Source organism: Schistosoma haematobium, chromosome ZW (genome assembly GCF_000699445.3).
Source record: "Schistosoma haematobium chromosome ZW, whole genome shotgun sequence".
NCBI lineage: Eukaryota > Metazoa > Platyhelminthes > Trematoda > Strigeidida > Schistosomatidae > Schistosoma > Schistosoma haematobium.
In genome coordinates, this window is record NC_067195.1 from 71,472,603 (window position 1) to 71,534,047 (window position 61,445).

General features: G+C 32.8%; 1 protein-coding gene across 3 annotated transcripts; it reads left to right on the forward strand.

Moving 5' to 3' along the window:
* The first annotated feature begins 7,166 nt into the window (after positions 1-7,166).
* LAMP1_1 (Lysosome-associated membrane glycoprotein 1) lies at positions 7,167-20,514 on the forward strand. Of its 3 annotated transcripts, XM_051218850.1 has the most exons (7): positions 7,167-7,227; positions 7,265-7,330; positions 13,406-13,830; positions 14,169-14,273; positions 15,466-15,742; positions 18,254-18,445; positions 19,890-20,514. In XM_051218850.1, exons 1-7 carry the CDS (start codon positions 7,200-7,202, stop codon positions 20,030-20,032), a joined length of 1,236 nt encoding a protein of 411 aa, XP_051072371.1. In that variant the 5' UTR covers positions 7,167-7,199; the 3' UTR covers positions 20,033-20,514. The 3 variants fall into 3 exon arrangements, with proteins under 3 accessions (XP_051072371.1, XP_051072372.1, XP_051072373.1); XM_051218849.1 differs by lacking the exon at positions 14,169-14,273; XM_051218851.1 differs by lacking the exons at positions 7,265-7,330; positions 14,169-14,273.
* The last annotated feature ends 40,931 nt before the right edge of the window (positions 20,515-61,445 follow it).

Genomic DNA, 61,445 nt, shown 5'->3' on the forward strand with positions numbered 1-61,445 from the left:
ATGGGCTGCCCGAAAGCTAGAATAAGGTATATGGGTTTAACATAATAACCAACACTACACCATAAGATGTTTGTGAATAGTAATAATAATAATAATAACTTGTTGCCAAGGCCACGCTACGCGTACACTGATGGCCCTATTAGTATCGCGGTAGATACATCCGACTCGGCAACCAATGGTCTCATACAAAAATTTGTTAACCACAACTGACAACCCTTGGAGTGCCTCCCAAGTTGGTTGCTAGACACCGAATCGAGGTATGGCTCATTAGGTAGGGAACTCCTAGCTATGTATGGTGCTGTACGGCACTTCCAATACTTGGTTAAGGGCCGAGGATTCACTCTTTTCACCGATCACAAAACTTACATTCTAACTAAGCTCGTCTTTAGACAAGTACTCAAGGGTCTCGGCAAATTGACTACATTTCACAGTATACTACAGATATACAACGCATTTCTGGGCCAAACAATGTAGTTACAGGTGCATTGTCTCGTACAACTTCTTTGAAATGTGTAGATCACAAACGTAGACGATCTGTGTTGAACAAATGGGGGCCTACTCGAGTTGAACGGAAGCGGTGTGATACACCTGCTAGGTTCGAAGTCACACCTCGCGGCCAGCATCTCACGTCAATTATCTCTTCGACTATGGCTACTTTGAAGGCCGTATAACGCAAAGGACGTCACTACGGAAATATATCAGTATGAATAAGCATAGGGAAGATAGCATGAACATCACCGCATGTGTCAGTCTATGGCATACGACTAACTGATTATTGTTGATTGTCTTTGACCTTGAATAGGATCGATGATCTGTTCGATATCCAGTGACCCAACTACCAGATGATTTGGCTAGGGCCTAAAGACATTTCACCGTCCCTGCAACAGTTTCTGAGGAATCCACCTTCTTAAATTCACCCAGCTTCAAAAACAATATACTGATCTTCAGCACGAGTTATCTTCAACAAACCTGAGACTACAAATCAAACGGGTGGGAACAGGTAAGAAAACTTTACTATGCGAAACATCTTCATGTAGGGATCGTCAAGTCATGTGGAGAAATTATCAACGCAACGTATTCAATACTTTGCACAAGCACAACGTAATCGGATCAATAAGCACTAGATAAGCACGTACGAATGTACTGTACATGAAATTCGAAGTCAAACATCCAACAAGTATAAAGGAATCATTATTTCACTTAAACACCACATTCCCCACAGCTTAAATCAGAGTCTCAGTGTCTGTAATCGATTGACTAGAGTAAACACTAGAAGTGACTTCGTGATAAGGATAAGCAGCAGTTGATATTAAATCATCCGAATTGTAATCAAACTCGAGATCATTTAGCACTCGTTCTTCGCAACGAACAAGTTTCCCACAAGAAATAAATGCATTATGAGGACAAATAATATTTGGTATGATATCAAGCTTTGACTTCTGAAATAGTTTCCTCGAATTTATTAAGAATGTTATTGCAGAGTAAAGAATCAATAGAAAAATCATCATCTATCAAAGCTACATCAGGTTTTCGATCATGACTAGGTTCATTGAACATATTTTCCTCAAATTTGCAAGAAATTTCGTCAGAAACAAGTGAATCATTAGGAGGAACCATATCTGGTACAATAAAATGATAAATCTGATAAGTCGGTTGATTAGAAACTGTTGTCTCGCAAAGATTATAAGTTTCACTTAACTCTGAACTGCTATATGACTCTACACTGTCTTTTGAAATCGTTGATAAGGGTAAATGATCATTAGGAACACTAGACTTAAAAGAATCAGAATTACAAGTCTTAATATTAGTTGCAGCAAGATGAATAGTAGTATTACAAACTGACTGAATATGTTCAATATCTCCACATTTAAAGCACTCAGAATTACGAAATTTACATAAATGAAAAGAGTGGAACCTGCCACAGGACGAAAATTGACCAAACTTGTGCCCATCTTCGTGAACTGCATCGCAACTCCTCAATGAATTATCTGCATAACTTTGAGTATGCACTGGGTCGGGATGACGTAATACAGCGGAAGTTTTTATATACTCATGAATCATTTTACGAAATCTTCATCCTCTACCATGTAGTGTGGCGTCAAGCCGCGGTTGATTATGGTCACCACTACAGGAAGACTAGGTGCCAGTTAACCGATCAGATCCCCCGTAAGCCAAATATCAGAAGGCGGTTGATGGCTCTAGTCGAGATGTATTTGTTGGCGATCTCGTGGTATCGAAGGAATACCGAGATCGTGCCAGGTTACAAGTGTGGTTAGTGAGCGTAACCGAACTCGCGCAGGGTCAAAATCAGTCTTCAGCAATAAGGATAGTAGGTTGGTGAATCTGTGTTAGTCCTGACAAATTGCCTTCTAGTGAAGGTCCAGTTTCTCCTTGAAAATATTCACTGATGGGGCTGACACCACTTGTTCGGGTAAAACGTTCCAGTCATTGATTACTCGATGAGAAAAGCGGGACCCCACTTTAAGTTTATTAGATCGCGGTTTATGAACCTTCTTGCTATGACCTCGGAGATTATTGGTGCTGGAGGGAACAAAAAGATAAGACATTAACACCCGACTCATAATTAAAGATACGAAATGCCAGTATAAGGTCACCTCACGTCCTACGATACGACAAGGGGAAAAGGTTTGGGTGTTTTAAACGCTCATTGTAAGGGAGTTTAGAAAAACCCTTCACTAATTTCGTTCCCACACGCTGGACATGCTCAAGTGAGTTAGTATCCTTTAATAGACATGGGCTAGCTGCTTGAATATCGTACTCTAAATGTGGTCTAACATATATGGGATATAAAATTCGAAACATTTCCACGTCAAAAGGTTTGAACGCTCGGGAAAGTGACCATAGCGCACGAAAACCTTTGACAACAGCTGCGTTGCAATGCGTAATTGTTTTTAAGTGATGACTTATTATTACTCCTAAATCTTTGTGTTCTTGAACGCATGGAAGAGGTTTATCATCAATAGTATAACGGTAACTATTACCGTGACCGATGTGCATTAGCACACACTTCCTAGTATTGATTTCTAAGCCCCACTCTCGAGCCCATCTAACTAAATCGTCCAAATCAGATTGGAGATCCAGATGATCAGCCTCACTTATATTGTTCTCCAGATTTTTACGTCATCCACAAACAGTACTGTTGACGACATAAGCAACAGCGGTAACTCATTAACGTAGAGAAGGAAGAGAAGAGGGCCTAAGATGGTGCCTTAGGGTACACTACTTTTGACCGGCTTCCAATCGGATAGCGTTCCATTGACCCTCACTCTCTGTCTGTGGTCACATAAGAAGTTTCCTATTCACTCCTATACAGTACCTATTATTCCGAAGCTCGTGAGATTCTGCATAAGACCTAAGTGTGAAACCTTGTCAGATCCTTTGCTAAAATTTATGAATATCACATCGAGACAGACATTTGTTTAAGGCTGCTGTCCAATCCTCTCTAGCAATAAGCAAGTTAGTCAAGCGTGAACGCTTGTTACGAAATCCATGTTGCACATGAGCTAACAGATTGTGTGAATCTATGTGGCTTAGCAACCTTACCAGACTTATCTTTTCAAGTAACTTGACGACAATGCTAGTTAGACTGACAGGCCGGTAGTTAGATACGATCTGTCTCTGACCATCCTTAAATAAATGACTGACCATAGCGTCTTTCCAATCTCTAGGGTGTTGAGCGAGCGAAAGGGACATGTTGAAGGGTGTCGCGAGTGGTTTTGAAATAACGTTCGCAAGAGATGGCATCAGCCGTGGGTGTAACCCGTCAGGGTTCTGTATCTTACAACATTTGAGGTTAGTTATCATCGGAAAGACAGTTTCCACAATCATCTGTACAGATTCAATGGCTAGTATCTCGGTGTGATTGGGACAAGTATTTGTTACAATAAACGTAGAGTAGACTTCTCTAAAATAGTTTGAAAAAGTCTCAGCCTTTGCCCGATCTGATTCAGCTAGTAAATCTGAATTTTCGTGTAACAGCAACGGGGGAATACCATCACTACGTTTCATTCGCCGTTTAACAGACGAAAACAATCGTTTCAGACAATTATGGCTATCATATACCAACCGTCGTTCGTAAGTAGTACGAAATTTAGTTATGGTTTTCTCACAAATATTCCGGGATTTTCGGTACTCACGCTTAAATGGTGCATGACCTGTCAACAAGAATAAGTCCCAGAAATGTTTCCTACGCTTTAACAGCTTCCGGGTTTCCTTAATAACCCATGGATGGCAATGTGGCAGCTTACGTGCTGACCATGGGATAAACGGCGACGTTACGGACTCGAATGTAGCCTTAAACGTATTCCATTCGTCTTCGATCTATCCATCCGCGTCGACTGACCAATTAGTCGAGATAGCACAGTTTCTGATTGCCGGAATATTGGCTCTCCAGATATTGGGACGGGATGGAGCAGATACAAATCTCATACCACGTGTTCTAAACTTAAAGTGATGTACAACGTGATTGCTGTTCACTAGCGAGGGAAGGTGATGAATATCAAAGACATCCTCACAGTGGTGGGTAAGGGCGAGGTCCAGCAGTGGTGGATCATGTTTCAAGTCAATACGTGTCGGTTATGCGGAAGAATGCATGTGTTTTGGTACAGTTAAACAGACAAGTACGGCAAAACAATCCCTGATACAATTGGTTATAATAATAATTGTTTCCATTACATCAATCGCGTTCTCTTGATAAGAGTAGGTCACGACAACCACATTAGAAATTTGTATACTTAACATAGTCTAGCAGTAGATCCTTGAGAGTTTTATAAGAAAGCGAAATGGGCTTTTCCGGTAAAGCCAGAGTTTTTACTAAGCTATATGCTTCTTTTCCGACTAATGTGAGGAAATATGCCACAATATTAACATCCTCATCATCTTCCTTGGTCATAGACCAGATTTCGAAACTTTCGAAATAATCCTCAAAAGTATAAAAATTTAAATGTATGTCCAACCGTTCCATCGCAGGCTCCATCGCGACGCCTATTTGATGATTAGGAGTATTTGAATCATAGTACAAATTAAGAATCCCAGAAATAACGTTATCGGGTCAAGAAGTACTAGATAAGCGCGAACGAATGTACTGTATTCGGAATTCGAAATCGTGCATCCAAAAGGTGTAAAGGAATCATTAGTTCATTCAAACACCACAGCAAGTTCGAATTTGAACTTTTCCGTTGTCTTGCCACACTACTGGGAATCACATGAATACGAACGACTGCCTACCGCCCATCTGCTCACGGGTTGGTAGAACGATTTTACCGACAGCCCCACTCTCAGTTGCGAACGTTTCACAGTTGACCGGCGCTTTCGTAATGCAGTCAATGTTGACATTGGATACACCGCAGTACAACTCATCTGCGAAACGACCGTCCAACTTCAAGGACAATTTGTGAATCGTTCATCTTTGTTAACGATCATTGATCTAAACTCCCACACAAGCATACTTACAAATGCCATGCGTTTACTTAAAACTGTTTCCAATCAACCACAGTCAACTGATGTTTTCGTTCAACCTGACTCACGACATAGTACATATGTTTTCTTACGTCACGACTCATTACGACCACCCCTTGAAAAGGCATACGAACAACCCTTCAACTCCTTTATCGCCAATCTAAATAATATTTTATTAATAAAAACGGAGCGAATTCAGTGTTGATCGTGTCAAACTCGCGTATTTTAAAGGAGACCATAATAATGTGGACTTTCTTCACTTAACACTCATAACCTAAATATGCCAACCCAGTCAAATCAGAAGTGAAGAATGAAGGAGTTTGAAGATATATTTGGAAGGCTATCTGTATGTCGAAGGAACGTTCGGTCTAAGCTGGCTGGTAGTTGAGAGGGGTGCGTAGCACAGCGTATCCAACCTTGATCTGATACGGATGCGTAACCGAGCGCCTTCAGCTAGGTGAGTCCAGTAAAACTAATGAGGTCAGCATCAAGTGTCAAAGACTTGTGGATCTATTGACTTTGGGGTGAAGTAAGACTCGCCCTTGGGTTTTCACTCTGTGACATGTTATAATTTGTACACTTATCTTCATTATTCTAACTATATTATGCATCAGTTGTTTTACTATAACGCCATCATGATTCGCTGTAACTTCTAATGCAGGCAAATCATTCTGATCTTTCCATATATTAAAATCTTTGACTTGGGCACTTGCATATGGTAATACATACGTTTCCATGTGCTTTCTAGTGCCTTTTTGAGGGTGACCAAACTTAACTCACTATTTCGTCAGTTGGTGTTGTACCAAACTATAGTGCTTCATATATTAGGTTCAACTGTTATCTTTTATCCGCTTTCACTTTTAGCATATATGAAAAATATATATCCCAACCACAATTTGTATTCAACTTCCATTTGTTACTTCAAATCAACTCTATATATCGACAGAAAGTATACAAAGTGTAAGATATTCATTTTATTAGCGCCATTTTTCAGTCCTCCGCGAGTCAGTAATACAGGCACACAATTGGCACATGAGAATCTCATCAACCAAGATACGCGGTATACAGAGAACAGGCCACTCACGATCTTCAGATAATTCGATAGTGTTTCTGAAAAGGCAAGAGCTGAAGAAGACGATAAGGACCCGGACGACTAATGTACCTGAACTTAAAAATGGTTCAAATGAGACAACTGAAATACAAAATAGTGATCCATCAACCCAGAGAAAAAAACAGTTCCTTGCTTGGCTTGTGAGAAAATATGATGACGGTGATTACCAAGCAATTAGTACATAGTGACGCCTGCTGAACCTATCAAGACCATCCAAAGTGTCAAAAATTACTCTACTGAGAAATTATTCATCGTTTAAAGAATTGTTTCGTTCTATCGTGCTCACGAACAGTCAAAACAAGCCTCTACATTTGTCTGAATAAAAAACCTTAATCTTGGCTTAGACATGTACAAACTAGTATCATGTTCAGTGTTTCTGGTTAAGAATATATTGCAGACTGATCACTGTTATGGGAAAATATATGCTCTTATGGCTGTCCAGTAGTCTAGAATTTCACGTTTCAGTGATAGAACAATCATTTCATACAAAACAATATTTTTGAGATACAAGAATTATGCATAACCATGTTGTTGAAACATTTAGTATTTGTTTTTGTCGACCGATTTCTACGTTGTCACTATTACAAATAATTTTTTAGTTCCTGTTAGGATGTTGTCGGGTAGCTCGATTTATATTGGTTAGTCTCAGAAATAAAATTATGTGGTTATTTCCAGAGCTTTTGTTTCTCGTGCTTTTATCACATTCTAGTAGCGATGTACACGGGATTACAGAAACAACTGGTAAGTCACATGACTTTCATAAGTATTCTTATGAAACTAATGTCTCTTTCCTACGATTGATACAAAACTGTAGCACCGATTGGCCTTAATTAATGAGTTAAGTTTATTAATGCTAAATCCACTGAAGTTCGTTTCCGATACACTGACATACACGTTATGTACTTACAGGTATTTATAAGTACACCAGAATTTTCGAATATTTTTTGAAAATCTCCAACATTTCCTCGAAATTCGAAAATTGGGATGTTTTATACTAATTTACCGAATACTATGTATATGCTAAAGTTTTATTCGTATTGTGGTGAAACTATATTGGTATTGATGGTTATAATCTTGGAGATTATTATAACTAGGGCAACTTACAGTACAGAACCTTTTTTCAAAATACATCAACAACATGAGGGTGGAATCTTTAAATACTGACAAACATACGGATTTCAGTTTCGTATGTCGCATATTGCTGCTCGTATATTTGTTTCTGTATCTCAATCTCGTCTGTTGTGGATGGTATTTCGGGTAATGTAGAAAAACAGAGTAGAGTATTTGAGTTATTTAGAAATGTTTTGAAAGAAGCTGCCTCTAAACAGGGTCTATAATCCTCTAAACGTTCAGGATTCGATACCCATTGACATGTATACGACAAATTAGATGTGCTCTGGCTTAAAAAAGACGTCCCTACTTTAAATATTAGCTGTCTTTCCAAAAAGTGATTATTATTTGAGCAAGTGCCATAGAAGCGTATTTTTGCTAACTCCTAGTTTTGTCTTAGCATTAAATACAAACAAGTCATACAAATATAATCTTAGCTGTCTTCTAGCAAATAAAAATAATAGGAACAGTGGCATCTTGAAACATTTTGATTCTTCGGAATTAAAGGATTTACTGATTATTTAAGTGACTTCTCCCACAAACTTTATTCTCAAATGTTCTACGCCCGTCGTTTAAATATAAAAAAACTGATCAACCTAAGATTTGGGATGATAAAAGTCCAAAACTTGATTCGTGGTTAAGATGCAGAGATGATACAACTCATTCATGCAAAATCGAACAGATTATTATATGTTGCATAAATTATGTACATGTACATGTCTATTCATGCAACTTAATCAAAAATATTAAACTCATCTGCAAAAATGGAATCAAAGGTGAGAATCAACAAACAGATCTCCCTGCTATATATAAAAGACATGTCGGAAACTACAACAAAATTATTGAGGCCATTTGGAATATGTCCAGCATATAAACCATAAAAACCACTCAAATCAATTCAGTACAAACCAAAGGATGAAGGGACAAAAGAAGGAGAATCAAATATCATTTACAAAATAAACTTTCAAATGCAAGAAAAACGTCGTACTGAGTAGTCGCTTTCTTTATTTTCATCTGCGTCAATACCAAATAGCTATCAAGCTTCATGATGTACGTTTGCTCATATCAATGCGTGCAGACAGTTGTAAACAAGATAGATTAAGAAAATCTTGAAACGTTAGATGAAGAGAATACTAAAGATACTAGAGAATTCCTAGCCATCAATAAATACACCCAAATACATACAATTTACAAACCAGTTTGAAAAGTTGTGAATGGATGTAAGATCCTTATTCAGATCCAAGTGGGTTGTAACCGGAATAAATATGCAAACAACGACGGGGTAAATGTCAACAGTGAACATTAAAAAACAAGGCCAACAAGGAAACTTGTCGGTTATATGTGAAGAAATTCAAATATATTACTTCTATCTGGAATTCATGACAATGATTTTCGGAAAAATAATGAAAACTCCATTATGAAATGATTTAGCTCAGACAACGAAACTCAAACAAACACATTGAGATGCTAGTTCTCTTGGTTTTCTTTCACAACTACTGCAGTCTTTGTCAGTCATGGAAATAAATATTCGGAATATGGATAGTTTCGGTTTGCAAATTTTAGTGTAGATAAATAAATCAAGGGGTAATTGGGTTTGCTTAAGGTAAAATCGTAGATGTTTATGTACTCATTACGCTTTATTAAGAATCATTTATGTGTATATCCAGTAGCAAAAGTATCTTATGGTAAATGAAGCTTGGATAAATGAGTAAGGTTGAGCATCGGGTCAGCAACTCCTTCCCATAGGAAATAATCTCTTTAACGAAATGTTAACCACAATAAACAATTTAAGGCATTTAAATTCTGCCCTATGAGTTAATGGATTTTCATTCGGAAGAATTATGACGTTTCATGGTAAAGGCTGAGGTTATTCGGAAGTCAAGAGGCCGATGGCTCTTTTAAAAACTCGAAGAACAATTAATATGGGCACGTGGAATGTCCTATAAGCATTTGATAGCGTCAAAATCATCCGGGACTCATGGGACAGGCTACAGTGAAAAGTAGTACATGGAGAACAGCTGACAGAAGTATTCCAAGTGAGGACCGGAGTCAGATAGGGCCTCTTACTCTCCCTTATTTCTTTTTCTCAGTGTTTGATCTCTACGTCTGACGGGAAACACAGAATACAATGAACATCTTGCATGCAACTAGGCGATTTGGACTTCGCAGACGCCCTGGCCCTTCTATCCCATACACACCAACAAATGCAGGTTAAGGCAACCAGTGTAGAAGCAGTCTCTGCGGCAGTAGTTACCAACATACACAAAGATAAAGACAAGATATTCAAATATAACACAGAAAACATCTCAATCACACTTCATGGAGAATCTCCGGAAGATATGGAATCCCACGTACCTGGTCAGCATCGTCGACGAACAGGGAGGATCTGATGCAGAGATAGAGGCGTGGATTGGCAAATCAAAAGCCACACTCCTACAGTTGAAGAGCACATGGAACGCAAAGCAATTGCTAACCAATATCAAAGTAAGAATCTTCAATACGGACGTCAAGACAGTCAGTTCTACTGTACGGAGCTGAAACTTCGAGAACTACCACAATCATCATCAAAAAGTCACAAGTATTTCACATAATTGCCTACGCAAGACACTAAATGTCCGTTGGACGGATATCATCAGCAACAACCTACTGTGGAAAGGGACAAACCATCTTCTATTTGAGGAGGAAATTAGGAAAATATGCTGGGGGTGGGTAGGACATACGTTACAAAAATCATCAAACTGCATCACGAGGCAAGCCCTAACTTGGAACCCTGAAGGGAAGCGGAAAATAGAAAGACAGAAGAACGCACTGCGCCGAGAATCGGAAGCAGACATGAAAAGAATAAATAGCGACTGGGAAGAGCTGGAAAGGATTGCTCAGGACAGGGTTGGATGGAGAGTGCTATTGGGCGTCCTATGCTCCTTCACGAGAAATAACAGGTGTAGATAATTAAGTAAAGTTAGATAAATCATAAATGAGTGACAAAGTCTATAATAAAGCTACACATGAAGGTGATTTTTGCTTTATTTTATATGAGCAAAAAAGAAAATGGTTGTTTTCCTGACTCATCATCAAGTGTAAGTGGACGTTGTATGTGATTTTAGTGTTAATATAATCTCTACTTTGGTTAATAAGCGAAGTCCTGTAGACTTTGATAGCTTCTTTAATATTTTTCAAACGACGCTGAATAATGTGTTTTTTATATAGTCGTTTATATTCATTAAATTGAACAATGAAATCTCCCAACACACTTAGTCATTGCCTCATTGAGCTGCTCTGAATAATGTTTGAAAGAAAACTAAGGTCTTTCTATGTTATTCTAGAATATAAAATTCATTAATGACCCATACCGAGCCGAAATTCAAGTACAGAGAACCAGTAAAAACTGGGCAAGTCTTAGATTGGACTTGGAATATATGGGCTGAATAGCATCCTTAAAACAAGCCCGTCGTTAAATGACTATAGCTTATTTTTTGAGCTTAACATAATATTTGACTTCATTTGAACGTGGCCTTAAAAGTTTTTATTTATTCTTAAGATCTTTTACAGATTGCTTTGCTTCTTGAGTACTCGTTATTCAACTTGAATTAGCCACTTGATATGACATTGTTTGTAAATGTAAAAAAATCAGGACTCAGCGCATAGTTTTAATAACAATGTGGGGATATTTTAAGTAATATATTTATCTGTTGCATTTGTCGCCTGTGCTGGTAACGGCCAATCAACTAACTTATCTATCTTTTATGGCATCGTTGGTAGCCTTATATGAACCTTACATATTCTCAACTCGTCAATCTGAACACCACAAGGCCAAAATAGTAGTCATAGCTTTCTGGGCGTATGGCTATCATGTTTATATATTTAAAATATTGAAGCATAATGCACGACAAATAAACTACGAAACGTACGTTTCTCTGGCCTTTGTTAAAGCACACCTAATTAACGCATAGCTAACTGTAATTTTTGAACAGTAAGCGATAAAACAACAAATAATTGATTAAATGATAGCGTATTATCAGAGTTTTTAAAAAAAACATTAGATTAATTATTTAATAAAATTACATCCCAACTCACTCAAGAAATGACCTTCTAGGTTTCATATTTTAATTTTCTCATCATTCACTAACGATTTTTCGTCGATAATGTTCCTTGAAAATTAGACCGTAACAAAGTATATTATTTAGCATACTGATTACTTTGTATTCTCACTAACCCTGGTTAAACGTGTGCTTGGTGAGATTTCGGTTCACAGACAAGTGATTCATATGAACTGTTAACTTTCCTTTCCTAGAGGTATGTCCACAAGCTTGTTAGAAATTAATGTTGATATTTAACAGTCAATTTTGTTTACCGTGAGATCCACCGAACAGTGAAAGTGATAGAATAAATATTTAACAAACATTGCTTTAATATATGGGAATCACAAAGATATTTTTTGGTGCTTAGCATAAATTGATTGGTTACGGGATAATTCCATTAGAAAGATTGCGTATTTTTATCTCTTAAAATGTCTGTGATTTGGGCTTTATCCGTCTTGTCACACATGTTGTAAAATGTATTAAGTTGCTGTGACTAAAATATGACACTTGGTCACGAAGCCCCTAACTGATCGTATAAATCAAATAGAGGGGCCATGGATTTCTTGGAAGATTTCACGGTACATAGAGGAAAGTAGTAAGAGGCTCACACTTCTACGATTAGTTTCCTATCTTAATGACTCATAGTCGAATATTCTTGGGGTTTTTTTAAATTTTATAACCTTGCTGGTTATCATTTGTATTTTCATTGTAGTTCCTTGTTAACTTTGGCGCTACAATAGTAATTTAATCGAGTTTCCTTCAGTCAATCTCCCTTGTTTGCGTTGAAGTAATGTGTAGCTACTAAGAGCAACACATATTTTTTCTAGGTTTTGCGTTGTTACTGTGTTTCTGTCTGTTTTTTCTAGAAATAACGAATGAAATGCCTGTTAATAGAACTCCACTTTTACTTGCTATTTACCAGTTATTTTTATCTTATCTAGAATATTTTTGCGATGTCTAGCTTCTGACGTTATGTATTTTTCTTTTCATTAGATGACTAGGATGTAAGGTTTTAAAGTTTAGATGTTTGATTCACTATGCATCAATTATTGGATTCTCTTAAAAGTGCGTAATATAAAAAGACTTTTTGAAGAAACAACCCTCGAAACCATTAAAAATACACTAGTAATATTTTGTCGATGGTTCATGTGGTATTCCATTTTCTTTTTGAACTGTAAACTAGCATATTTAAAATCTAGAAGCTTAACGAACAACAAATGAAAAGTTATCATTTGACTGCTCAAATTACTTATGGTTCACTTAAGTATGTGTCTGATCTTGTGAACTGAAGCTTCACAAACTAGTAAAATTAACCATTTTGTTTTAGTGCATAATATGCTATACATATATTATGACATAAATTACAGACCACAAATATCATTCACATGAGACTGCTGTAGATCTGTCGAATATTTTAGAAAGTAACAATGATAGGTCGCTTGATTATCTGTCATCTAAGGAATCTTTGACTATGAACCTAACAATGTTTATTGATAATGGCGAATAAGGAACCAGTATTTTAGTCTTTAAGCAAAGTTTGTCTGGCTAAATTGTCTACTGGTTCAAGCAAAAAAGTTTTTCCTTACACCTACCGCCTATACTCCAAATAAAATTTCCCATTATTCAGGTTATGCGACCTCGTCACAATCTTCGGAGACAGAAGAAACAGAAGCGACTGATTATTCTGATGACATAATTTTTTCAGTCATGAATATATCTTACAATGACATGACTGCCAACGGTACTAGTTTACCATATTTACCTACAACAACAACAACAACCGATGAACCTAACTCGACAACATGGGAATCAGCCACTATAGTACTTCAAAACACAACAGATCATTCAAATGATTCGACTGTAGCGATAGAAACAACGGAAACAGCTGCAACAATGGGAGTGACAACAAAAGAATTGGAGATAACAACAGTAACAGCGGCAACAACGGTTGTACCTATTCCAAATGTACACAAATTTTCGCTGAAAAATGGAAGCTCTTACTGCTTTCTGTTTCAAAGCGATATCAAATTTCAAATTTTCTATCACAGTCAGGTAAGAATATGCATTGTTTAAAAGGGATATTGTCAAAATTCTCCCTAGAAAAATCACAACAAGTTTTTTATGTACCATTACATTTCCTTATACAAGTAGACTAAATAATTTGTCAGAAATATACTTAGTTTACAATATCCTTATGATTTATTCTGAATTAGTTGGAACAATTTCTGTGAATAACGTTTTTTCCACTGTTTTAGGTATCGTCTATAGTGGAATGCATAAGCTCATATAATTGTGAATAATTTTATTTATTGTTATCAAATCATTATGACTCCCGTTTGTTATTGGCTTTTTTGCAAATATTACTAAATTTTCTTTGAATAAATCTATAGATTTGCATGAACCTGATGTTTAGTGTGATGTGCATAAATATCATCAACACTGAATTGATATCCAAAGAAGTATCCCAAAAGGGTATAACGAATATTTATTATACCGTGAGTGCATAACTGATACATGAAGATGTATTACTTTTATTGTTTAGGAATAATTTCGAAACTTCCACAGTCAAACATCGAATTTTAGAAAACCCTAATTTGTTATCACACTAGCTTATTGTCAATTGTATGCCTTTGCTATACATAAACAAAGTAAGGAATTTGACTAGCTGACAACCAGTCGTTAGCTTTGGAAATAATTTTCTCTTAACTTCTTTAATATAAGGACTGTCTAAGAATCACTACTTCAATATTTTTTGAGTGATTTAACACAAAATCTAAAGTTATTTCTCGAGGATAAATGAAAAATCCACATAGAAGTTCAGATGAATATGGCTTTTGTGAATGTATCTAAAGTCTTAATTAGACGGTATTGACTATATTCTCCGAGCCATGATCTTTGTTCACATCCAGACAATGAAGCAGACTATTCAGATTTTGAGCTGGAACATCCAGATGGTGTTTTTAAATTTGATAATTAGTTTTATAGTGCAACACTTTTAATTGCATATGGCTTACATCATTTTAACTCATACGCAGAAAAAAGTCAAGGCATATTAAATACGGAGAACCAGCCGTCAATAGATAGCAACGTGATTTCTAAGGGTGTACTAAATATCTGATGAAAATCTTATTTGTATTTTCAGGATCATGAAATATGATATTACTTGTAACGTCTTAAAAAGTTTTCTACTGGTCTGTAACTCGAGTTTTTTTATCCGCAATATAGTAAATCAGTGTCAGACGTTATCCAGTAACAAAAGCAAATTGTTTAGTATGCAGTCGGAGCACACTAGCTATGTATTTTTGGCACTAGAGATTTCCAACTACTCTAAATAAATCCAGGAATTAGTTACCACAGAGATATGCATTTTCGCATTTCCATTTTATTTTTATGCCTGTATTCAGCTTTATAAATTCCATGACAAACTACAATTCACAGCTGCGTTGAGGACATTTTAAGAGGAAGAATGGATCAGAAGACCATACAACTCTTAAGAGATTTTAGTCACATTAATTGATTCTAATACTTATCTCTAACCTCTGTGTGTGTGCTTAAAATAGTAGGATTCGATTATATATTTAAACTCAATTATTGAAATTTATCTACTGTAGTTAGTTTTTTATGTACCAGTTACTTTTAAACTTGATTATCATTCCTCTTATAAATTGTGTTCCATTTGAAAAATAGAATAAACTGGTAAAATCTTACGAATTTACTGTATCTAATGCTACTATTAACGATAATGAAAGCGTATGTAGTGAACATTATACAAAATTATCACTCACATTCATACCATATGGACAAAACGAAGAGCATAAGTGGACTTTAGTTCTTTTGTTTAATCTTATGGAACCAAACAAAACTTCAAATGATGCGACTACTGTGAGATCTACTTATACATTGAACAGTTTAATATTAAATTATTATATGGATAAGACTTTATTTCCGGATTCATTGACACCAGGCAAGTTATGTCTTTTAATACTTATTCTTATTTTCTGTTATCACTTAGCTAGGTTTGAGCTTCTGTTTTGACATCCCTAAGGCTCTAAGTTACAAAATTACTTAATTCTCACTCAATAAAACAACTGTATGACTGTAAAACTGAAGCATTCCGTTATATTTGTAAGGAGTTATGATAAAGTTTAGTAGAATTTGTAGTCGTCATATCCTGTTACTATCAACTAGTAACAAACTTCATGTTATTAAATAAAGCCAGAACGAACATGGATGCATAATAACATGAATTCATTATATTTTGTGGTTTCTCATCAGCTGCTTATAACCAAATATGTATTAAAATTTTGCATTGAGGGTAAGATATATTGTGAAACAATTGACATCTTATTTGTTACTCCTCGTGAAGGAGCATAAACCGCTCACCAGCATTCTCTATCCAACCCTGTCCTGATAATTTTAAAGGTAATGAAGGGTTTGCACAAGAATCCTGGGATTTAAAAAAAACTGGTAAGATGAGTTGCGCAATAATTAAACAAGATTTGGTGATTAAAAATCAAAAACACGAAGCACAGAGAGGGTATCTCTTCAATGAATTTATTATAATTAAGATAACCCATAGTGCCATTGAATAAGAAAAAGAGAATTCAGCGAAGAAAATTTTCTTTTCAACGAAATCATTTACTTAAGCTGTACATTCGTATATGCAAAATGTTTGTCTATAGGAGGATAGAAAAAATTGCATCACAAAAATAGATTCGAGGATAAATAACAAATGGGGTTACATACTAATCAAGGGGTAAGGTAGGAAATAGTTTATGGGTCAGATAATAGTCCAATTGACAAATATGAAGATTAGGGACAAACACATAGGTCATAATAATAGACTGAATAATAATCAAGAAAACTTGTATAATGTAATAATAATAATAATAATAATAATAATAATAATAATAATAATAATAATAATAATAATAACTGATTAGAGTTTAAAATGCAAAATAGTAATTTCAAAAATTCGATAATAATCAAATAAAAGTGTAGAAAAAACAAAAAAACCCATTAAGGGAATTAGGGCCAAGGAAGGATGAGAGGTTGGACAAACCGTTTCTGCACGCAGAGTTCGGGCTTGAGTTCGTGAATTGCCAGCGCCTCAGCAGTGCATAAAATATTGTTTCGACACCCCTTCGATCCAATATATATAATATATATATATATATATATATATATATATATATATATATATATATGATTGTAGCAACTTGTTTACTAAATAGTGATACGATTTAAAGAAAAGTATCGAATTTTCGATTATAATAAGGACATTGGTGAAAACTGCAATGTTTCCCATGGTAAATTCTTTCATTTCTTATTATACCTATTCATTTCAGTATCTTTACATTATTAAACAGTCCATTGTCTAAGTCTAGAATATTGTCTGGCTCCAATATATGAACAAGTCATTTTCATATAACTGATACGAAATTTATTCTTTCCATTATTGCTGTTTCTCCATTTTAAAGATCTCCTTTAAACTTACAATGAAATTCAAATGAGTCTCTTACTAATGATCTGGTAATTTTTTAGTGAAACGTTTGAAGATGGACCTCTACAGAGCTGCTGAACTTTTATTTAGTTATAGCAGTATTTGAAGTTATATGCTCACAATTGAGAAGAAACTACTTAGGTCACTAAATAAACTCTGAACATATAGTGGTCTTACCTAAAAAAACTGGTCTCTATTTTTCATATTTCTATAATATTCAAGCATCTAAGTTAATCAATTTCAACAGTTCTAAAGAACGAAAACAGGCGGCTGAGAAGAAAAGTTTAAACATTTCTCATAATCTTATTTAGATTTATTCATTCTTTTTTTATTATCTTAAAATAAATGTGTCCTCAATATAATGTACTCGTAATTTTTAACTGGTTGTAGTGAGTTAGTAAATATCCTGGATTTCGATTTTATGTATTATCTGTATTAGTTTCCATCATGTGTCATTTGGAAAAACAAAACAGTTAGTGTAAAATTAGTAAGATGGTCATAACAAGGGCGGCCTGCTTGAGCATTTGGGCTACCTGTTCCTGCCATCCAGATATTTCAACAAGTTATCTATTTTTGTTTGTTTTAATATATCAATATGTTTATTAATCGCATGATGTATTCTGCTGCGTTTCTGAAAAGTGTACAACCTTTCGTTGTCAAAGTTGCAAAAAACTCAATAAGAGCCAATGTGGTTGCTGGCAGTATACAGCGAAAAGAATGCACATTTTTCAGATGTTCATTTACTGAACTGCTAGCATCTAACTGGCGATCACTCAATATTTATCGCCAGGACCGACCAAGAAGAAAGAAACGGAAACTTGTTGAAATACTTTACGCTGAGAATTCTATATTGTACCAAAAATATAATATTGAATAAAGCTGATAATAATAATAACAATAATAATAATAATAATAATAATAATAGTAATTCCATATAGGTTTGTAATTTGCTGTTTCTAATTCTATCATTAGGTCAATATGCTAATGTGTCCAGTAATAATATGGTATTTAGAATACCTGTTGGATCATATTATTCATGTTTGATTGTACCGGAAATTACCCTGACTGGAAATGAAAAAATCTTGAATAGTTGCAAGTTATTTATGAAAAATTTGAAAGTAGAAGCATTCATGAACAATTCTGTGGAAGCATTTATTGGAAACGGTAAGTTGTATTAACCTAATCTGGTTTGTTGTGAATATCGTTCCACTTGCATTGTTAACCCTTAACACTTACTCATAATTATGCGCTGGTGTTAGAAGTTCATTGAATTATAGTAAACAAAAATAAGGTTTATGAAAACCAAAAATTACATATATATATATCTTCAGCACGCTAAACAACAGTATATTACAAGAATGAACTGAATTTTAGTCACTACCTCATTTATGAGGTTTCCATTACATATAATAGTAAAAACACAAAGAATATAACATTAGAAATCCACAAATTAATACTATGAAACTAGTTATTTCGTACCTTATTTCGTTATTATAAATAATAAATGCCAATCCTGTTTACATCATCTTATCAGTTGGTGAGGTTTGTTACTTTCTATCTGATAGTAGCAGCAGCAAAATTCCTTCATTTGGAGTAAAATAAGTTTATAAAAATCGCATTAACCTTAAAACAGTTTTAATAGCATTGGTTGTTATTATGAAATTAACGTTGTTTGAACTAGCAGATCCAGTTATACCATTTTGACTAAAGTAAACTGACTAGAAATTGGTCTGAAATATTGTGTAATTTTATCGATCAATAAGTTAAACGTTTTCACTTACACGCCGTTTATTAGTAAAACTCTTAGAGAGTGCTTTATTTCCAAAATGTTCAATCAAAATGGTAACTCACCTTTTTGAATTAAAACTTAATAGAAATTTAAATTTGTCACCATATTGTTAGATTCTTGGTAGTTCATCCCAGAAGCTACAATTTTCACCGTAATCAATAGTACTAGGAGGAATTAATAAATTTACTGTGGCTGTTCATTTTAGCCTCCGAATTTATATTCTTTTGAAATAGTAGCTAATTCAAGTCATAGGAAATTGTGCTTTCTGAATTTTGTACTTAATAAATAGTTCAGCTAGTGTGCACTACAATTTTCTTGTTTACTAGGAATATAAATGTTTAATTTGTTACTAACCGATTAAATTACTATGACGTATCCGTAATGTAATTAATCCTAAAAAATACATGGATACTATCAATACTACTTAAAAATCAGGTTGCCAGAAAAACCTGAGGTTTAATTATTTTTCACTTAAATATACTTCATTTAATCAGTTTTATAGAAATAAATATAAAAAAATAGTAGAACTAATTCTCTACTTGGATATATTTCTTCCGTTAATAGATATAGTAATCTTTTTGTCGGGATTACTGTTATCTACTTATCGAGGAATTTGTCACCATAGTTATGAAATATCATTACGAGCTAATAAAATTGTTTCATAAACCAATGTTTCTCCATTTTTTGTTATACATTTAACTTGTATCAAAGACTTAAGCTTATAAGCATTAAATTTCAATCTTTCACGGAAGATTACTTCCGAAATAACTTGTTTGTTTTGAATACTTAACCCTCCCCCTTTAATTTTCTTTTTAACAGAAACGTTATGTGATTCAGATGTTAATGTTAATAATATGGTACCTATTGGTGTTGGTATTGCACTAATTGTCTGTATTGTGGTTGCCATAACTGTATTTATTGTTTTCAGCAAACGCAATCGTCGTAGTTACACTACACTTTAACTAAATGAGTTCCCTTCATGTACGAATTTATTTTATATAGTGTTTCGCATTCTTATGTGTTTTTAGGTATTTGCACGTTTGTATGTATGTATGATTAAGTATACGTTTTCCAGCATGGGGATTACTAACTGAACTGACTATCATTTGACACATTCAGGTATTTCATCTAACCTGTCGTGTTTTACTGACAACTCAATTTGTGTTTAAATATTTTAACATTTCCAATATCTTCCATTACTATTACCGAACAATTCAGTCAATTTACGATTACATGATGTGATTTTTATCAACATTATATACAATGTATGACGTTTTTCAAGTGGATTTCATTGAATTTTCTATGCGACATGTCAATCATTACCACCTTCGCTACTGTTTTTTTCTCTTGACACTTATCTATTCACATTTTCTTATATGCAATGTTTTTTTTGTAATAATTTTAACCACCTAAATAAAACACAATACATATTATTTTTAGATAAGTGCTTGACTTTTGTTTGTCTTTTAAGTCAAAGCGATCAATGTATGATTTTTACGAAATTACTAAATCCCGCTTTGATCTTATGTCTTAAGGTTAAGTAACTCTCTGACTAATCTTTCTACAGATTTAAGTAGGAAAACACAATTTTCGACCAATCATATATCAGTTACCATAAATTCTTAGAAATGAGAAAGGTTGGGTGGGTTCGTATTTTATTTCAAATAAGGTGTTTACTGTCCGGCCTATTTCGCACAGTTAAAAAAATGGAAACATAGTTACTTGTCATTTTTTAATTTCTAATGATATGAATAAATTGATTTGTTCCAAATTATTGATTTCCTTATGCAATGGGCCCTTATCTCCACACTCCCGTCTTTTAATAGCATTAGTCTGATGTACTGCATAATTTTAAAAACGCTGGTCCAAGTTCACACCACAAAAAACTATGTTCGATGTAAAGATATTGAATTAAAAAAGCACATTAGTCGTGAGCAGAAAACAATGAAAGAAGCTAAAACTTTCAAGATTTGGAATTGGATATACCATGAACACTTAGTTACAATTATGGTCGGCTTCAAACGTTATATTTTCATAGTAACAAAATAATAATGTGTGGGTTTCCACATACTATACTCGCTTATCAATGGACAGTTGTATATATTGTTGGCTTCGTAATTTAATAAACTTGAAATGAAAATTCTTTATTCACTAACGGGGTTTTGTAATTAACCACCAATTGTGGCTGATGCAACCCCCAAAGCGAACAAATTTATCTGCATTTTTCTATCTCTTCTATAAACGGGTATTAACTGAGTAGAGTTCTTTATCATCGTTCATCTTGTGGGTGTAAGCTTTGTAATAGAATTTATCTGATTTTTTGAAAAGACGCTCCAAAGACACTTAGAATTGCCAAGATTATTCAAAATAGCTTCTGATGGGTTAATTCTAGAGAAGTGTCTGCATAATCTTCATTCTTTTAATATGATCAACTAATGATGTACGGGGAGACCAGAAGTAGATAACTTGAAGATATATGTGGAGTTTTGTTCTCTGAGTTCGATGGTTTTATCGGAAACAAAACTACCAAAATCATCCGCTTAAGCTACAAATTTTCTCCATTTCAAAACCCAAAAATATTCTTTATCAAAACTCAAATTCCACCATAGCTAGTACTTACGTATTCACATTTAATCTATCCATTTCAAAATCTGAGACGAAGGCTCCATGATGTCAGTTTATCTTTCAACTCATATTTAGAATTATGCTTATTATACTGTATGTGGGCCTTTTAAAAAATGAATAGTTTTGTAATGATTTTAGTATTTTAAACTCGATATTTACCGTTATGTAATAATCATGAAAATGGTGCTAGAACCAAAGATCATTCAGGTGCATTGTGTTTCTAACGTTCAAACATTTAATCTCATGTTTTCTCTGTCTTTGCTACTATAACTGCTTATAATTACAGATTTATGCAGAGGATAAGTTCTGTCCGATAGTAATACTATCCCATTAATTCAAATATTCAGAACTAAAAGCTTGTGACTTAAGGCTTTATTGAGGCAATCCGCACAGGATGCACATATGCCAACAAGATTGCAGTACTAAATAACAATTGGGAGATACAAGTAAAACAACATCAGGGGAATCTAAATGATATTATTTTTAAAGCTTTTTGTTTTCCTTTCAGTAACCTAAATTACTATAAATCAACATTATTTAAAACATTAGTCTATAGAAAATGTCAACTAACTTTCATGAAGAGTACTTAGAGATTTTCTTCGCTATCTACTTATGTTTCTTAAGCAGTTGTTATCGAATATTATGAATAACTAGTTTTTCTTCAGTTACTCTCTTATCAGCATTTTATCTAAATTTCCAATGTCAACATAATTAAATCACATATACCGTCAAAATAATCATTTTATGAGAAAGCAGATAAATCAGTGTACTTGGTGTAGAAGAAATCTTAAAATGATTGGAATAAAGAGATACGATATGATAGTTTAGTGAACGGTAACTACATTTTTTAAATGGTAAGTAGACTACTGTTATAGACACTTTCTACCTTGTTATCTTTTGTTTACTTAGTCTTTGTTACCTTCCATTATTGTTATCATTGCGTCGTTTTGTTTTCTTCTGGTTAACTTTTCGTTCACCAAGTAAAGAAAAATCCATATACACTTTTAAATTGACATGTTTTGCTTTAGGTTGCTTATATTGGTTTTATTTGCACTGAAATATAAGGCTGAAGAAAATCAGTTCAATTTAATGAGGTCTTAAATGACTTAAAATGTTTTTGATTGGGATCATGAACCGATTGATGTTAGACTACCATTGAAAACCTGGAAGCACTGGATGGCTGATGAGTCTCACAATAGGACGAAACGACCATCTAGTGCTTCCAGGTTTTCAGTGGTGGTCTAACACCAACCGGTTCATGATCTCAATCAAAAACTTATCAATCTCCACAACCCCCATATTGATAAAAAAAATTATTTTTTCTTAAGTCATTCCGTATGCGTACATATATATATCATGCACAATTAGCAAACTGAATCTCCATTAATGCGTAAAAAACTTTATATCATCAGTTACTAATAGGCTTACCGAAAATAAACAAATGTAGTTGTCTTATAGTTGCAAAACTATCAGATGGCTGTAGTTTATATGTTAGTTGAATCACCGAATATGATGAGAAGAAATTTCTAAGAAAAATATATCATACTAAAATCTCAATCGTGCAAATTAACAGTAAAATAATTTACAAATTAAAGTGGTCTGTAGAAGAAAAGACGACAGAATTCAACTTAAATTATTACTATGTATAGCATAAGGAATATGAATATTTCGATACATGTTATTCGATTAGATACCTCTTAGTTATGGTGATTTGATGAATTCGTAATAATTTTATCATGAATATAGATGATTGAATGATTCATAAAAATACAAGAAACACTAGATAGGTGTTTTGGCCTAGTTAGAGAATAATCAGTTTAAAGCATACTTAAATCACTTTTTTCGTTTAACTCAAAGTAAATAATGTGAATACTTAGTCATGGAATTACAACCTTTTAGTTTCTGTTATAATATGACGTATGGGTTATCACTACTCTCATTTCTTTAAATCACAAGTTCAAATAAATAATTCAAGACTCTTGTTTTAAAGTTATTAATTGATGAGCGAAAGACTGATAGCTCGCACGAACAACATTGGTAATATTTTCTTTTGAAATTCTACAGTATATTATGTGATCACTATCTACACTTATCGTATTTGGTTACGAACATCAATACGTGAATGACTCAAACTTTATTGATGCACAGACATACTGGGATAGTCGCTTCATGTTTTCCGTTATTCTGTATTTCAAACATTCATAAATCTTCCTGAAGTTATTTAGATAACATTTAGTCGGCGAAATAAGATATCATATTGCTAGCCAATCATCGTCAAGTAAGTCTATAGCCTATAACATTCCCTGGAAAATTCATTACAAAAAGTTTGATTTAATATACATTCACGTGCTGTCAATTACTGCATTCTGATATCTTCGTGATAAGCGGTTTTCTGTATTTTATGTGTTGATGGTGATAATGATAATATTTAGAATTTACTTCAAATTATCTCTTAAAGAAGTATTCTGGAAATAGCTAACTTGATCTATTCTTTTTTCCCTGGAAGATAGCTTTTTTGAGCAACTGGTTTTAATTCGGTTATCACCTTACATAGTTTGATACCTATCTGGTATTCGTCCACTTGTTTATCCAGGTGCTGGTGAACAGTAATAATCTTTATGCATGAATTCGTACACTCTGAACTATTGAATTTGTTTATCGTCGTTTTTCACCAACTTGTATTTAAAACATAGTTGATCAGATGTTTCTCCTATGAGTTCCCCGAATACTAATTTAAGTGTGATTTATTATCTAAACAATTTAGGTTGGAGGTGAATTTCTAGTATTTCTTGTATACTCCTTTCTGCTTGGATTTTCAAAAGATTAGATATTCATTTCGAATCTGCTTCTGTGATAATATTTGGTAAATACACTATTTCAAGACAATCGCGCATTAAATAAAAAGCCTACGTGCATCGAGGTGGCCCGCTTGAATATCTGGGCTACCTGTTCCTGCCATCTAGATATCCCAACAAGTTATCTGTTTCCTTGTCTGTTTTAACACATCATTATGCCTATTAGTCTCATAACCTACTCAAGTGCGTTTGTGAAAAGTTTACGACGTTTCGCTGTACAAATTACAAAAGAGCTCTATCAGAGACACAATGGTTGCTGGCAATATGCATCGAGAAGAATATACATTATTCACATGTAGATTCCTGAACTGCTAACATCTAACTGGCAACCACTCAATATTTATCGCAAGGATCGATCAAGAAATGAGAAAAGGAAACTTGTTGTGATACATCGTGCTGAAAATTCTATATTGTACCAAAAATATAATATTGAATAAAACCACTAATAATTATTATTACTGTTAAGTTGTACGCAAGTAATTAAGAACTGAATAACTTTTCAGAAAGTCCAGAATCTTGTATTTTATATTTTGCATATTGTGCTAAGCGGATTCAGAACAGAACAAATAGCATGAAGGCACTCAATATTTCTAAGTGTCCATTCACCTACTGATTTTCATTTCTCAATTTATATACTGCTTCAATGAATCTATGCGTTTTGTTCATATGTACACTTAGATTGTTCATAGAATAAACTGATCTCATATAAGAGATTACTTACTCTGAATTCTCGATTCCATTAACTATGTTCAATGGTTTTCAATGTGTTACTTTCCAATGTGATACTTAGATATCAAAGGAAATTGGCAACAAATGAATTAAATCTAAATGAGATTTAAACAAGAACTAAAGAATTTCACAATTCAAAGAGAACAGAAATGTACATAAAACAAATACAACTTCAATAGAAATAAATAGTAATAAACATTCAATCTATACAATAAATGAATGAATTATTTTCTAAAAATTCAATGAAATTACCATCTCTTGATTAAATAAAAAGAAATTTCACCTCCAAAATTACAACATCAATGAAATTAATAGGACTAAATCTTGCCTACAAAATATTGATATATAGGTAATTGATTAATATATTACAGACATAATGATAAAATATGTTCCTTTTATACATTTCAATGCTTTTTAGTAAAATCATTTATCTTTCATCATTTCATTTCTAATAGATTTAAATGTATGTTTACTGTTATATTCGATCGTCGCTGATTGCTGCGCCAGAAAAACGCTGATCACTTATACTCGGAACGAGGGACCTCGGAAATTCCCACGATGCGAAAGTAAGAACACAAGACTGGTATAAGTGAAGATTTATTAGCCCAGGAAATACCTCTTGAAGCCAGTCACTAGTGAGCATTTGTTGATCAATATCGAAAGGGGTTTTTGTGGATATTATAGTTCAAATCTCGCAAGATGGGATCGTGGATGTGCACTGCTGAGGAGTTCCACAACAGGGCGAAACGGCCGTCCAGTGCTTCCAGGTTTTCTATGGTGATCTAGCTTCAAGTGACTCATGATCTGAAATACTGAAAGAAAATTGTTGAGTGTCTTAAAAATTTACTTAGTTAAGTGAGATTAAATTACATGTTACTAGTTTAATCGATTTCTCGATTTTGTATACCTAAGATACAAGTGTTTGATACTTTGTAGTGTTAGTCATTATTTTAAGCCCATAATACATCTTATTCTAGTTTTTGGACAAACCAATCTATTCGTTCTACTTGAGTCATATTTTGACCTTGTCAAGTATTCGCTTATCAGTCTTGACTGTTTTTATATGAGCGCGTAGGTGTGTGTACACTTCTTATCCCATTACTCATCACATGTTTGTAATTTATTTTTGTATCCCTATAAATATTGATTAACGCTTGACTAAAGGGGAGTTGGCTTATCCGCCATCTCCCCTACGCGTCATTTTACTTTGTTCTATTACATTCACTTTACATATAAAAAATATATGTATTCAAGGGCCATTCTCGTTAGTTGACTTATCTAAATTCCGTTATTGACTAACGTGATTTAAGTCGATGTTTGTGTACGAGGGTAGGTGACGCATATATTTCAACAACAATCATCATTACTATCTAATTGGAGTCAGATCCACGGGCCACTAAATTGGTGAGCCCTTTCGACAACGTCGTTCAATCTAAACATGACAAAACGACGGGCCACAAAAACTTTCGCGTTACATAAAAAAGTTATTAATTGATTGTTTGATAACCCATTAATACTACTTGGTAGATATGGTGGCTACATGGTTGGAGTAACCAATTATTGTAGTTTTGATCCTAGAGACATTTATTTCGATTTGATGAATCGAGTCTTTACACAAATAATGTGCCTCGAATTCAAATATATGAATGTTATGGTTGGTATATATGTTACATTAACCTAACAGTTTATTTAGTTAACATTTTAGCTAGTTTTAAGCAAAATCACGTATTATCATTTTAAATTTATGATAACTATAAGAGGAAACAAAGTCAAATCCCTTATTTTATCGAGTCAAAGACTGATTGCTTCATAATGCTAAATCTAATACAAATAAACTAATACAATAAACAAATATTTTTGCTACAACATCTCATATCTCAATATGTGGATATTTTTTTGTAATGAAAATAATTACGTGAGTAATCATTACAATGTTAAAAACGATCAATTAAATTATTAGATTAACTCGACTTTTTAGGGGGATCGTGAGTACTTATTGCTAAACAGTCCTAGATTATTACCAATCTGATACTCATGTCTCACTGGTTTTGAATAACACCCTCAAATTATGTCAGTTTATGATGACAACCACTTACTAAATAGTCTATTCAAGGCTTAGCTTCGTTAGTCAGTCACCTTGATAACCGTTATTATATAAATCTCAACGGTGTTTGAAATAAAAAGGCAATTAGGAGAGGCGATCACAGTTTATTAGCGGATATCATGGATAAAAAAGCTACAAGTAAATTGAGCGAGTTTGAAGTAGAGGCTAATATTTGCGGACGAGCGAATACAGAGGCAAATTTTTAGTCAAATCGAACAAATTCACAGCTAGGTAAGGTAAAGGCTAATAATAAGATTCCAGTACATAAACGGGAAAGAGAATGATACATCGAGCGATATTTAAGATATTAACATTTTAGCTAGAGGAAGATATGTGAGTATGCTGTCACATGTGATCAAGCTTACAGGTTTATACAGACAAGATAATGATCATAATAGTACAAAGAAATAGACGAATTGTTACTGTCCAAATAATATTGTCTGTTAAGTAAGTTAATAAAAAAAAGCTCGACAAAATATTGCCATAATCGAAATTAAGCGTATGGGTGTTGCTATACATCAATCCTCAAATTCCATTTGAATAATTAACAGAAAACAGAACTAATAAGTAAATAATTGAATATATCATAGAAGAAATCAAGTCGTTTGTTGCACTAAAAATAACCGAGATGATTTGACTTATACCAAACGATGAGGCATGTATGAAAATGAATGTCACCAAACAACCAATGATCTTTCCATTCTGCTATCATGGATATAAATCAGAAAGCAGTCAACTTAAGAGAATAAGATGTAACTAATTCTTCAGGTGTTTCAGTTTATAACATAGTAAAACAAAACATTAATCTTAATTATCACTTATTCATTAATATGTAGAATTAGAATTAAAATAAAAAAACTAGAGGAAGTGCAGGACGAGTAGAATAAGACTGGTACTTAATTAATTACTTCTGTTACCGCTCATGAAAGAGCATAGGCCACTGACCAGGATTCTTCATCTTCATACGTATTGTCTGTCAGTGATAGTAGTTTCGTGTTAGTTTTATTAAATAAACTAAATTACTTCACTTCTCGAAGTAAAAATTTATGTCGGTGAAAGAGTTGCAAAAGCATCAAACTCGTAATTAATTTAAATAGCTTAAAAGATTCTGTACTGTAACATCTCGAATCTGTTCACTTATTTTTTCACTAAGTACCAACTAGTAGAATCTGTTAAAACTTTACATTGAAGTTTAGTCTATTCTTAAATAATTGTATACTTGATTAGGAAATAGAGATAAGTTATTCTTTTCCTTTTTTTTCTCTTTAAACTTTGATCCATTGAAATTAATTGAGTCTATTATAGCAACTATCTTACAGACAATTTCGATTATGACTAATTTTGGTTAAGCCCTTTTATTAACTTATTTAACAATGTCATTTGAAGAGTAACACTTCACATATTTCTTTGTACTGTTATGATTTCTAGAGTACATGAAAGACCCTGGCTAAAATGTTAATTGCTTAAATATCATTCGATGATTCGTCTTCCTCTCCATATATGTACACACTCAAATCTTATTATTAGTTTTTGCTTTGCCTTGCTGCACCCTTATACAATTTGACTATAATTTTTTCTATGCAACTATTTGCACATACTTATTCGCCTCTCCACTTCAAATACGCTCAATGTGCTCATAACATCGTGGTCTGAGCTATCCGCTAAATAAACTATAGTTACCACTTCTCAATGCCTTCTGATTTCAAACACCGTTGAAGTTTATAATAATAACAACACAGATTGAAATCATGAGTCAGTTGAAGCTAGACCACCATTGAAAACCTGGAAGCACTGGACGGCCGTTTCGTCCCAGTATGGGACTCCTCAGCAGTGCGCATCCACGATTCCGCACCACGCGGGGCTCGAACCCAGGACCTACTGGCTCCGCGCGCGAGCACTTGACCACTAGACCACTGAGCCGGCATCCAACGGTGTTAATGTCTAACTTCAACCAATCCACGAAGTTGCGCCACCGTACACCATTGTCTTCAGTGAGTTCCTATCTCACAACAGACCTGGTTGAACTCCACTGGTAACGGCTTCTCACTAGAACTTCGGGAGTTTTTCCTGAAGTCAGTCACTAGTGAGCAGGTGATTATTATCAGAATGGGTTTTGTGGAGATTTTAGAAATTTCACAGATTCAACTGACTCATGATTAGTTAACAAATCAAAACCACTATACTATAACATTGAAAAACTTTAATGATTCATTATTATTTAAATATTCATTTCTTAATCATTTGAAGTTTTTGTACCAGACACTTGATAACATTTTCATATGGATTCAATGAATATTTTAGTTTATTTTAAAATTTGATTCAAATGTCAACCAGTATATATATATAATATTATTATTAAAGGAAGTAATATATCATCAAAATGTAAGATATATTATTACATAGAATTGTTAAGTTATCATTTTTATAATATAAACTTATACAATATGTATACTATACTATACTTTTTATAAAGAGTGAACAGTATACATATCAGTCAGTTCTACGTTGTTACTGACTGACTGATATGTATACTATTCACTCTTTTTAAAAGGTAACCATGATCAATTTGATAATATCATCTCATCATAATATTGATCACATAATAACATTCCATTATTTCTTAGAATTACTACCTTCATTTGATATTACTTTTATCTAAATAAAAATATATTCATTTATGAATTGAATGAATTTTACAAATTATATTTTAAACCTTGTATAGTGATTGAATATTTGAGAAAAACAATAACAATATGATTTTCTTATTATTTAAATATATAAAAGAAGGTAAAACAATCAGTTCATTCTTATGATAAATTTAATACAAATACTACTGTTTAAATGGATCAGTATTTTAGTAGAATAGAAATATTTAACTAAAAATAAACAATTATTAAGATTATAAAGTATTCGAAGAAAATATCTTATTACTTTAGAAAAGAAATAAATTATCAAAAGAAAGTAAATATACATAAACTGTGGTGTGTGCTACTTATATTGACATAAGTAATATATGATGTTAGTCGTGAACAGAAGGTCTGGCAGCAGAAAGACAAAAAGATCGAACAGTAAAGAATGGAAACAGGATGCAATTTGTATGAAAATACAAGAACAATAAAGTCTAATTCGTTTTGAGATAATTGGTCGACACTTTGCAAATTAAGTATTTACTTTATGATGGTTAGATTTTATTAACAAGTCCTGTAATTTTGTGTTAACTATGTTCGATTGTCCCCACTGGTGTTCTTGTTCACTACAAAACTATGTAAATAATATGTAGGTCAAATAAAAAAGAATGACCAGCATACTTTTGATCCGAAGAGGGTTTTTGTGGAGATTTCAGTAATTTATTAGTTGAATTTATGAGTCAATTAAAGCTAGACCATTATGAAAAAACTTAGAAGGACTGGATGGCCATTTCATCCTAGTATGATACTCCTCAGAAGTGTGCATTCACGATCCTGCACCCACAGGATTTGAACCTAGGACCTATAGATTTCGCGTGCGAACGCTTGACCTCCAGACCACTGAGCTGGGTTCGAATCCCACGGGTGCGATGATCTATAATAGGACAAAACAGCCATTCAGTGCTTCCAAATTTTCCATGGTAGAATATTTATTTTAAAATCATATAAACAATGTGTTATTATTTGTGACTGAACTTAAGATTTGATTAAAATATAGTGTTTCGATATACACATCTCTCTGGAAATCACTAAAATGCCTATTGACAATGGAAATTTCTTTTAATGTCACGGATACTCGCTCCAACTAAAGTAACTAATTGGTATTTATTTATTTATTTGAACACATAAATACTGGTACAAAGGGGCACCAGATACATATGCGCCACACAAATCAAATGAGATTTGTGTGAGGCTTGTGATACTGCCCGGGTGCCCAAACCGAAGCACGTGGTTTTCTTAGGAGGTCACACCCGGAGCCTTCCACCTAAAGGTCTGATCCACAAGGCAGTGGAGCATCGTAAGGAAATGCAGTCCCATGTTAGCCAGTGACCAACAATTGGTTCATACACCATTTGTTTATTCAGGATATTGGAGCTCATATGCCCCCAATGGTTTGGAATCCGTGTTTTGCCACTCCCCAAGGTGGACTCTACATGTCCATTAACCCGGTTAAGCACCAGACATTCGCTTTTCGTCCTCTAAGTTTTGTAAACAACACCCTTACCACGAGAAGGCAGTGAGTAGGACTTCCCTGGCAGAGGCTATATACGCGTGGCCATGTGAGAGCATTCCGAGAGGGTGAACGGACTCTCCCCACTCTCGGCTGTACCAGGGCATTTGGGGGCTAATTGACTGGTACAATAGTACGAAAATAACTTAAATAATAATTATTTTTTTGAAATAATAAACTTAAAATGAACTACTGGTAAATTGTACAGATCGAATACAAATGTTTTATTTTGAATTAAATTTTGTTCCATCGGTCAATTATAGAATTTAGGAAAGTCTTGATTTCACATCGAATTTGTTCATTATAAAAGCCTACTACAGGAAAATTACAAGTTGGTCTTAATATTACTCAATTTAACTCTGAAATAAATCTTAAAAGGGAGTATTAGTTTGGGAAAATAAAAATTCATTAGCCTTAATCCATACTCATCAAATCTTCGATAGCAATGACAGTGATGAAAATAGTAAAAGGTCAATAGTTCACCAAATCACTTCTGTATGGAAATTGGATGAAAACGTTTTTATAGTGTACCCGCTACAGAATAACAGCAAGAGCTGTGTAACGTCAGTCTAACGGATAAATGGTCACTTCGGATTACGTACGTACCAGGAAAAATAAAATGGACAAATTATCTTATTGTGTGAAATATGAGATTACTGAGGTCTTATGACATTAGTATATTTCATAAAACCGTATGCTTTTTTCGCAACGATGAGAAGTTCATATATATGGATAATGATGAACACTATCCATGCTAAGTAATTCCATCCATTCATTTTAACATAAACAAAATGAAGGTATTTTTGACTGGTGTTACTTACCAATACTTGTTATTTTCTCTTTGACTAAGCTCATTCGAACAGATATAATTCTATACTGATAATTGAGTAGTAAGTATTTTCATGCTTATTCGAACGATAGTGCTGATCGCATTTTATCCTCAAAGTTGTAATGTGATCACTAGTCCAAATACCTCGAAATCATGTACGCTGTATGTTTATATTAAGTGGCTGGAGGAAACTAACTAATACCCTTAGGCCCAGATTTGTACTAGTTGGGATTTGTTAGCAGGGTGCGCCTACTGTCTTGACCGAACTAATATTTTCTGTGATATTCGAAATCGTTGTCTAACTACTCTGTGCTGACTTCTCGGACTACGAAACTGGGTAATAGGAAGTTTAGTCGCATAAGGATTATCAGGTACCTCAAGACCACAGACAAACCTGGATTACAAATGCGAACTAGCACGAAAATTAAACATAAAGGCTCTTACTAATTATCTTCAACCATGTAACATAAAAATACAATCATGAATAATAACTGGTGTAGTGAATGAAGTTTCCTGTTCAAAAACTATGATATAGTCATGGTCCCAATTAGTTTTCTTAGAAATAAAAATAAACTACATTGCATTGAAATTTCATTTCATCCATAATCATGATCGAATTGCGCCATGTGATAAGTAAACTTTGATCAGGACTGAAAAAAATATAGAATGCTCAATACTCAATTATTATACAACGTTTGAAATTATTTTATTGAAGTTCAGTATTTCAGTCTTTTTTAATTCACTTCGAGTTGCTCATAACAATACTTCAATCAGATATTCGTTCACCATGGTTAAATCATAAAGCTGCCTACAATTCAACATTTGAATTAAAGTGTTTTGTTCAGATAAAAATATTTTATACATTATACTGAACTCAAGTCTCGTACTATTCTTATTGACCAAATACAGATAAGTAAATACAATACTTGAAATACACAGTAATCTAGTTTGAAGCATCAATCTAACAAAGCTAATACTTAACCGTTTACAAGTTACAAAGTGCACAAGTTAACTAGGATGTCCCTTTTGTTACTGATAAGAATTACCGACAATCGATAGAGTTTATCTGTAGAAACCAGTTCAAGTCTCATTGGAAATCTAAATAAACCTTATGTTTTATTTCCATAAGACGTGAACAATAATATTCATGAATCAATTAATCTGAAACTTATATTCATTTTTGTAGAATTGGTAAAATGTAACTACCACATCTAGCTGACGAGCTTCAAATAGGACGAAACGTGCCTTTTGGATTCCACCGCTAGTCAACTTCCATCTATTCTATACCAAGTTGTATCATAATTGACTATATCTAGACAGTTCGCACAGGAAGCACATATGCCAGCCGAGACTGGTCACAATTCAATCAATATATCAGAAACACAATAATCCACTTCGTTTTAAGTTGGATATTCGTTTGTTTGTTCTTTCATGTATATGATAACTTCGGATTAGTGATTATCACTAACTAATTTTAGAGTGATGGTTTACTTGTAAAAGTACTAAACTGACAACTATGTGGATGTAGGTTTGCACAAAACTATTAGGAAAAAACAAAAAAATTTATTATAGTGAAGATAACGAGGCTGTAAATACCTATGTTCAAGGACATTGTATAGTTTTCTGTAAAAATGACTAATTCAAACAATACAGAACTTTACGAGCATTACTTCTGAGATAGTGAAAAAGATTTATTTCTCAAACAGATGATTTTGGTGGAGTTCCATTCTCTGAGCCGGATTGCTTAATTGCGAAGCTTTCATTTTTCTCATGAACAACACCATCAGCACATAATTAGGGCTTGATGAACAATGACAGCTTCACAGTTAAACCATCCAGTTCAGAGAAAGAAACTCCACTAAAAACAATGCTTCCGTCTAACCTGATGAGGTTTTAACAGCACACAGAATCAAAGAAAGGGAAAAGAAATGTGTCAATTAATGAAAATAATCACAGTAACATGCTATCCATTATTAGGGGGAAATCCAAAGGTAAATACTTCCAAGGTCAACCAATTATGGGCTGACAAGCATCTAACCACGTCGGTAACGATTATTTCACTTCTAAAATGTTTGAATGTCACCAGTGAAGACTTCATGTTAAAACATCAAGCACTTCATATTTCATAGAAATTCATGCTATTTTTGTTTAAACTTTATAAATAAATGATGCTTTTAAAGTTTGTAACAAATCGTCACATATTCAGTCATTTGTTCAGTGGCTTGCCTTTCAGAACCTATTTGATTGAAATTTAGAGATGGATGAACGATCCAACCACCTCAGACAACTCATTTTAATGAACCTATTGGTCTGTCACAACAATCTTCAAAATACTAATAGCAAACATTTATCAAACCGAAAAAACGAATAGTATGTGTAATTTAAATACGATGAAGTTGTTTTCTTTCAACAACTTTCTGAATCTTCTAATTTCAAAAAAGACTGAAATTCACACTTCATCACTGGTTATAGCTTTCATTATCATGTATGTGTTAGATAGCGCTGGTATGTCAACATTTTAAGCAGGTTTCGCGAATCTTACTATAAGCTTACTATAACGCTTAACGATCCAATATCTAAGACTTTAGATCTGTAGGATATAACTGCTGGAAATTATAGACTTCAAGAGACTGGACATCATATTACTACACCATTTATGCATTCGAAATGTTGTTCATATATCTTGGAATTATGTGATTAGAGATATTAGGTTTCGATGTCAACACCCCTACTAAAAAAATAAACCATTCAGTGTAGTTTACAAGCTTTACAGACTCCAGTGGCTGATCCATGGATAACTCATACAGAGTTAACTTCCAACTTAACTTTTAATTTAGTGTGATGAATATGAGAGGTGAACAATGGTAAGATTAATGAGAGCGATAAGCCTCAAGATCTTTTAATAATCTGTTTTAGTGATATCCTTCTATCTAATAACTTTTATTCAGTTGTCTTTATAGATTTTGTCCGTTTTTATTGTTAAGTACAATAAATTATAGTGGAAAAAATATGTATCAGTATGGGGTTGTGAAGATTGTTGAGTTTTTGCTTGAGATCATGAATCGATCAATGATAGATCACCAGTGGAAACCTGGAGGCACTGAACGGCCATTTCGTCCTAGTATAGGACTCCTCAAGTTTAATTAACCTTCATACAGAACTACACAACATTTTTACTGTTGATATGACAGAATAATAGACAAACTTGCGTTATTAATTCATTGTGATTTTCGTTTAACATTACTTCTTTTCTTTAAAATCAGTATGATGATTACTGTGTCATATTTGTTATATTTTCAGTTCAGTATAACAATGATTCATTTCAATATCATGTATATTCAGGATAAGATTCATTTTTATTTATTCAGTGTGTAATTTGTTCATTAGTTGTAAATCTGTATATTTAACCTGTGATAAATGTTAACTAATCATCGGATATTGATTAATATCAATATATGATTGAGTATTTATTTATCATTTCGATTTATTTCCGAGGTCATGTAAATCCATATAACTAATATTTGTGCTTTCAATAAATAGAATCGGATTCGAGGTTTCATTACCAAGCAAAAGTCAGTTAAACATTCTTTAGACTTAATAATGAATTCTTCTTTCTGTTAGGTATACATATATTTGTATAAGTTGATTTGTAATAAAATTCTGTAAAGTAGTTTACGAATAATCAAAACATGGATAAACAGTTCAGATGCAATACGATCTGATACAACTATAATTTGAACACCATTACTTCAGTAAATTTCAACAGTTTAGCAATACATCATTTATCAAAGTAGTTAAATCTCTCTGTAGGTTTGGTGTTTAATGTAATTAGGTACCTAAATCATGTTACACACAGGTAGTAACCGTGTAAAAATTAGAATACTTACCATATTCCGATAGAGTATATCAAACAAATGTGAACAGTTATGTCTGACTAAATGGTTTATTATCAGGCTGTTCAAACACCATAGAATAAACATGTTTGAAGCCAGTTAATGAAATATTTCAATGCTTAGTAGTATTTTTTATAGCTAATGCTTCATTAGGTTTGTTTGAATTTGTTTAAACTTTACAGTTAAATACTGGTCCAATAAACATTTATTTATTTATTCAAGCACATAAATATTAGAGGCGCCAAACAGATACGTGCCACATAAATCATTCGATTTGTGTGAGGTCTGGAATACTCCGTGGGTGCCAAACCGAAGCACGTGGTTTTCTTAGGGGGTCACACCCCGAGCCTTTAACCTAAAGGTCTAATCCACAAAACAGTGTAGCAACATAATGAGATTCATTCTCATAGTAAACGGTGACCAACGATAGGTTCATACGCTATTTGTTTCCTTAGGACCCTAGAACCTATATACCCCATCGGTTTGGAATCAGGGTTTTTCAACTTCCATAGGTAGATCTTCCATATTCACTAACCCGGTTAAAGTGCCAGACATTCGCTTTTCCTCCTCTCAATTTCGTAGACAACACCCCCACTATGAGAAGTCAGTGAGTAGGACTTCCCTGGTAGTGGCTATATACGCGTGGCCATGTGAGAGCATTTCGAGAGGGAGAGAGAGCTGACTCTCCTTTCTCTTGGCCCTAACTTGGCATTTAGGGGCACTATGGTACTGTTTATTTACTCAATTAAGTAAAAAATGTTTGTTCTACAATATAATGATACAACCTTAATAAGCAAAATGGTAGAAAACCCAACTCATTTGAGGAATACTTCAAGCGTTTAAAAGAATTAGCTGGGAACGATCAATCTAAACTGACACATAGTATTTAGGACTCTGACCTCGACCTCCTAGTTTAATCACTAAGCCCGAACATGATGTTTTATTTTAAAATTCCGTGCTAACCATTTTGTTATTATAAGCGTTTCGTCCTATTTGGGATCGGTTAGCTGGATGCCCCTGCATCTCAGAGCTGATGTTCATTCTGGGGCTCCAACTCAGTGCCGTCCGCTTCAAACACAATCGCGTTATCCGCTTAGCTACTGAGACCTGATAGCCACTTGTTTATGCAATGAGGTGAATTTATAAATTCACTTGGTATTATTTACTTGAATCTTCCCGCTGATGTTTAGGACTGCAATTGAAGTGAACAGTACTGGGTTCAAGTTCCACAGCGAATATCAACTCTGAGATGCAGGTGCATCCAGCTAATGGGTCCCAAATAGGACGAAACGCGCGTCATGAATTTCACTGCTATTCACTACCCAACTTTGCATATAGTGCTTGTGAATTAAGGTAGTATCGAGGCAATACACACAGTATGCACATATGTCAATAAGAGACTGATCAATTGCAGTCCTAAACATCAACGGGAGGATTCCAGTAAACAATATCAAATACATTTTGTTATTAGTTCAAGAATTTTCTTAAGTTCACTTTGGATATCCATAAATTAATCTTCTACTAAGAGAATTCCAAAATGCATTAGTTTTCATGAGAAGCTGTCAAGTGAGAGAAATACTTGGAATATTTTAGCAAGTTCAAGTAGCACTAAATATCGGTTCACGAAAATATCTCTTATCATAGTTAACAGTAAGGTACAAGTCTATTAGGTAACATTGATCTCAACATTACAAATCAACAGCCAATAAATTGTTTACTGTCATTACTTTAAACTACCAAATAAGTTCCATCTCAATCGTAGCTGGTTAGATCGTAGTCAAGGCTTATTTAGTCTAGCTAAAATAACGTCAAATACTAACTTACTGGGGAGTTGCATAGATAATCTAATAAATTAATTATAAACGAACTCAAATAGTTTACACTCTACTATCAAAAATAAGTTTTATTGTAAACAACTTCTGAAGTATAATTAAAATGTGAAATCTTTAAGACCATTAATAGTATTTCCAGTTTATTACCGGTGTCTTCTTTTAATGGTAGTTAGCATTTCAATGAAGAGTCCCCAGACAAATAAAAATACTTGGAAATCAGGCTATCGTTGATATTTTAACCGTTTCAACGCTAATGATCAAATAGGGAAAAAAAAGTGGCATTTCAGAACTTTGTGTTTGTCATCGTTTATCAGTGAGAGGTATTTGGGACAATGAGAATGTTCATGCCTCCATAGAGATATTAACTGTAGTCATTTAGACCTGTCCTATGAAAATTTATTGACAAATCAACAGTTGTATTTAGATAATCGTAAATATGTGAATGGGCATACGTGTTTGGAGTTCTGGTTGAAAAATAAGGTTAGGTAACAATGATAAGTTTACTACTATATTTCAAGTTTTAAATTAAAAATGATTTGAACGGTTTTTTTATCACTTCTAATGAAATGATATAGAATCTAATAAGTAACCTTTTTTAAAAAACATAAATGTATTAAATTATAAATGTAAGTAAGTTTGAAGCATCATAAGATAGTTTTTACGTTTGTAAGCTAGTATTTTACTTGAAACCAACTCTCCTCACAAACTTGCATGAATTGGTGAACTAGAAAGCAATATCTCGTCCTAGTTTGAAACGTCTTCGATGTTTACACACATAACTGCATACTAGAATGAACCACGAATCATCAGATTTTGCTGCTGTTATGATTACTATAAATCAGTGTTTTGGCATTAAGTAGTGAATATTTTAAAACTAATTAACACAAATCTTATTCAATATCACCAATGAGGTGAGGGAAAGAAAAGTTAATCTTCGATTGATCTACTCATTATGAGTTTTGTTCAAGATTACTTCCGTCATGACTCAATGTAATGATTACTCAATGTAGTATTTGTTTTCTCGTATCATATTTTATTCTGTATAATATACGATATTCTTGTATTCAATGGATATGAACTATGCTCAGTATGTGATTTGTTATAACTCTAAGTATTTTTCATATATGTGATTTCAACCTAATTACTAATTAACATGGGTGTACAATCAATATATAAATGAGTGTATTTTCGACTAGAGTCGTCGTCGTCATAGTGTTTTGGGGTTAATAAATCATCACTTATACCAGTGTTTGTGTTCTTACTTTCGTGTCGTGGGAATTACAGAGGTCCCTCGTTCCTAGTATAAGTGATAAGCGTTTCCGACATAACAATCCGCGACGACCAGATATAACAAGTAGCATTCAACTGACAAGTTATAACAGTTAATCAGCTACTGTTTCACTCGTGCCGTAGTTAATTTCATAAGTCATGAGTTCCTTTAAAAATCCATTCTAAACTTGGTTACTAGTGGGTGTAGAATTATTTACTAATAAGCTGGTCTCATCGAGATTTTGTACAAATTGAAGGTGATGACAGTGTATTATGAAAAACATCTCATGAAACTAGTTAAACTGATATAAATATCATTGATTTTAAAACAATAATCCAATCTACTGGACAACATAAGTTATTAAACATAATGTAGTATTACATCGACTGTATTAAATAGTCGGAAAACAAATCTTTCATTCTGTTCAATATAAACTTAGCGTCAAATCCATGGTAAATATATAATGATCAATACAATACATCTTATTACTAAAAAAACCCTTATATTTTGGAGCTATAAGAATTCTTTTTGGTGAGATGTTATCTGAGTGATGAATGAATGATCATTGAATCATAGACCTCATATTGCTTTTCTAAGCACTTCCAATAGCTATAACAATTAATTTCACAACTACAATATTATTATTTCATTGTTCCTTCAATCAATTGTTAAAATTCATATGATCTTCAGATTATTCAATATCATGTTGATCAAAGTAGCAAATTATTGAACTTCAAAAAGTAATTATATTCCGTTTATTTATTTGTTTTTTTTCTTTCTTCAATCAAAAAAAAAATAATAATGAAAAAAATTAGTGATTAGTGTAGTTACATGTATGTAAATATCAAAGGTGATTTTAAAAAAATGTCCATTAATGGAAGGGGGCAGTTGTACAGTATATAAAATAATTAACTCTTAACTTAGTATGAAAACTTGAAGGATATTTAAATGAATATGAACTTTGAAATTTTTATTATCTAGTGAACTTCAATCCTACTTGAAATATCATTAGTGATTGAATATAATCAAATTATTAATAATTAATTGCATAGTGATAATAGTTGTAAAGTAATAATAGTAATTGTTCGATGTATGCAGATTCTAATGTTGATTTTTTTTTTCTCTCTCTCAATAAAATTATAATTTGAGAAATCAGTAAGATAATGACTAATACTATTTACTTAGATGTCCATTCAAGAAGCTTGAAGGTCCTGGTTTCTTGTTGTGATTATGAAACTTCTTTAATACTTAACAATGTAAACCACTGCAGTATCCATAACGAAAATAGAATGGAATATGAAAACTGATATAGATAAAGAATTATTTTACGCTTCAAAACACTTTGATAATTGTTGTAACAGCAGATAACTTGTGGCGGATAATTGAGTCCCTGAATCGTATGATACAATTCAGGATATATAGGAATTAGATAAAAACATAGTTGGCACCCAAAACAAATCAAAATGAAATCTGAATACATTACTTTTTGCATTATTTATTTATCGTCAAATTTGTACAAATTGAACTGATTAGTATTTTAAACCAATTAATGAATGAATATATTCAATATCATACAGTTAATCGTCTATGGTCAAAAGATATAAGTCACTGATATCTCAATCAATCACAATTTCAATGCTATGTAATGTAAGGTCATAGGTGTACAGCTCAGAGAACAAAACACCACCAAAATCATCCACCTGAGCTACAAATCTTCTCCACCATCTCATACGTGTACAGTACTGAGAAATGTCATACCAGGGGAAGTTGTCTCGTGCTTATTGGCTTTTAACGTTGAAGTTATATTCATATGAATGTTTTCTTAAGATTTATTGGAGGAATTTTTTTCTAAAAAAAGCATCAATAAATAAATCTCCTAGATGACTAAAGCTACAGAAGGATTTTGTTTGTTTGAAAAAAAATCATATTTTAATGAGACGATCTTTTTTAATTCATTTTTATTTATTTATTTGGACACATAAATATTGGTACAAAGGGGCACCGAATACATATGTGCTAGACAAGTCACTTGATTTGTGTGTGTGAGCTGTGTTACTGCCCGGGTGCCTAGACCAAAGCAATAGTGGTCCTGTAGGTTAAGCGTTCTCGCGCGAGACTGAAGGCCCTGGGTTCGGATCTCGCGAGCGGCATCGTGGATGCGCACTGCTGAGTAGTTCCACCATAAGAAGAAACGGTCGTCCAGTGCTTCCAGGTTTTCAATGGTGGTCTAACATCAATCGGTTGATGATCTCAATCAAAAAAATATTCGAGTTAATTAACAACAGCAATGAAGCAGAATCGTTTTATCGACTATCATAATAATTGTCCTCCTATTGTTTATCACCTCATAAATATTTTCACAGTTTAAATTATGAACTGATCTTAGCTAGACCAACATTAAAAACCTGGAACTACTGAATATCTGTTTTGTTCTAGTATGAGATCTCTTAGCAGTCAATGAAGGATAAAAATCAAGAAAAGAAAATAGTTAGTGAAGTGAGCAAAGACTTGGTGTAGACAACCAATTTATTGATTAATGTAAAATCAAAGAGCGGTTTAGTAAAATATGAAAATCATACATTAAACACATTATTTGAACATATTCATTTCGTTATCCTTTACAAACTACATTATTTCCCTAATTCTGTTGTTATTTCGATTGCTCTCCGATTTATTTTACTATTCACTTCAGTTCAGTCTTCTCAATCTTCCATTAGCAGGCATTTCACTAGTGATTGGTGTTACACACTACATAATTAGTATACACCACAATATTTTACATTTGTTCATTATAACACCTCAAATGTTAAAACTTATACGATAAGAAGCTGATATTTTAGACATTAGTACTAATTCATTTAGTTCCTGACCATTTTATTCTATGACTAGCTTATGTACGGGAGTTAGAAGGTCTTCATTTAGAAGAATTATGACGCTTCACGGTGAAAGCCGAGTTCGTTCGGAAGCCACGAGGCCGATGCTCGTTCTAACAACCACAGCAACAATTTTTATACGTACATGGAACGTCCGAACAATGTTGGAGACCGGGACGACCAGTCAAATAGCAACGGAAATGAAGAGATACAACTTGGCAGTACTAGGAATCAGCGAAACCCACTGAACCCAAGCTGGACAACAAAGGTTAAATACGGGAGAGATGCTGCTATACTCCGTTCACGAAGAGGAAAATGCTCCACACACTCAGGGATTTGCTCTAATGCCGTCCAAAGTAGCACGAAATGCACTTGTAGGATGCGAATTTCGGAGCTGAAACTTTGAGAACTACTACAACCATCATCAAGAAGGTACAAGTACTTATAAATAGTTGTCTACGCAAGGTAAGCAACATCCATTGATCGGACACCATCAGCAACAGCCTGTTGTGGGAGAGAACAAACCAGCTTTCAGCTGAAGAGGAAATTAAGAAAAGACGGTGGAAATGGATAGGATATACATTACGGAAATCACCGAACTGCATCACGAGGCAAGCCCTAACTTGGAATCCTGAAGGGAAGCGGAAAATAGGAAGGCCAAAGAACACATTATGTCGGGAAATAGAAGCAGATATGAAAAGGATCAATAAGAACTGGAAGGAGCTGGAAAGGATTGCCCAGAACAGGGTTGGATGGAGAATGCTGATGAGCGACCTATGCTCCTTCACGAGGAGTAACAGGCGTAAGTAAGTAGGTAAGTTATGTATACTGATCAGATGTTAGATAATAATCATTAATACCTAATTCAATCACTTAGTTAATAAGTTTTCATGCAACTGGAAGTTGTATCTTCATTAATACATTTATGAAGTATGTTGATAAAAACTCAACTAATTTATTAGTTGTTTTTTTTAATAAAAAAAAATTTATTCAACCATGAATGGTGGAACATTAACAAATCAAAGTACATTTATTATCATTTTAAAGTCAATAGTAGAATTAACAACAACAACAACAACAGCAACAAAAAGAACAATTGTCGATTTGACCAAGAATTAAAGAACTTTCAGAAACATTTTACTTCATATGATACAATGACCGTTAGGTATTATTCAAAATGAAAAAAATTGAATAGTTATTTTATGACAAATTATATTAACATCAATTAATAGACTTTGAGTATAATGTGGTGGATCTTGATGAAAGAAAAATACAATTGGATACTAAGCTTAACTAAATATCAGAAGGGGTTTTTATGGATATTATAGTAAGTTTAATAGTTGAGATCATGTGTCAATTAAAGCTAGACCACCATGAAAAACTTGGAAGCACTGGATGGCCATCTCGTCCTGTAACTCCTTTTGAATCAGATAATGTTGGGAATGGATCTACACTACACCTGCTGCTAGATGACTCAGTCTTGAATTTAAGAATCAGTTCTACATCAAGATAAAAAAGCGTTGATAATATTAAGAGTGAATTAGACAATATCTATAAGCAATTAAGCGATATACGTTCTAAAGTGGAGTCACTTGCGGGCTCTATATCAAAGCATGATGATATTTAGCAAGAACTAATGACACTATCACCCCTTAAACTTCTATTATCGGAGGATGGGGCTCTTACAGAACTTGAAGACATTATCAAAGTAGAATCTGTTATCTACTTTGTCGCTAGCTAATTTACTAAGCGAATGATCTCTCGAAATAATGTGATTATCTATAACATACCAGACAAAATCGCCCTTAAATCTGTAAGGAATTCATAAAAGCAGCTAACCACCAAGATAGTTCATGCCAATGTATTCGTCTTAATAAAAAACACCAGAAATACTCGTGCCCTGTTTTGTTTACATTCAATTCCCATTTATTAGCTGAACAGTTAAAAGAATCCGAACGGCCAATCTGTGAGCTTACGAACTTTATAAACGCTCGTATAGTCTCAGTTAAAACCACTAATCAAATACTTACGCAAAAGCATACTTCAAACGAAAATAACGCTGTTGAGATTACAGTAAATCCCGTTGCCTCAGCAGCTGGACCTACTTATGCGGTTAACCTATCTCATGCTAGCCAATACTTTGATTTACCAAAGAAGAGTGCTAACTTGCCTCTTATACCTGTAGTGACCTCAGGTAACCAATGTATATCGACTGGAGACATTAATCCGATATCTTCCAGTGCAACATTAGAAGCCCATAATCAAATACCAAGTTGTGATATGAAGGCTCATAAAACACTGTTAATATTAAAAAATCTTTATCATGTAAGAAGAAAGTATATACAGAAGCGTCGGGTTTCAAACTTAGTGCCAAAAGTATTATTATGGCTCTACCATATAAAAATATACTTTCCGGCATCGTTTTACCCTACTAATCGTAGGGGTGGTTATATGGGCACATTTAGTTCAAACGTCGCACAAGATGGCCACTGCAACCGCCGTATAAGCAGGTCTAATATTAGACAGACTGCAGAGAACCAACGTATCCCACGGTTACCTTCAAAAGTTTTAAGTATTAAACCCGCAAGATATAACTTTTCCCATCACTTTCCCTATAGGCAAGATAGACCACTAGATTACGCACTATCAGCCCAACTTCAACAAGAAGGTGCCTTTCTTAACTGTCCACCAATTCAAGTTCAGCAAATTAATCCACCTTATCAAAATAGTGATTTTATGGCCTTCAGAAATCCATAGTCCCACTAGCACTAGTTTGTTCAAGCCATAGCCCATAACATCAGTCAAACATATTAAACCATAGTCCAAGCAAATTTAAAATACATAACATCCATAGGAAAGCTCTCAGTTTTTTTACACTCCGTATTCACTTTTTAAACCTATTAATTATCAATGCGCGTTCACTTCTCAACAAAATTTTAGCCTTGAGAACCTTAGCTTTACTAGTTTGTGCTTTCCCTATCTATCCCTCTTATAACCGACCCATGCAAAAACCCGCTAATATAGAGACCATAAGCATGTTGACTGGGACCTCCTGCACTCACTGGTTAAATTTTCAGACTTTTCACTTAAAACCCTGTCGATTGGGTCACGTTTGATAGTACACAATTTTTATCTGAATAAGAAAGATATTAACACATTTTAAATAACCCAACACTAACTGATTGGATATTCTCATTTAAGACTGAACACATTGCATACAGACTGACTTATGTATACTAATGATATGAATTGATTTTTGATCAAGAGAGTGTAATAAATCTAAGCAAAGACTTGATTCAGTGGTCATATAAAGGAATAAAATCTGTTAGAATGTTACCTGAGAGTTCTAGGCAGATGACTACTTTTTTAGGTTGGCACAGTCATTTGTCCTTAAAGCGATATTAACTAAAATGTTTTGTGGTTGTATAATTCTCAAGTTTCCCACCTCACAAATGTTTAACTCCTGTAACCAGATTAGGTGGCAAAATCTGTTTTACTACTTAAAAATCTTGAGTAGTTAAAAAATATTTAGAAATAACTCAGTAAACATATTACTTTTCAGTATACCTATAAAAACGTCCTGTTGAAGATGTACTAAAGCTTTTGTGATAGATCACTGGAGTCAAAGCTAGATGAATAATGTATTTTCCTTCTATGTGCATAAATTTAGATGTTCCTGGTTTGCTACGTCTGTTGATATGCTAAGTCTTTACTTTAAAATATATGAATGCTATAATTTCTCTTAGATTTGCATCAATTCGAACAACACTGACCCCATGTTTAAACAAATGACCTATTGAACAGTTGTCAAGATAATTTACATCAATGAGGCCAATGTTTAATAATATTGACTACACTTATATTCTACGGTATTCAATTATTTGTCCAGACTTAACCAAAAAGCTTGGTAGAGCTCATGAATAAATGAATTGTTGTTTCTTCAGTTTAGTTTCAGCAGATGTCTTTCTTTGAAGTCAGAAATAGTTAGATACGCCCAACGAACATACCAAGCTCTTTAAGGGGTCAGTGTTCCGGCACACTCGACATTTTAATAGGAGGCATGGCAAGCAGAATGACCGCGAAAGTGACTTTCGTTTAAAGGGAGAATGAGTGTGGTGTATACTATTTAAGTTGACAGATATAAGTGGTATGTAGCATCAATCGGAAGTGGGCTGACTGTCAGAAGAAGGCTACAATAAAGAGGATAGGGAGGAAAACTGAGAGCAATCGAAATAACAACAGAATGAGGGGAATAATGGAGTGTGTTAGGGATAACGGAAAGAAGATGTGCAAATGACGCATTTAATGTATGATTTCCATATTTTTTAAGCCATTCTGTGATTTCGAATCAACCAATTATTTAGTTTCCTGTACTTGGGTTTACGTTTACTACACCATTCTCTGCTGCTTACAGAAAAGTGTCTTTCGAAAACAAATATCACTAATAAGATGTTTAGGTTTTTTGTCATCACCTAACAAGTTTGTATACTTCGTCTTTTCCAAGTTACTAATTAACTACCCAAGTTTCTTATGGAAACTGAGTATTTTAATGTAGAATAAAAACATGATCGATACAAAATCTACCTAGTTTCTTCATTTTTCTAATCTTCATTACTGTTGAAAACAGATTTTTTGTTCTTATTTATAGAAAAACCATTGTGAGTGATCTAGTTTCCTCATGAGGAGGAATATCACAAATATCATGGAGTGATGCCCAACTTTCCGTCTTTTCAAAACCCTTGGGTTATCAATTTATTTTCTGCATTTACAACTCTATGTTTTAAACCAATTAATGGGAATGGGATATAGCATTAATAGGACTAACATCTTGCTGTCCTTACACATATGTTTGTTGTTTGTGGATTTAAGTTGTGTAAATATATATTATGGCTGTGCTTACACATTTCTTTAAAGTTCCACAAATGCGTTTCTATATATCCATAAAACGTTTGATTTGAATTCAGTAAAGGTAGGAACCCTCACAGTGTTCAATTTTCATAAGGATTAAGGCTACAGGAAATCTGGATCTTTTTTGTGTAACCTGTAATCTGAAGTAATCTGAATGAGTATTTAAAATTGATGATTCATATTCACTTTAATGTTTACTTACTTACTTACGCCTGTTACTCCCAATGGAGCATAGGTCGCCGACCAGCATTCTCCAACCCACTCTGTCCTGGGCCTTCTTTTCTAGTTCCATCCAATTCTTGTTCGTTTTTCTCATGTCTATTTCCATTTCTCGGCGTAATGTGTTCTGTGGTCTTCCTCTTTTCCTTTGACCTTGAGGATTCCATGTGAGGACTTGTCTTGTGACACAGTTGGGTGCTTTCCTCAATGTGTGTCCTATCCACTTCCAGCGCTTCTTCCTGATTTCTTCCTCCGCTGAGATCTGATTTGTTCTTTCCTACAGTACGTAGTGTCCGGCTAACGGATCTGAAGTATTTTGCGTAGACAATTGTTAATAAACACCTGTATTTTCTGGATGATGGGTTTTGTAATTCTCCAGGTTTCCGCCCCATACAGTAGAACTGTCTTGACATTTGTATTGAAAATCCTGACCTTGGTGTTGGTTGACAGTTGCTTTGAGTTCCAGATGTTCCTCAGTTGTAAATATGCTTCTCTTGCTTTTCCGATCCGCGCCTTCACATCTGCATCAGATCCATCATGTTCATCGATGATGCTGCCCAAATATGTAAAGGCTTTTACATCTTCCAATTCTTCTCCGTCAACTGTGATTGGATTGGTGCATGCTGTGTTGTATCGGAGAATCTTGCTTTTCTTTTTGTGTATATTGAGACCTACTGCTGCTGAGGTTGCTGCTACACTGTTCGTCTTCTCCTGCATTTGTTGTTGCGTGTGCGATAGAAGAGCCAGATCATCTGCGAAGTCTAGATCGTCCAACTGCATCCTAGATGTCCATTGTATCCCGTGTTTTCCTTCAGATGTTGAAGTATTCATGATCCAGTCGATCACCAGGAGGAATAGAAAGGGTGGGAGTAAGCAACCATACCTGACACCGGTCTTTACCTCGAACGAGTTTGTCAACTGTCCTCCATGCACGATTTTGCAATTTAATCCATCATATGAATTCCGTATGATATTGACTATCTTCTGAGGCACGCCGTAGTATCGAAGAAGCTTCCATAGTGTTGTTCTGTCCACACTATCAAATGCTTTTTCGTAGTTCACTTTTATGTACCTTCGATAAATTCTAAAAGTCAACTACTGAATCATAAAGAACACAATATCACCAATATAAATTTCTTGAGCTTCAAATCATATTCATCATCCATAATGTATAGTTTGTTCAATTCATAACCTGTACAGTGACTGAAAATTGATTAATTGACATAATTACTATTTAGTTAATTTAATATAGAAAACAATCGACATACTTGAAAAGTTTTTACTTTTCTTAATTATATATTCTATCAGTTTTAAAGAAAAGTAAAAGACTGTCAGGTTAGCCCATAGTATAGAAACCTGCATATATATATATATCAATGAGTTGTAATGTATAAACTGGGAGATTGTATCGAACTACAACACGAACAGATCCACTTAACATAAAAATAGTATGAATATAACGATATACAAAGAATAGGAGATAAAAATTTTTAATTCAATGTAACAAATAATTTTTTTAAAAAAATTGGTCATCAAAACAAAACAAAAAAATTGTTTAAGTGGTTTTAACTAAAACAAAAAAAACTGTAAACAAAACACTGAGAACAAGATGAAAATTCAAAGAAAAGAGAAAAATAATTGTGACAAAAGTCTACGATAATTGGCAGATGAAACTCAAGGTAAAGAGAAACTTATTATCAATGAGAACTTCACAGTTATAAAGATGAACTTACTCTTTTTGTTTGTTTTTTTTATCTACAGAAAATAGTTTTGTTATGGTTGAATAGTAACATTTTTACAAGGAGTTCTTATTCAGGTAAATATAAAAATTTAAACTTATTTGTTACTCAGAGAACTTCAGATAATATGTGAGACTTTTTTTCGTTTACTAATTTCTAATTCTTACAATTTCATTTTCTACTCTCAAACGTATATAGAACATTTAATATTCAGTTTTGAGTTTATCATCACAGATATGTTTGCGAATCCGTAAGTTTGAATTAATAATTAGTTCTTATTTAACTATATCATTATCATTTCTTGTCAGCATTTCAGTTAACGATACTATCAGTACTTTGTCAAGTTGAAATAAATAACCAGAGATTCAATGGAATTCTTGTTAAAATTGTTACCAATAGTTTTAAGTAAACTTGACTGAGTCATACAGTTTTATATCTATATGTATTATTTATAGAAAGTTAATTAAAAAGCGAAGTTTAAATTGAGAACAATACAAATGTATACCTGATATTTTTTTAAGTAAAATTGGATAGTAGGACGTACTTCCAATGGACGTCCAGTCAAGGATGCATGTATTATCCTATTTAGGACTCGTCATTCGGATGAATAAGTATCCTATTATTAGTGTTCGCACTTTGTCTCAAACTCAGTTCCTTTTACTACAAACGCCCAACGCATTATTCACTAAATTAATGAGACTATTTACCTACTGGCTTACAGAACAAGGATATATTTCACTTGCAAGTGTTCATATCTTCCCTTTGACATTAGGAATTGATCAGTTGATCAGTTGGATTCTCGAATATCACTTACAGATTAGGTACATCACTGTACTGAAAATTTATATTTTTGAAATGATGGAAAGCATTCGTCGTTTAGAATGATGATTTCGAAAGTACTCTGTCCTCTAATCTGAATAGCAAATCATCTTGAAAATCTATAATTTCTTATTGTTCATTAACTAACAAAAAAAATTTGACCAAGTTAATTGAATAAAACTCGAAAAAACTAATAAATAAAACTCAAAAAATTATTCACGGATATTCTCCATATTGAAACAGATTTTTTTCAAAAGAAGAAAACTGATAAATAGATTACATTAGTTGATATTGTAAGTCAATTGAAACTAGGCCACCACGGAAAACCTGGAAGCACTGAACAACCGTACGATCCTATTGTGAGACTCCTCAGCAGTGCATATCCATGACCCCGCCTCGCGGGATTCGAACTCAGGACCTACTGGACAATTGTTTCCTATGTACTACTAATTGAACATTGTTTTTGTTATAATCTCTTATCAGTAAAATTTTAAAAATAAAACTTAAATTTAAAGTACATTTAACACTTATTTAATTTATTATCTCTTATTATTAAAACCTTTCAATCATTTATTTAACTGATCATAAAAAAATCATACTATTATATCATAGTCTTTTATTCACACGGAAATTATGCAATAATTACAATGTCCATTTATATTTATGCTGAATACCTTGAGTAAATTACTGTTATTATTATTATTCTTCCAAAAAAATATTAATGAACATAGCAACAACAACAACAAAATTCAAATTCCTTTTGGCGCCAAAAAGATCTATAACCATTTTACTATTTAAATACATTCATAATTATCTTACTTCTCTGTCATCTTTTATATAAACCTTTTCCTCTCTTTATAATTTAGCAAATTCACTGTGTTTTTTTAAAATTTAGAATTTATAAACCAATAGAGTTGATTCAGTTTTCAATATGTAATTAATTCTAACAAACTATTATTCAATAATCTTTAATGATAATCATTTTTCAAAATAAAAAATTAATTTTCCTCCTTAACTAATTATGTTTATGGAACCAAGCCCTTTATATACTACTAATATTATTATTATTAATACTTTAAATGTAAATTAAAATACTAAGGGGATTTTATTACAGTCATCTGATATTATTAAGTAATTCAGTGATATCCAAATGGAAAAAGGATATCTAAAATGAGTTGAAAATTTATTAATTTTTCCAATATATATATCATCTCTACAGACAATCTGTTTATCGTCTACAATTCGTTATTGTTTTCCTTTTTTGAGGGGGGGAGTGCTATCTTTCTTCCTTCCTACCTACCTACCTACCTACCTACCTATATGGTTGTTGATAATTTTTATTTAGGAAATTATCTATTAATTTGGGTTTTGTTTTCTTTTTCAACATGTACATATATACACATGAATTTTAGAATATTTCAATTCCATTTATGATTATCATCTAGAAAACTTAATAATCTCTTGCAGTATCCACCTGTCTATTCCATATCTTTTCTATATTCCTTCCTATCTTTTGAGAAAATAAGCAATAATAATGATAACAACAACAATAAAAGCACATTCAATCTGTTTCTAATCTTTTTACTTAGTAAAATTTCTCTGAAGTATTCTTTAACAAAATAACCTAGAGATTAGTTATTTCTCACTAACTAAGTGATAGTTAGTGAATGCAAAAACAATTTTTAGGGAGTAAATTTTTTTGGTTTAAAGGTAGAAAACGATTTTGTTTTTTCATGGCGTCATCATTAAACTAATAATAATAATAATAATAATAATAATAATAATAATAATAATAATAATAGCTAAATTGTTATCAGTAACTATAAACTATTTCTCTTATGAGTACAATTTACTGATTTAATTGGATTTTTTTATACTTTCCTTTTACTAACTTTTGTTTTACTCTTAAGACTGAAATGAAAATGAATGTCATTCTTATTTTTTGTATGTGAGCTATTGATACTACTCATTATTAGTAGTTGTATTTCTTATCTTACTTTTTACTATTTTTTTATTTCGACGAAGAATCACGCAAATTTAAACTATCTTCTAAGATAAGATAATAACAGGAGAAAACTAGCAAGAGTGACAGAGGATAAGTATTGTTAAGTAAGATGGATATATATATATATATATATTTGCTTGTTTTGTTTTTCAAAAAAATGCATATTTTGTTGTACACTTAAAGCATATGTTACAATATTCAAATTCTATTTTATATCTTACTAAATAGTTTATGTATTGTGCATTTCTCTCATGCTTAGAAAAATGAGGGATGTAAGTCCTCTGTTCTAGGTTCTTGTAAAACAACTTCACTAACCTTCTTTTTGTTATTGTTTTTACTAAAGTAAAATATCCAATTTATAAATCAAAATAAAATATATAACAATTTTTATATGTAGTAGTAGTAGTGCTAGTAGTGTGGTGTGGGTTACTTATATCCACATAAGTAGTATATAACGGTGGTCAGGCATAGAATGTATTTCAGTAGAAGGTCGATGAGGAAAGAACGGGAAGGGAACGCAGTTGGTATGAAATCGCATGAACAATGAAATCTGAGACAATGGATTGATGATTGCGACAGGAACGGTCAAGTTTGAGATGATGGAATGGTATTTTGCAAATTAACGATTTACTATATGGTTCTCAGATTTTATTGATATGCTCTGTGATTTTCTGCTCAAATACATTCGATTGTCCCCGCTGGTGTTCCTGTTTATTACAGTAGTAGTAGTAGTAGTAGAGTATAGTGTATATATTTTAATAAATCTCATTCCTATTGCTTAGATGTAGTTTGTCCATTGTGACAGTCTATCTAAATTATACTGGCTGAAACACTTGTTCCTTGAACTTACACTATCAATGTAATTCAGGTAGAGAGGTGTCACATTAAAAGAAGTGTAACGTTTAATAATGAAGGTTTATAATCGCATGTATTTGGTTATCATCTCAGTGTTTTCCATCGATAAATAGCATACTAAACAAAGCTGTCCTTCTAAAGACGTAAGAAGCGGTGAGAAGTGATTGACTCAAATTTCTGCCACCTACCTTTGTTTCACACATCTTAGGTAGGGTTTAAAAATACAAAACAGTTATAATAGTAAAATTGCTTACATAATTATGGAGCGTGATTACTTGTAAATAGTTGTCTATTGGGCTCTTCTGTCACGCTACAATTTTAATAAGATTGTTATTCTTAATTTAGTTTACGTAACAGATCTTTCAAGAAAAATATTCTTTCGAAACTATGTATGAGCGAACAGCATCAACGAGCCACTACACCTCTAATGGAGCTCAGTTTTATCTTTTCTCATCAAAAGTAGTCATTAATAACGATCCAATCAATAAGATATCTAAGTTTCTTAAATATGGGAAATATCACGATGATTTAATCGAAAATAACTAAATATTTCATTTTCGTGAAGAAAATATTTCATAACGATTGTTTCTTACTTTTACTAATTTTCCGGATATGTTTATTGCCCAAGTGTTTATAATTGTAGTTAACTGGCTTAGACTTAAACTGTTTGTGTCATCGCCTAAAGATTCTGTCAATTATTCTATTCGTAAAAGATTTCGTAGTATAGTTTCAACATCTTCTAGGGTAAAACCAGGACCAATATTCTCTGACTTTTAGTAATGTGAACTCGTGACGATGATATGTTTCAAACTAGTTCACATTTAGAAGATAACCTCGATATGAAATTAGATTTGATAGTTGGTTAATCACTGGATAGTGACCAATATCATGTTTGTCTGGTCATTTTAATGCTGATTAAAGTTTATCCATTAAGTTGTAGTATGGCTATTAGTTTAAGTGACCCAGAATCGTCTCTTCTATGTCAGGATGTTAGGTGGTTGTAGGTAGTCTACAAGAAACCATGGATCTAGGTTTCGATTTAGTTGGAGGTGATGGGCAAGGTATACCAAGAATCTTCAGGGAAAAAACGAAGCAAAGGACCAGACAAACATGACATTGATCACTATTCAATTGTCAATCAATCTAAATATTTTAATCCTAAAAGTGGTCACTAACTGTTCAAATAGCTCAGTAGTGACGCTTCAGTCTGTGAAACTGACACATTATTGGATTCAGCAGTTTCCTCAAGCTTTCAGGTACATTTTTCCGAAGAGTACAAGGCGGAAAATATCCTACGTCCAGGGTATCCTAATGGCTACTTTAAACTGCCTATTGTTTGACCTCAAAATATGCAATTAAATCATCTTGCTGCTCATTTTATTCAGGTTGAAGTTTCAATAGTTCTATTACTGCAAGAACTATTATTATTTGTAAGTATTCTTGAAAATTGGGGTACAAAACTTTAAAATAACTGTGCCTCAATCGAAAATGCATACGATATTCAGGTTTTTAAAATAGATGACGCATCATGTAGAAATAATGAAGTGATCAGTGTTACACCACCATACTTGGACGAAACGGCCGCCCAGTGCTTTCAGGTTTTCAACAGTGGTCTAACATTTATCGGCTACTGGTTTCAATGAAATTGAACAATCACCATAACCCCATGGTGAACATGAATTATTCAGTAAATGCTAGACGCCAGCCTTTTCAATTTTCCGGGTCATCATTTTTTCAAACATCCACTTACTGCCATTAATTTTCCTATTTTTAACTTGGGCTGATTAACTAATTTTGTCTGTCGACCACGTGTACTTATGCGCTTCCACAAAATGTTTGCAATTTATCACAAATCTGATTACTGAAAAAATTCACGGAGCACCTTTAATTATTGATTGTATGCTTTACTGCACTGTTAAAGTAGTGATCACTGATAAAGACCATATAACTGGTATGGGGTCATAAGATCTCTCAAAAGTTCGCTTGATGTAACCATTAAATACTACATTTTAAGTCTTATTCAAACGGGTAACCAAACAATTATGTAAGGAAGTTGTTACCTAACTAGAATTCCATTAAAACGCAGTAAATAAATTTGTGTCAGGATATATCTGTTATCTTACCTACTCTTGTAAACTAAGATAAATCAGTCTTAACTCTGGTTTTTAAAAGAGTATATTTGTCTTTCAACTTTTATCTACCAGTATCTGTATTTCTAAACTAAGAAACATGGTATAATTAAACTTTGAACATTTAATTAATTTTTTACGATGCATTTCTAAGAGAAAACAAAAGGTTTCGAAGTCGTGTATAAAGTTTCAGAATCTTTAATAAAAATTATGGAAATGATGAGAATTACTGGCTGGTGACTCTGGATGATATAGCTTAAAATTACTGATAGTGGAATAAATGAGCTTAATCTTTCTCTTTTGTTCTCCAAAACAGTATTTACAGAATGTATTCTAGGATCCCATTCATCGATTAGATTTCCTCATTGAAAATATGATTTTTTTTCTGTCTGGTATGACCATTGATTTACTCGTTTATTTTACCAACTAACCTGACCAACCTCTTGGCTGACCACATCTATCAGTAGTATGTCAAATATGTAAAACTGTCCATGAAATTAAGAGAAGGATCCCTTCATAAATTCAACTCATAAACAAATGAAGTAATAACTACTGAACTAATACACATGTAAAGCTTCATGATACAGAATGTAAGATTTATGCGCCTCTGGAGTATACTTTATAGAATTACAATGTCAGTTAATTAATACAAGTACGACTTATTACTAAGTAGGCCTTTGTTACATCTGTAATTCGAAGTTATAAATAATCAAGGAAAATACTATGAACAGACTGTATAAAATCAATTGATCAATAGTTCATGGAATAATTAATTAAAGTATGAATGTTCGAATTCACCTGAAATTAGTTTATAACATATTATTGAAAATTTACCAATTAATTATTCTATTGACTGATATAATATTAATAATTCATAACAAAGACATCGAATGAATTGAGAATCATCATTGTAGTAACTATGTTATATGTGATAAATGATGAGTGACAGTTAGTTAGTTACACAATGAACAAATAACACAATTACAACTTAACATGAAACACCAAGATGATTTAAACATTCATATCATGATATATATAGTCAGTTATCTGATGAAAGATTTTTGACAAATTGAACTAGGTGTTAACACGTGATCTAGGACAACCAGAGGATGTATAGCTGATCCACATATTACGTAATAAATAGAGATACACATTTCTGCTGATTGTCGCTCAAACAGACAAATATAAATTAAAGGGGGAGAAAATAGTGTCAAAAAGGAACTGAATTGATGTTATTCCTATAATAATAATAACACGATTATTATTATCATCATTAATAGCAACGAATAGTAATATCTAGACAATCATTAAAACAAGACATATTGAAATAATAAACTATGACAACACAAAAATACAACTAACATTGTTGGTATTTTGTAAGAAAACAATAACTATTTTATCTGTGTTGTTTGAGTTCAAGTTAACAAATTTGTTCTTATCGAAAATAAACATTCACTGAATAATTGTTGAAATTTAAAAAAAGGTAAACCGTGTTCTAATCTGTTCTGTGATCGATCATAAGCAAGGAAGTGTCCATGTAAACCCACTACAGTGTAATGGTGACAGTGAAAATATAAAGCTGTGGCCATCTCTAAAGTTGTAGTGATGTACATTCTTCAAGAGTCCTATACCAGGACGAAACTTCTATTGATTACTTACTGTCTATTAACAGTTATCTAACTATGATCAATTCATGATATAGACTATAGAAATTATTTCATTATTTTGATCTTAATTATCATCTACTTACAGTTTTATTCACTTCCGATTGACATCGGTCTACGAATTTAAACCACACAATTTCAGTGGATTCTATCTTTTCCAGTTTAAAATATCAACCGATACTAAGAATCTTTGTGGAATAGATATTGACTTAAAGATGTAGAAAAATAGAACGAATACTTTTATGTCGTAAATTGAAGAAATTCATATTTATAATCTTAACGATCTACAAAACATTAAAGTCAATGAAAGTGATGTTAGTATTTCTAAACAAATCTAATGGAGTGTTTTTCTATAGTCTGAATAAATTAACCATTCAAGTAAATTGAAGAGTTTACTTAAAGAAACAAATATCTGCATATTTAAGCATGTATAATCATATCATAATATTTTCATACATACTACACTTATAGTTTTAAACGATAAGAAGTAGTTCAACGTTTTATGTTTACTTACTGTCCAATGCTTCCAGGTTTTCAACGGTGGTCTAGCTTAGATTGACTTGTGAATTCAACTGTTAAAATACTAAAATCTTCACAAACCCCCATATTTATTCTAAGAAATAATCAATCATTTATGTTAAATAAATGAATATACAAAATAGTAATTAGAATAAAACTAGCTAGAAAGAAAGAGAGAAAGGAAATAAATATATTTCCTTTATATAGATATTATTGTAATTTCTGAAAAGTAAAATTGATCAGTGTTGCTTTATGTTTATTGAAGCTGATGTTATTAGGAATATATTTGAATGGACGTGTTTAAATATTAATTTCTAAGTATATAATTAAGCTATTCATATAATTGAAAGATAAATTGGTTAACTTTGTAGGTCGGATGTTTTTGAAATAACAACAAAAATTTTATTCATTATACATCTACTATTCGGGGTTATCGAATCATTATCCAATGTTTACTGGTAGAAAATTTAGGCTTTTAGAAGAAATTTAACTTAAGATTAACCTCGAAGTTCGTCACAAACAGATATTTGTTGCAGAATCAATAAAAACTCGATGAACTAAAGATCTTTGGGATTTCATATCAGTAAACACTGTTATTTTTATTAAGGAAATAAATGAGGTGTTCGAGATTAAGATAAATCAGCTGCCCATGAACTCTCCCCTCACGGACAAACTATTGGTGAGTATCTCAGTTAATGACAGATTTTTTGATGAAAATGATTTTAAGGATAATCGGTGTACTGCATATTATTTAATTAACTGTAATCAGAGACTTACATTTTCAAAAGGCTGTTTATGTATATGGAAACCAAATACATAAAAATTGAATATATATTAGATCATAGGCATTAACACCGTTGAATTCTGAATTAGTGGTCTAGCAGTTAAACATTCGCGCGCGAGATCGAAGGCCCTGGGTCCGAACCCCGCATGAGGGATTGTGGATGCACATTACTAAGGAGTCTTGCGCTAGGACGAAAAGGCCGTCCAGTTCTTCCATGTTTCCAACGGTAGTCTAACTTTAACCGACTCTTGATTTTAATGATGAAATTACTGCAATCTCCACAAATCCCCATACAGATATAGTAGATATTTATAATTTCATTGAAATTATTTTTAACTATAAAGATATTTGGGTCCAATGTCTATAGGTTTAAATTCACGATTAACCATCTACTGAGCTTATGGATTATGATAACCCCTGACTTGTGGAAATGAGATAAACTTTGCTTTGATTTGTAAAGGTTTGAACTTTCCCGTTGTTGATGCTAAGGACTGGAATTGACCTGTTTCTTTCTGTATATTTAATTCTCAAGTGAATTGCCTGGACATTGTCCTACAATCACTTGTTTTAGTAAGTTGGATGTTAGTACATATTAGCTGATTAGTCTAATCCATTGTTAGTCACCAAAAGACCTTGCTAAAACTTATAACTGTATAACCAAAAGCTATTGATCTTTTGCATTTTTTTTCATAACAATAAAGGCAAGATTCAAAACATTTACAAATGAAAAGGATGGAGACTACCATCTACTACTGATTATCATCCGATAAATTATATGAATGTTAAGAATATTTCAACGTTAGTAAGAAGAATGAAACCACTAGGTATCTATGCAAAAGGTGTTTAGTTAAAGAAAAAAACACTGCAATACCTTAAGTTTTTTTTAGAAAATGTTATCATTTTGTAAAAATACTTAATTGCAATGTCTTCTAGAGTCAGGGAAAGGAACAAAATGGTAAGTAATCGAAATGTTAGTTTTGTTGTCAATTTTTTTCTCTCTTGTCTTATTTTCATTTTAATATGAAAAAATTATTTAAAAAAATACATCCTAGTAGTTGTCACTTCAAAACTACAGAGAAAGTATCCTAATTGTGTTCAGTTGTAGATATTGCTTTAATTAATCAATTCTTTTTTTTTAATTTTAATAATGGTAAGTGGTAAATGACAATGAATAAATCTTTCTATTAAATCATACACTTTTGTTAGTTAAAAGAAATTAGTTAATGTGGCTTATTGTATGTATGTATGTTTGTATGTGTGTGTATGTGGTTATATACAGGTAGAGGTTAGTGAAAAAATAGATAAATTTAAGCATTAGTAACAAGGGAACCTGGTTAAAATCTAGGATAATTTAACTAATCTACCATTATAGTAGTCATCATGACTAATGTCAACAATCAAACATACACACACAAAAAAAATGAACATTCACACATAAATGCTTACATAGAGACTCTAGTGTTTTGTTGTTTATTTGTTCCAATATGTTAGTTTATTAAAAGAAATTATATTTAATACATCATGCCTTGTAATAGAGCAGTATCAATTTGACTTAGCGCCAGCAAAAAAATAATAATAAAATAAAACACCAAGGGTAATTCTCTTAAGAGGCGGTTTATCATCAGTCATTTACTGGAAAGAAAAAAATGTCGAAAATCATTCCTCTGACCATTTATTTTCACTTATATATATATAATCAATTATTTCCATTCATTCACATCTTTGTGTAAAAAAAAGTGATTTCAAAATGATTCCTTTATATATTGAGTAGTGTAGTAGTATATATGTATTAGTTGTGTATATGTGTGTATGTGTGGTATTTTCAAACGTCAACAAACAATATACAACCACTTTCTATCATCTCTGCCTTGAACTATTCACTTTGTACTAGATTTCTTCACGTAAAACAATTTTTCAAGAAAGAAAACAAACTCATTTATCTAAAACTGTCACATTCCATACTTTATTTGATTTCTTAGTTATCATGTAATTGTAATATTGTGGGTGTGTGTGTGTATATACTCATGTGTGTTAGTGTATTTTTAATTTCTTGATCTATTGTCTTTCTTTTTTTTTCTTATTTCTTTGACAATTTTCTATTGACAATATGATCAAAAAAGGAATAGGAAGGGAAAGAAATTTTCTTTTCGAAAACAAACAACCAAACAGATGAGTACAGATACTTGTCTGGTGTAAAATAAGAAGAGAAATGAAAAAAAACAATAGTAGATATTGTGACAGAATTATAAACAAAATAACAATCTTCACTTTGACAATGATAATGATAATATATTGATGAAGGAGCGGCTTAAAAAAAAATAGAATAATTGAGAAATGAATTAATTTGACAAAAAAAATTTGATGAAAAACACACGTTTAAAGAAAAAGAAGACATTGAATGAGAAGAAGAAGAAGAAGAAGAAGAAACGTATCTGTCTTAACTGACAAACGATGATATTGTTGTCATGGCTGCTGATACATTTATCATTAGTTGTTAAAACCTTTTGTATATCTTCATAAAATAGTTGTAAAGATTTTAATCCATAATTTCCATCTCTTTCTTTTTTGTTGTTGTCATAATATACATTGTTGTTAACTTTAATTGAATACTAAATAATAATAATAAGTAATTATATTAAATTAGATTTTACTAAAGATTAATAATTGAAATAATTGAAATACTATTCGATATGAAGTGAATTTAGATTGTTATTGTTTCCTTTTTTTCTTTCTTTTTATAAAGATTTCCGAAATCAATTTGAACTGGTAGTGTTTATTCGATCAGTAACTGAAGTAAACAATTTTCTGTTTAAAATTGAACAAGTGATAAAAGGAAAAATCAATTAATTAAAATGAGTCATAACTATATGATAATTAACATCGTTATTCACAAACGTCCCATTCATAGAAACTGTAGAATATATAAGTGAACAGCCGATGGAAAATGAAATTGAAACTACTGTCCCTATTAATGTCGTGAATGTGAATTTCAAGTTCAACGGTGAAATATATAGACAAACAGGTGGTGTTACTATACTAGCTGATATTTTTCAAAACTTCACATTTTACTGTAGATACATGAATGACACTTTCATCCTCTGTAAAGATATTACGTCGCCGCAAGAGGTTCTTAGGCGATTTAATGAAGTGCATCCAGCCATTCAGTTTACTTCTGAAGAAGAGAGTGATGGCCGAATAGCTTTTTTGGACATTCTCTTGACTAAGAGAGCGGATGGATCGTTAAAAACGATCGATTGAAGTTAGACATTAACACCGTTGGATGTAGGCTTAGTGGTCTAGAGGTTAAGCGATCCTGTGCGAGACCGGAGATCCTGTATTCAAGTCCCTTGGATGTGGGATAGTGGATGAGCACTGCTGAGGAGTCCATACTAGGACGAAAAGACCGTCTAGTGTCTCCGAGTTTTCAATGATGGTCTAGCTTACATCGACTCATGAATTTAAATACTGAAGAATCACTACAATCTCCACAAAATCCCATTCGAATAATATATAAAGATAATAATAAT

What these genes read in the sequence shown, in the direction of transcription:
- LAMP1_1 (XM_051218850.1), top strand. Translation starts at nt 7,200, where the DNA reads ATGTTGTCGGGTAGCTCGATTTATATTG. An exon ending in TCCGGATTCATTGACACCAG is followed by an intron (nt 15,743 to 18,253) that starts GCAAGTTATGTC and finishes TTCTATCATTAG; the next exon opens with GTCAATATGCTAATGTGTCC. An exon ending in GGAAGCATTTATTGGAAACG is followed by an intron (nt 18,446 to 19,889) that starts GTAAGTTGTATT and finishes TCTTTTTAACAG; the next exon opens with AAACGTTATGTGATTCAGAT.